We start from the raw sequence: 64,919 nt of genomic DNA on the forward strand, positions 1-64,919 counted from the left end.
AATTTCACAAGAATAAGGAAGGCTAACTGGAAAAGGTCAGTTTTCATTCCAATTCTAAAGAAAGGCAATGCCAAAGAATGCTCAAGCTACCGCACAATTGCACTCATCTCACATGCTAGTAAAGTAATGCTCAAATTCTCCAAGCCAGGCTTTAGTAATACGTGAACCGTGAACTCCCTGATGTTCAAGCTGGTTTTAGAAAAGGCAGAGGAACCAGAGATCAAATTGCCAACATCCGCTGGATCATGGAAAAAGCAAGAGAGTTCCAGAAAAACATTTATTTCTGCTTTATTGACTATGCCAAAGCTTTTGACTGTGTGGATCACAGGAAACTGTGGAAAATTCTGAAAGAGATGGGAATACCAGAGCACCTGACCTGCCTCTTGAGAAACCTATATGCAGGTCAGGAAGCAACAGTTAGAACTGGACATGGAACAACAGACTGGTTCCAAATAGGAAAAGGAGTACGTCAAGGCCGCATATTGTCACCCTGCTTATTTAACTTCTATGCAGAGTACATCATGAGAAACGCTGGACTGGAAGAAACACAAGCTGGAATCAAGATTGCCGGGAGAAATATCAATAACCTCAGATATGCAGATGACACCACCCTTATGGCAGAAAGTGAAGAGGCACTAAAAAGGATCTTGATGAAAGTGAAAGAGGAGAGTGAAAAAGTTGGCTTAAAGCTCAACATTCAAAAAATGAAGGTCATGGCATCTGGTCCCATCACTTCATGGGAAATAGATGGGGAAACAGTGAAAACAGTGTCAGACTTTGTTTGGGCTCCAAAATCATTGCAAATGTTGATTGCAGCCATGAAATTAAAAGACACTCCTTGGAAGAAAAGTTATGACCAACCTAGATAGTATATTCAAAAGCAGAGACATTACTTTGCCAACAAAGGTCTCTCTAGTCAAGGCTATGGTTTTTTCAGTGGTCATGTACGGATGTGAGAGTTGGACTGTGAAGAAAGCTGAGTGCTGAAGAATTGATGCTTTTGAACTGTGGTGTTGGAGAAGACTCTTGAGAGTCCCATGGACTGCAAGGAGATCCAACCAGTCCATTCTGAAGGAGATCAGCCCTGGGATTTCTTTGGAAGGAATGATGCTAAAGCTGAAGCTCCAGTACTGTGGCCACCTCATGCAAAGAGTTGACTCATTGGAAAAGACTCTGATGCTGGGAGGGATTGGGGGCAGGAGGACAAGGGGATGACCGAGGATGAGATGGTTTGATGGCATCACTGTCTTGATGGACGCGAGTCTGAGTGAACTCCGGGAGTTGGTAATGGACAGGGAGGCCTGGCGTGCTGTGATTCATGGGGTCGCAAAGAGTCGGACATGACTAAGTGACTGAACTGAACTGAACTGAACTGATTAATGAAAATTTGGGTTGTTTTCTGCCTTTATGGCTATTGCGAATAATACTGGTAGAAACATCTGTGAACAATTATCTTAATCTTAAGCAATTGAGTCCCTGATTTCAAGTATTTTGAATATATATTTGGAATTGACAGAAAATATTTTATATATAACTTTTTGAGGAACCACCATACTTTTTCCCACAATGGTTATACCATTTTAGATTCCCATAAGCAATGCAATGGGTTTCAATTTCTCCACAACCTCACCAACACTTGTTTGCCTCCTGCACCCTTTTTTCTGCTATAGCCATCCTGGTAGTGGCTTTGCATTCAATCTTAGCCAAAAAGCCAAGAAGCATTTCATTATGGGTTCGATTTGCACTTCCCTAATGACTAATTCAGAGAAGGCAATGGCAACCCACTCCAGTACTCTTGCCTGGCAGATCCCATGGATGGAGGAGCCTGGTAGGCTACAGTCCATGGAGTTGCTAGGAGTAAAAGGACACAACTGAGTGACTTCACTTTGACTTTTCACTTTCATGCACTGGAGAAGGAAATGGCAACCCACTCCAGTGTTCTTGCTTGGAGAATTTCAGGGACAGGGGAGCCTGGTGGGCTGCGGTCTATGGGGTCGCACAGAGTCGGACAAGACTGAAGCGACTTAGCAGCAGCAGCAGCAGCAGCAGCAATGACTAATTATGCCAACCATTTTTCCATGGTTAGTCGTTTATATATATATTTTGGAGAAGTGTCTTTCGTTAGTATTCTGAGTATGTCTGCATCCATATTCACAAGGGATATTGGTCTATAGTTTTTTGTTTCTGGTTTGTTTTTTTTTTTCCTTGTAGTGTCTTTGTCTGATTTTGGTGTCAGTGCAATTCTGGCATCATCAATGAGGTAGTATTTCCTCTTCTGCTGTTTGTTCAAAGATCGTCTTTCCCCCTTGAATGGTCTTATCATCTATGTTGAAAATTGACTGTATATATGAGGGTTTATTTCCGGGCTGTCTCTTCTATTTCTTTAGTCTATATGTCTATCCTTATGTTAGTGCCATAGTGTTAATTTTTTTTCATGTGTACTGAGTTATCACTTTTATTTATTTATTTATTTTTGGTTGCTCTGGGTCTTCACTGCTGTGCATGGGCTTTCTCTAGTGTGGTGAGTGGGGGCTACTCTTTATTGCTCTGCACAGGCTTCTCATTGTGATTTCTCTTGTTGTGAAGCACAGGCTCTAGGGTACGCAGGCCTCAGTAGTTGTGGTGCATGTGAGTTCAGTAGTTGCAACTTGTGGGCTCTAGAGTGTGGGCTCAGTAGTTGTGGTTGCAGGGGCTTAGTTTCTCTGTGTCATGTGGAATCTTCCCAGACCAGGGATCCAAGCAGTGTCCCCTGCATTGACAGGCGGATTTCCTATCCACTGTACCACCAGGGAATTCTGTTAAGTTTTAAAGTTTTAATTTTTTAATATAAATTTATTTATTTTAATTGGAGGCTAATTATTTTACATTATTGTATTGGTTTTGCTGTACATCAACATGAATTTGCCACGGGTATACACGTTTTTAAAGGATTGTTTTTAGTTATTTGGGGCCCTTTGAAATTCCATATGAATTTGGGAATTCTTTCCCATTTCTGCAAAAATGGGCTTTTGATAAAAATTGCATTAAATCTGTGTTATCTCTTGGGTGATATTGATATCTTAACAATGTTAAGACTTCCTATTTTATTTTGAACATGAGACATCTTTCCATTTATTTAGGTCTTTATTTTCATTCAACTATTTTTTTTTTCCAGCATTCAAATATTTTACCTTCTTGGTTAGATTTATTACTATCTTATTCTTGTAGGTATGGTTGTAAAATACAAGGAGCTTCCTAATTTTCTTTTGGGGTTGTTCATTGCTGTTCTGTAGGTACAGTAATGATTCTGGGGTGTTAGTTTTCCCTGCAACTTTGCTGAATTCATTTATTAGCTTTATTAGTCATTGTGAATTCTTTGGGATTTTTTATTTTTAATTTATTTATTTTTTATTTTACCTTACAATTCTGTATTGGTTTTGCCATACATTGACATGAATCCACCACGGGATTTTTAATGTATAGGATTCATGTCATCTGCAAAAAAAAAAAAAAAAAAAAGAGAGAGAGAGAGAGAGATCATTTTACAACTTCCTTTCCACTTTAGATGACTTTTTTACCCCCTTGTCTTATAACTCTGGGTAGAACTTCAAGTACAATGCTTAATAGCAACTGTGAAAGCAGGTCTCCTCCCTTATGTTTTTCTGGTCTTAGGGGGAAAGCTTTCAGTCTTTCACCTTTGAGTATGATTTTAGCTGTAGGTTTTTCACAAATAACTTTATCATGTTGAAGAAATTTTCCTCTATTTTGAGTTTTCTGAGCATTTTCATCATGAAAGGTTATTGGATTTTCCAGATGTCTTCTCTACATAAATCATGATGAGTAAGTGGGGTTTTTTTCCATTCATTTTATTAATGGGAAGAATTACATTGATTAATTTTCTTATGTTGAACCACCCTTGCATTGCTGAGGTAAATTCCATTTGCTCATGGTGAGTAAACCTTTTAATATGCTGTTGGATTTAATTTGCTAATATTTTGTTGAGGATTTTTGCATCTGTATTCATAAAGGATATTCATCTGTAATTATCTTTCCCTGTGAAATCTTTATCTGTCTTTGGTATTAGAATAATACTGGCCTCATAGAACAAGTTAAGAAATGTTTCCCCTCTTCAGGTGTTTTTTTTTTTTTTTAAGTTTGAGAAAGATTGGTGTTAATTCTTCATTAAAAGCTTGGTAGAATTCTGGTTCAAAGCTTTCTTTGTCAGGATGTTTTTGATTATGATTCAATCTCTTTACTTCTTATAGGTCTGTGGAAATCTTGAGTCAGTTTAATTTCTTTTCCAAGGAATTTTTCCATTTTTTCGTATTTATCTAATATGTTGGTATATAATTGTTCATATTTTGTCCTATAGTTCTTTTTATCTCTATAAGGTTGGTGGTAATATCTCCATTTTCATTTCAGATTTTAGTTATTTGTATTTTCTCTTTGTCAGTTTGGTAAAGGTTTATCAATTTCATTGAACTTTTCAAAGAGCCAACATTTGGTTTTGTTGATTTTCTCTGTTGTCTTTCTACTTTCTATTTGGTTTATCTCCACCCTATTTTTTGTTATTTTCTTCCTTCTGTAGCTTTTGGTTTCAGTTCAGTTCAGTTCAGTTCAATCGCTCAGTCGTGTCCGACTCTTTGTGACCCCATGAATTGCAGCACACCAGGCCTCCCTGTCCATCACAAACTCCCAGAGTTCACTCAAACTCACATCCATTGAGTCGGTGATGCCATCCAGTCATCTCATCCTCTGTTGTCCCCTTCTCCTCCTGCCCCCAATCCCTCCCAGCATCAGAGTCTTTTCCAGTGAGTCAACTCTTTGCATGAGGTGGCCAAAGTTTGTCTTTTTTATAGTCTCTGAAGGCAGAAGTTAGGTTATTGATTTTTGATTGCTTTTTTATGTAGGCGATTACTGCTACAAATTTCCCTCCTAGCACTGTTTTTGCTCTGTACCTTAAATGTTGATATGTTGTGTTTTCATTTTCATTAGTCTTTAAGTATTTTCTGATTTAATTTTCTGGTTTCTTCTTTGACCCATGGATTGTTGTCTTAGTCTATTCAAACTGCTGTACAAAATACAAAAGATTGGATAGCTTATAAGCAAATTTATTTTTCACAGTTCTTGAGGCTGAAAGCCTGAGATCAGGGTGCCAGGATTGTCAGCCTCTCCTTCTGGTTGCAGACTTCTCAATGAGTCGTCTAGTGGCAAAACGGGCTAGAGAGTTGTTGTTCAGTCACTGCATTGTTGCAGCATGCCAGGCTTCCCTATCCTTCACTAACACCCAGAGTTTGCTCAAATTCATGTCCATTGAGTTGATGATGCCATCCAATCATCTCATCTTCTGCTGCCCCCTTCTCCTCCTGGCCTCAATCTTTTGTAGCATCTGGGTCTTTTCCAGTGAGTCAGCTCTATGCATCAGCTGGCCAAAGAACTGGAACTTCAGCTTCAGCATCAGTCCTTCCAATGAATATTCAAGGTTGACTTCCTTTAGAATGACTGATTTGACATCCTTGCGGTCCAAGGGACTCTCAAGAGTCTTTTCCAGCACCTCAGTTTGAAAGTATCAATTCTTTAGTGTTCAGCCTTCTTTATGGTCCAACTCTCACATCCATACATGACTACTGGAAAAACCATAGCTTTGATTTTATGGACCTTTGTTGGCAAAGTAACATCTTTGCTTTTTAATACACTATGTTTGTCATAGCTTTTCTTCCAAGGAGCAAGCATTTTTAAATTTCATGGCTGCAGTCACCATCTGCAGTGATTTTGGAGCCTAAGAAAATAAAGTCTGTCACTGTTTCCATTGTTTCCCCATCTATTTGCCATGGAGTGATGGGACCGGATGCCATGATCTTAGTTTTTTGAATGTTGAGTTTTAAGCCAGCTTTTTCTCTCTTCTCTTTCATTTTCATCAGGCTTCCCTGGTGGCTCAGACAGTAGAGAATTTGTCTGTAATGCAGGAGGCCCAGGTTTGATCCCTGGGTTGGGAAGATCCCCTGGAGAAGGAAATGGCAACCCACTCCAGTATTCTTGCCTGGAAAATTCCATGGACAGAGGATTCTGGTGGAGTACAGTCCATGGGGTTGCAAAGAGTTGGACACAACTGGGCGACTAACACACTTCACTTTCATCAAGAGGCTGTTTAGTTCCTCTTCACTTTCTGCCATTAGGGTGTTGTCATCTGCATATCTCAGGTTATTGATATTTCTCCCAGGAATCTTGATTCTAGCTTGTGCTTCATCCAGCCCAGCATTTTGCATGATGTACTCTGTAGATAAGTTAAATAAGTAGAGTGACAATATGCAGCCTTGACATACACCTTTCCCAATTTTGAATGAGTTTATTGTTCCATGTCTGCTTCTAATTTTTGCTTCTTGGCCTGCAAGATTTCTCAGGAGGCAGGTAAGGTGGTCTGGTATTCCTCTTAAAGAATTTTCTTCAGTCTGTTGTGATCTACACAGTCACAACAAACTGAATGAAGCAGAAGTAGATGTTTTTTTCTGGAATTCTCTTGCTTTTTCTATGATGCAACAGATTTTGGCAATTTGATCTCTGGTTCCTCTGCCCTTTCTAAATCCAGTTTGTACATCTGGAAGTTCTCGGTTCACATACTGTTGAAGCGTAGCTTGAAGAATTTTGAGCATTGCCTTGCTAGCATGTGAAATGAGTGCAATTGTGTGGTAAATTTGAACATTCTTTGGCATTGCCCTTCTTTGGATTGGAATGAAAAAATCTTTTCCAGTCCTGTGGCCACTGATGATTTTTCCAAATTTGCTGGCATATTGAGTGCAGCACTTTCACAGCATCATCTTTTAGGATTTGAAATAGCTCAGCTGGAATTCCATCACCTCCACTAGCTTTGTTCTTAGTGATGCTTCCTAAGGCGGCCAACTTGACTTTACACTCCAGGATGTCTGGCTGTAGGTGAGTGATCACATCATCATGGTTATCTGGGTCATTAAGACATTTTTTTGTACAGTTCTTCTGTGTATTCTTGCCACCTCTTCTTAATATCTTCTGTGAGATCTCATTTATAAGAGAACTAATCTGATTCATGAGGGTTCCACCCTTCTGACCTAAGCACCTCCCCAAAGCCCCACCTCCTAATACCATCCAATTGGCTAGTAGGATTTCATCGTACGAATTTTTAGGACATAGCAGTTAAGAGTGTGTACTTTAATTTCCATGTATTTGTGATTTTTCCAGTTTTCCTTATTCATTTCTAATTTCATCCTGTTGCAGTCACCTAAGTTACTTTGTGTGATGATATCAATAATTTAGGGAGAATGTTTCATGTTCACTTGAGAAGAATATATATTTTGCAGTTTTCAGGTAGAGTGTTATTTCTCTGTTAGATTTTTTAAATTGACTTGTTCAAGTCCTCTCTTTACTTATATTCTGTGTGGTTGATCTATCCATTACTGAAAGTAGGGTATTGAAATCTCCCACTCTCTGTCTTTTGACTGGTGAGTTTAATCCATTTACATTTAACTACTGGAAAGGAGGAACTTCTGCCAATTTACTCATCATTTTCCAAATGCCTTATAACTTCTTTACCCCTCATTTTCTTCAGTATTGTATGAGGAATTGTTGTCAGACACTAAAGTGAACTTTGTAAGGTAGACATTAGTCTCTCTGGCTGGAATATATTGGAGACATTCTAGGCTGAATGAATCAAAGAGAATACTTGGTTAAGGGAATATTTTTTGTTCAAGGAGGCATGGGAAGATCTGTGTGATTGCCAAAAGAATTTTGATCTTCTGAGACACAATACTGCCAAGGAGGAAGCTGCATACCTTTCACTAGGTCTTCAAATTCAGCCTATGTTCCTGAGATGTGTGACTCTGGGATATTTGCTAGTACTGCCTGAGTCTCAGGTTGCTGACTGTGTTGTAAAAATGATTATAACATTTACATAATAGTCTGTGGGAGGATTAATAAAAGTAAGAAAAACACACTGAATGACTTACATGTGCCAGGTACTCCATTGTTTGCTTTATGTATAAATTCTCAAAACCATCTGATAAAATGGAAACTATTTCTGTTTTGGTGCAGAAGTCAAAACTTGAGAAGTAAATTTCCTTAGATTAATGGAAAGCAAGTGCCAGTATTTGGGTCCAGAACTGGGAAATTTAATTGCTTGAATGCTGCAAAGTCCTTAGCATCCAGTGCAGGTATACAGTGTGCTATACATACCCATGAAACTAACTGCTGCTAATAACAATGTTGTTTGTTGCCATTATATTTTTTTCCCGGTTAATCTCTAATGCCAGAGCTTACTTTCTGTGTCTCTCAAGCCACACAACTTTGTCATTGTCTTTTATCAGTGAAATCATAGACATTTCTTTTCTCTAACATAATTGCATCCTGTTTAAAAGACAGTGTGTGACTCTTCTTTGGTGTCAAACACAAAGCTAGCCTCCCACAAAGTGCTGTGATGTGTACCTTAGTTCTTTCAGGATCTTTATGAATGACTGCACAAGCATCTCTAGCAACATCTGACAGTTCAGGTCAGTTCAGTTCAGTCCAGTTCAGTTCAGTCGCTCAGTCGTGTCTGACTCTTTGCGACCCCATGAATCGCAGCACACCAGGCCTCCCTGTCCATCACCAGCTCCCGGAGTTCACTCAGACTCACATCCATCGAGTCCGTGATGCCATCCAGCCATCTCATCCTGGGTCGTCCCCTTCTCCTCCTGCCCCCAATCTCTCCCAGCATCAGAGTGTTCTCCAATGAGTCAACTCTTCGCATGAGGTGTCCAAAGTACTGGAGCTTCAGCTTTAGCATCATTCTTTCCAAAGAAGTCCCAGGGTTAATCTCCTTCAGAATGGACTGGTTGGATCTCCTTGCAGTCCAAGGGACTCTCAAGAGTCTTCTCCAACACCACAGTTCAAACGCATCAATTCTTCAGCACTCAGCTTTCTTCACAGTCCAACTCTCACATCCATACATGACCACAGGAAAAACCATAGCCTTGACTACGTGGACCTTAGTTGGCAAAGTAATGTCTCTGCTTTTGAATATACTATCTAGGTTGGTCATAACTTTTCTTCCAAGGAGTAAGCGTCTTTTAATTCCATGGCTGCAATCACTATCTGCAGTGATTTTGGAGCCCAAAAAATAAAGTCTGACACTGTTTTCACTGTTTCCCCATCTATTTCCCATGAAGTGATGGGACCAGATGCCATGATCTTTGTTTTCTGAATGTTGAGCTTTAAGCCAACTTTTCCACTCTCCACTTTCACTTCATCAAGAGGCTTTTTAGCTTCTCTTCACTTTCTGCCATAAGGGTGGTGTCATCTGCATATCTGAGGTTATTGATATTTCTCCCGGCAATCTTGATTCCAGCTTGTGTTTCTTCCAGTCCAGCGTTTCTCATGATGTACTCTGCATAGAAGTTAAATAAGTAGGGTGACAATAGACAGCCTTGACGTACTCTTTTTCCTATTTGGAACCAGTCTGTTGTTCCATGTGCAGTTCTAACTGTTGCTTCCTGATCTGCATACAGATTTCTCAAGAGGCAGGTCAGGTGCTCTGGTATTCCCATCTCTTTCAGAATTTTCCACAGTTTATTGTGATCCACACAGTCAAAGGCTTTGGCATAGTCAATAAAGCAGAAATAAATGTTTTTCTGGAACTCTCTTGCTTTTTCCATGATCCAGCAGATGTTGGCAATTTGATCTCTGGTTCCTCTGCCTTTTCTAAAACCAGCTTGAACATCAGGAAGTTCCTGGTTCACGTATTGCTGAAGTCTGGCTTGGAGATTTTTGAGCATTACTTTAGTAGCATGTGAGATGAGTGCAATTGTGCGGTAGTTAGAGCATTCTTTGGCATTGCCTTTCTTTGGGATTGGAATGAAAACTGACCTTCTAGCCCAAGGTTATTGAAGCTACTCTCACTTTCCAGGCATCAATGACCTTCAATAACATGGAAGGTCCATCTAGTCAAAGCTATGGTTTTTCCAGTAGCCGTGTATGGATGTGACAGGTGGACCATAAAGCTGAGCACCAAAGAATTGATGCTTTTGAACTGTGGTGTTGGAGAAGACTCTTGAGAGTCCCTTGGACTACAAGGAGATCAAACCTGCCCATCCTAAAGGAAATCAGTCCAAAATACCCATTGGAAGGACTGATGCTGAAGCTGAAGCTCCAATACTTTGGCCACCTGATACAAAGAATTGACTCATTGGAAAAGACCCTGGTGCTGGGAAAGACTGAAGGCAGGAGAAGGGTACGACAGAGGATGAGATGGTTGGATGGCATCACTGACTTGATGGACATGAGTTTGAGCAAGCTCTGGGAGTTGGTGATGGACAAGAAAGCCTAGTGTGCTGCAGTCCATGGGGTCACAGTCAGACATGACTGAGCTGAATTGAACTGAACCTCCATTCAGGAACAGTGAGGGCAGTTGCACTCAACCCAGAGGACCCTGTATTGAGAGGTCATGCTCAAGTCTTTTAGGGTTCCGATACTGGGTAAAGCCTTACTTTCCGCCACACAGCGATCTGAAGCCTCTTTCATTCTGCTCTTTCTCCAAAACACATGTGTAGTATACCCTCCCACCTACCAGTAGCCATGCTGTGTTCTTGTCTCCTCAGAGTATTTTGGATAATAAATGTATTTTCCTGCAAGATGGTTCAGTTACCAAAGGAGGATTTGTTGGAAGGAAATGGGAGAGTCTTGTAAAAGCCACCAAAAGGTGAATCAATAAGTTAAGTGACAATTGATTATGAAAACTCACTAGAAGATGTGACATTTGAGACCAGAATGATGCAGTCATGTGAAGAAAATGATGAAATCAATAGCTAATATTTAAATGCTTTTGAGGTACCAAGCATTTTATACCAATTAACCTACTTAATTTTCATCATAATCCAAAGATATCATTTTATAGAGAAAATAATTTTACAGATGGTACAGCAAGGTAAATTTTCCAAGGTTGTACAAAGTCAATATACACACAATTTGGATTTATACCCAGGTAACATGATTCCAGAGCCTATGCTCTTCATACACACACACTTTTAAGCTCTTAAATTGTATGGAACACGTCTTATTTACCTTGACTGCAGTAGATGCTCAACCAATTCAGGATGGGGAACACGTGTATACTTGTGGCAGATTCATGTTGATGTATGGCAAAACCAATACAATATTGTAAAGTAATTAACCTTCAATTAGAATAAATTTATATTTTAAAAAAAGAAATGGCTAAGACTGAGCATGATTCTCCACTAGTGATATTATAACACCAGTACAATCTCAGCTCAATCTTATTGTAACAAGGTATATACTCTTATTGGTTTCTTAAAACCTTCGATATGTTTAAGTCTCTGGCTTTCTTTTCCTTGTTCAGTATCACTCTGAAGGCACTTTAAGAATTGCAAAACATTATGATATGTATGCTCATGCTTTTTAAATGAAAAAGTATGAGTATCTGGATGAATCTTATAACAAAGTAACAAGATGGCATGAACCTGTATGTAGTGAAAGCAAATAAAATCTGGGCGATTAAAGGACTGGTTCATCTCTTTGGCATCAGTGCTTGGGAGAACAGAGGGCAGAGCATGGGAGAAACAAAAAGCTACTACCACTATCTCACAACTAAATATACATGTAGGGGCCACTCCATCCATAATTATAAATGGTCTTGTCCTTGTTTGATACCATCCTGTGCTCCTTTAATTATAAACCTCTAAAAGATCCTTCAACATTCCACAGAATGTCAAAATAAATCTTATTAACTAAATCAGAGGAAATATAAATCTCTGCTTAATATTAAAAATCCCATTCCAAACCCAGTCTATCTGCTGAGAATTGATATGGAATGTGCCTTCACCTATTGGCTTTCCATTAAAGTAGCACATGCCAGAGTAGGAGGGTATTTAAAAGTTGGAAACCCTATCATTCATCCCACACCAGATTTGTATCAATGATATAATATCCTTTCTTAAAATAATTTGTTACTTACAACTATTAAATGCCATAGAGAGTAAAACCTGAAACATAAACTGCATTTAACTGCCTTTTACTGCAATATTGTCTGTAAAATCCCAGTCACTGATCTGTATAACCTCTCCAGTCACTAGATAAGAAATTGTGGAGCCAGTAAGTCTATTCCATTTAGAATATTTGAAGCCATCCCGCTTATAGAAACTATATTTGTGTCAAGCTTCAGTGTAAAAAACAAGTGTTCTTAAATATCTCAAGAAGCTATGATACAGGATACTAGTGCTATCAAAATTGGTGAGCAGGCTGCAGAAATTGTGGGAATGGCTCTGGATTATTCAATTCCAACCCTCCATAACAATGATCAAGGGATGGGGAAATGACTGATGCCAACAGTAATAATACCTAAGCCACAAAACTAGAAACTAGACACTACATAATGGATTTCAGCTGCATCAAACATGATAAAACTTGCTGGTCTGCTTTGCCTAGAATGATCCTTGAGAGCACATGTGCCTTACCTACAGTTGTCCTTTATCTGCAAGGGACTGGCTCCACGACCAACATACTGCCTCACCTCCACAGATACCAAAACCTGCAGGTGCTCCAGGTCCCTTAAATAAAATGGCATAGTTGCTATAACCTAGGCACATCTTCCTGTATACTTTAAAATCATCACCTAATATCATGTATTCCCTGAGCCACTACAAAAGCCAATACAATGTAAATAGTTGTAAACACAACGTAAATGATATGTAAATAATTGCCTACAGCTGGTAAGTCCAAGTTTTCTTTTTAGAACTTTTTAGATGAAAACTTTTCAAAAAACACTTCCAACTGTGAGTGGTTGAATCTACAGATGCAGAATCTGCAGTTATGGATGGTCATTGTAATTACGACTCATCCTTTAGGATTTGGACTAAAAAGCACATCCACTCTGCTCTAATCCCTCACTGTATGTAATTTCTTGGTTGGGTTCCCACAGCACTTGTAAAAATTAAAATGCATCATTTAAGTCAACAGGAAATGGACTGTATATTAACCTCACCAAAATAGTCACACTCTTAGTACAGAGATCAGGCCACTTTTTTCTAGGTTTGCTGGTCTTCCACTGAAGGCTATACAGGAAAGCTGATCCTCATTTGTCAAGAGGAAAATAGTGGAAAACTCTAAGAAATATCAGTGTGTCAAAGGAGTCCAACATAACCACTTTACTAGAAATGAAAAATTTTATTCATACCACTTTTTACTTCTAATGCAGTGTTATTACATTTACTGGATTCACTGAGTGACTATTTATCTTCACATGCCCATTAGCTAATTTTTATGTAGGACCTGGAGTAAAATGCATGCTGCTACTTTATGATATGCATGTTGATTTATGCTTGTTTGCTCTCCTGCAGAACTGTTTACAAATTAGTATCATTGCAAAGAAAGACTTACACATATTTCCTACACCCTTCAGGTGGTTCTAGCATTAATCTTCTGATGCCTGTAAGCTTAGTAAACGAACACTTTGTTACATTCCTTACATAAACTTTCTCTTCAGTTTGAGTTCTCTGATGTAGAGAATGAAGGATGTATTTTAATTGAAGGACTTCCCACAATCTCTATATCCGTATTGCTTCTTTCCTGTATGTGTGTTATGTTTCTTAAGAGATTCATGTTTGCCTAATGTCTTTCCCAACTTGTTACATATAAAGGATTTTTCTCCAGTGTGGATTTACTTATGTCAACTAAGGGATTAATGCTGGCTAAAGTCTTTCCCACACTTATTGCCATCGTAATCTCTCTACAGTGTGAATTGTGATAAACAATAAGGCTTATATCATTGCTAGAGACTTTCCCATACATTCTTAAGAATTTTCTCCAGTATAGATTTTCTGATTTTGAATCTGGGAAGATCTACAGCTACAGTATAGTATGATGAACACTGCCTTTATGCAGTTTCTCTATTATGTGATCTTTCATACACACAGTGACTCATATGGCCTAAAGACTTTTCCACACTTACTGTACTACTGGGTTTGTCTCCATTATGTACTCGCTGATGGGCAGTAAGATTTGAGCCTTTGCTAAATGCCTTCCCACATTCATTACATTTATATGGCTTTTCTCCAGTATGAATTCTCTGATGTACAGTAAGGTTTGAACTACAGCTGAAGGTCTTTCCACATTTAATGCATTCATAGGGTTTCTCTCCAGTATGAATTCTGTGATGTTGAAACAGAGATGACCTGTGACTGAAGGCTTTCCCACATATACTGCATTCATAAGGTTTCAATCTAGTGTGGTTTCTTAAATGCATATTCAGTGATTCAGGTTGGTTGAAAGATTTCCCACATTTTTGACATTCAAAGGGCTTTTCTTCAGTATGAATACTCTGATGCTGAATAAGAAATGAGAGGCTGCTAAAGACTTTCAGACATTTGTTACATTCAAATTGTTTCTCAATAGCATGAATTCTTTGATGTCGAGTAAGGTGTGAGCTACAGCAAAAGGCTTTTCCACATTCTCTACATTCATAAGGTTTCTCTCCAGTATGAATCTTCTGGTGGTGAATGAGAGATGACCTGTGAATGAATGCCTTCCCACATATTCGACATTCATAGAGTTTTTCTTGAGTATGAATTCTCAGATGTTCAATGAGATGTGAAACACGACTGAACGCCTTTCCACAGTTCATACATTCGTATGGTTTCTCTCCAGTGTGAGTGCTTTGATGATTAGTAAGTGATGAGACATGGCTAAAGGCTTTTCCACATTCAATACATTTGTAAGGTTTCTCTCCACTGTGGCTTATTTGATGTCGAGTAAGGGATGAGCCATGGCTAAAAGTCTTCCCACATTCATGACATTCATAGGGTTTCTCTCCTGTATGAATTCTCCAGTGCCGATTAAGGATTGATTGTTTGCCAAAGGCTTTCCCACATTCACTGCAGGTATAGATTTTCTCTCTATTCAAAGTCTGGTGAAGGGTAAGAGATTTGCTTTGGCTGAAGGCTGCTACACTTTCATGAGAATTCAGAAGTTTCTTTCCATCATTGATATTCTCATTTTTTATAACTGAATTTGTTGGTAAGCTCTTCTTAAGTATATCACATTTATGTGACTTCCCTTCAGCAGAAATTCTCTGTGGTTCAGAAAAAATAGACTTTAAATGGAAGATGCTTTTAAACGCATTACATTTGTAAACACTTTCCCCAATGAGACTTTCTCTAAAGGTGAGGGTCACTGGTCTGAAATGCTCTATTTGATTTTCATACTTCCCCTCCAACTTTTTGATATAATACAAGTCCTTGTTAAAATTTGAAAATTCATGATTTTGTTGTATAGTTTTTTCCTTTATTACCATTTGGGGTAAATCTTCATCATAAATATCCTCCTTCATTGATAATTCTTTGTTTTCCCATCTTGATTTACAATCTGTAATATATAAGATAAAGAGCAAAACACTGCTTTATCTGAACTTCTTGAAAGGAAACTTCTATGTCAGAAACAGGAGAATTGGATAAAAAATAAAGTCATTCCCCCCAGTGCCAAGAAAACACATAGCTCTGACAACTCTCATATATTCAATGATTTCTGAACAAAGTTAAAATGGAGCACAGAGAATACAAACAGCTCACAGAGGCAGGAACAGAGTGTAATAAGGGAAATGAATTAATACATAGACAGTCTATGGGGGAAAAAAATGAAACTATCAGAAAGAAAATGCAAAAGGCATTCTGGATCCCAAGCCAACATTTTGTGTCTATACTTATATGAATGACTACATTTTATCTCAGCCTTGGTTCTCCAAACTTTGATTAATCTCAGTTTGCTGTCAGATTAGTATGCTTAATATGGAGAATGTACAGCACTGCACTAAATAGCTACAATGACAACAAAATAATGTAAATAATCTTTATGGCTCAGAAAGATTTAAGCTTTGTGAGTTTAGGTAGGATCTATGTGAACTCATAATATTTATTGACAGAAAATACTGTTAGAAACCTTCTTATATATCCCTTACTTCCTTTAACATTTATGTTCACTCTTGATCTTTGAAGTTCTGCCTCGGGGTAAAGTGGTTTTCCATTTAGTTGACAGCTTTTTTAGCCTAAAACCATTTGTATATTTTTCCTTACATGGACATATAACAGAAAAATTTGCCTTATTTCACTTCAAATAAATGACAATTTGGATTATAATGATGGCAAAACCCTCCACTTTTGATCAGATGAGTAATACAGAAAGATAATAATTTAGGATAGAGGAATTGTCATTTAGAAATCTAAGCATCCCTCAATTTTGTTACATCTGGAATCTCCGATAACAGTATCCCTAAAATATACTAAAATGCCTCTCTACTTTATACAAGCATCTTTAAACAAAGATCTCTGTTTCCTGATTCACCATGACTTACCTGAAAACATATCTTTTGACAGCTTCTCCTCCACCATCCAAGGTTCTTTGCCATCCTCCAATAAAGCAATCACATATGGCTTAGGTATAGAAAGACCTGCTTGCAGGAAAAATATTAGAAAAAAACACTGTTTAAGTTGTGGTCTTCATGGAGAGACCATCACCATAAAAGGGACCAAAGAAAGATCTGAAGGATGTTCACTAAAATGGGATGATAAGCTTCGGGCAGGACAAAACAAAACTATACATGTCCTTAGGACTGTGAAACAAAACTTCAGCCATTTACTAAAGGGGATTCTCTAGCAACTCACAGTGGCAGATGTAAGATCTCCATTGAGGGGAAGGAAGAGATATACTTACCTAGGGATACCAGGTTCTCATAATTCTGGACCATCACATCCTTGTATAAATCCCTCTGAGTAGAATTGAGCCATCTCCACTCTTCATGAGAGAAGTCTATGGCCACATCACTAAATGTCACCTGAAACAGCAAACACGTTTAGGCTCAATCATAGCCCAGGCCTCTTCTGTCACTGATTAAAGGATAGTATTACCCTGGTGTGGAAGAAAGGGAAAAAGATTCCAGCAGTTGTCATAATGATCAAGAATCTGATCTAAGTAATAATTGGATAACTATGTGCTTGGCACTGTTATACAATAACGGTAAGAGACAAATACAAGAACTCTGCTTCGGGAGAGTACGGAACAGAATCATAAAATTTTTAAAATTCAGCATTCAACATTTGACAGCATTTAGTCAAGTGCTTAGTTTTGTTTTTCATAGCTTATGTGCCAAGTAATAAAACATGAATTAAGTTTAAAAAAAAATCCAATAGGCTCAAAAAAAGACATCTTTATATTAAAGATAAACACATAATCATATATATAAACACTTTATAAACAAAAAGCAAAAACATTTATGGTACATAATTAACCCATAATCTATAATTAAAATAATTTGAGACTCCTGGGCAAAAGGACTGAAAGGATGGTTTCATGCCTTTTGGTAGTCCTTAAATAGAACCTTAAAGGAAGAGCAAAGAAAAAATAAGACACATCCTAAGGAAAATATCCTAAGAAAACAGATTTCTTCCTAACAGTATTCATTCATGGTATTATTTAAAGTGGAAAAATTTTAGAAAAAGTTTAAATGTTCAATCATAACTTATTGGCTAGTCAAATTAAAATATGTGAAAAAACATGTATACATTTGTTGTTGTTTAGCTCCTAAGTTGTGTCCAACCCTTTTGTGACTCCCATGGACTGCAGCCCCCCCAGGTTCCTCTGTCCAAGGCAAGAATATGGAGCTGGTTGAATTTCCTTCAGTGCATTTAAAATGTCATTATTACTACGTTTCATTGGTGAAACAGACATTGTTTGGCTACTGTAAATTTTTCATTCCAACTATAGATTCAATACTATATTACTTCATTTGGATGTTTTACACGTGTGTTCACCAGTGATACTGGTCTTTGGTTTTAAAGAGAGAATTTACCTTTCGTCTGGTGTTGGGGAAATTAAAAATCAATCAAATCTACCAAGCAGAAAATCCTTTCTATAATGTAAAAAGAGAACAGTTTTATTACTGAGAAAGCATTAAACCAGACTGTAATGCACTTCATAATAATAATAGCTAATAATTAATGAGACTGCAAGGACAGAAAGAACTCTCACCCTTTTATAAAGTCCTCTCACCCTTTTATAAAGTCAGTCAGATACAACCCATTACAGGGTCACACAGTCGGGCATGAGTAAAGCAACTTAGCATGCATGCACAAGGGCCTTGGAGACATCACTTTGCAATTACAGGTGAATTTAGGATGAACTATTGCAACACACAGTTCATCCTAAATTCACCTGGTAATTGGGGTAGTCCTCTGTGTTAGGTGCCTTTACTCCAAAGAAAAAATTTAAAACTCATTATCTTTATGACAAGCAGGTAGTTAGCAGCCCCCCAGGCTCCTCTGTTCAAGGGCTTTCCTTTTTTTTTCCTGTCCAAGGCAAGAATATGGAGCTGGTTCAATTTCCTTCAGTGCATTTAAAATGTCATTATTACTATGTTTCATTGGTGAAACAGACATTGTTTGGCTACTGTAAACTTTTCAGCTTATTTAGACCTGAAGCCAGAAGTCTAGGCTAAACTCCCATACAGATAGGGAGACAGAGGTGCATCTTCCTTCAAGTTTTCATTTCAAAGGGATGTCTCCAGGGCCCTTGCACAGGCATACTAAGTCGTTTCAGTCGTGTCCAACTCTGTGCAACCCTACGGACCATAGCCTGCCAGGCTCCTCTGTCCATGGGATTCTCCAGGCAAGAATTCTGGAGTGGGTTGCCATGCGCTCCTCCCAGGGGATTTTCCCAACTCAGGAATCGAACCCACATCTCTTATGTCTCCTGCATTGGCAGGCAGGTTGTTTACCACTAGTGCCATCAATGCCCTTAAGAAAGACTTTAATGCTCTGTAAAACTGGCAGAGGCTTATTTAGCTTTGAAAAGATTTATAAACATCTCAAAGGGACAGGGGAAAGGATATAGTTACATATTTTTCTCAAGGAAACACTCTTAAGAAAAGGAAAGGGGAGAAGGTCTCCCTTTGGCACCAGGGAAAATTATTTTTCCCATCTGTATTTGCTCTTAGCTAGATATGGGGGTTATACTAGCCTTATCACATGAACTGAGAAAATGTCCATCTTTTCCTGTTTTCCACAGTGATCTTTAAAATGATCAGCTTTTACAAATCTCACCTGATAAGCCAAACTGAAAAGTCAACACTATATTAAATGAATAAAACACCATGTTTTTTTCTACCAATGCAAAGATATTTCATATTTTAAGTTTTGATATTAATCAATATCATAATATTAATAGTCCAGAGAAGAAACCTCACATACTCTAACATATTCTTTGATCTTTATTTAAATCAAAGTTTCTCAGTCTTGGCACTACTGACATTTTAAGCTGAACAACTCTTTGCTATGGGGGCTGTCCTGAGAATTTTAGGATGTTTAATAGCATCCCTAGCCTCGACCCTTCAGATACTAGTAGCAACTCCCCTTAACTACTCCCTACCCCTGTTTTAACAGGTGAAAATGTCTCTGCTGCTGTTGCTGCTAAGTCGCTTCAGTCGTGTCCGACTCTGTGCAACCCCATAGACGGCAGCCCACCAGGCTCCCTTGTCCCTGGGATTTTCCAGGCAAGAGTACTGGAGTGGGGTGCCATTGCCTTCTCCAGAAAATGTCTCTAGACATTAGCAAATGTCTCTTATGAATGGGATTAAGGGGAACAAAGTCAACCCTGTTTGAAAACCACTGCTGCACAAAATTTTTGCATTTCCTTGAAAGACTCTCTTAGGCCTCTCTACCTATACTCAAGGTGTTCTCTCAGTTTGGTATAACTTCACTTTCACCTCTGCCTCCCTGGTATTATGGGCCACCTAGACAACTCCAGGAAGGGATGCTTCAACTCTCTCTTCCCCTTCAGTGTCCCAGCAGCCTGGGATGCTATTTCACCTCTGTCCCTAGAACTTAGATATTAAATAAATACCTTAATTTTTTTTTAGTTTTTAAATTTATTTATTTAAAAAATTTTTTTAATTTTTTTTACTTTACAATATTGTATTGGTTCTGCCACATGTCAACATGAATCTGAATCTGCCATGGGCGTACACATGTTCCCCATCCTGAACCCCCCTCCCACCTCCCTCCCCATACCATCCCTCCAAGTCATCCCAGTGCACCAGCTCCAAGCATCCTGTATCGAACCTGGACTGGTGATTTGTTTCTTATATGATATTATACATGTTTCAGTTCCATTCCCCCCAATTGTCCTCCCCTTTCCCTCTCCCATAGAGCCCAAAAGACTGTTCTATACATCTATGTCTCTTTTGCTGTCTCGCATACAAGGTTATCAGTACCATCTTTCTAAATTCCATATATATGCATTAGTATACTGTATTGGTGTTTTTCTTTCTGGCTTACTTCACTCTGTATAATGGTCTCCAGTTTCATCCATACCAGTCCTGTATTGTTCAATACAGTAGCCACTGTATTTGGCTATAAAATTTAATTAAAATTAAATTTAAATAAAATAAAAAATTCAGTTCCTTAGTCACTTCAGTTATAATTCAACTGCTTAACAGTCATAAGGGGCTGGTGGCTGCCACAATGGACAGGACACAAGTAGGATACTTCCCCCACTATAGAAAGTTCTCTTTGACAGTACCGCATGAGATCATGAAATCTTGTGTACCAATGACAGAAACCTATGTAAGACTCTCCTAACAGTTATTTGTTAAGTGTTTAGAAAATAAGTCAATGAATGATTTTGGCAGTTAGTTCACTTTAGCTTTTACCTAAAAAAAAAAAAAAAAGACTTATTTAAATTCTAATTGTCTAACATTCCCAAGAAACAGACTTCCCAACATGCATATATGCCACTCACACCTTCTCCTATACAGGTTTCATTTCCACTCCATGATTCTTTCCCATTATTTTCTCATCACTCCTTCATTCAACAACTCTTTACTAAGTATCTGGCTATACCAGATACCATTCTGGCCACTAAAGATAAAACAGTCAACAAAAAAATATCCTTTCCAGTAGGAGGAGATAAACAATGAGCATATGCATATAGCAAACACACGTAGTGTAGTGTAGCAGCTAGTGAGTGATGTGTGTGCATGCATGCTCAGTCGTGTCTGATTCTTTGAGACCCTATGGACTACAGCCCACCAGGTTCCTCTGTCCAGGGGATTTCCCAGGCAAGAACACTGGAGGGGGTTGCCATTCCTTCCTCCAGGGAATCTTCCCGACTCAGGGGTCAAACTGTGACTCCTGCGTCACCTGCATTAGCAGGCGGGCTCTTTACCGCTGAGCCATCAGGAGAGTGCTGTGAAGAACAACACCATGATGGAGGAGTAGAAGTGATAGTCGAGAGAAGGTGACTACAATTTTACATAGGTGTTCAGGGACGTTTTACTGAGAAAGTAACTACAGAGCAAAGATACAAAGGAGGTCAGAATGCAAGCTTGTATATATCTAGGTAAAGAATATTCCATGCAGATAGGACAGCAACTTCCAAGGCCTGGAGGCAGGTAGTCAGTGTGGCTGTTGCTCCCAGAGAACAAAGAAACAGATGGAAGATGAAATCAGGGAAGTAATAAGACAGCCTAACTGTGCAAAGTTTTTTGTCACTACACAATTCTGATTTCTGAGTTAGGGCCACCAAAGAGTTTTAAGCTGAGGAATGACAGGATTTTATATAACAAGAGGATCACCGTGACAGCTGTATTGTGAAGACTGAAGAGGGTCAAGGGCAGAAGCAGGAAATCCAGCAAGGTGACTATTGCAATAACCTAAGTGGCTTGGACCAGGGAGGCAGTGGCAGTGGCAGTGATGTGGTAACCAATGGTCAGATTGTGTAGATATACTGTGTATATTTTAGATCTAACTGCAGTGTCTGAATGTGAAGTATAAGAGAAAGGGAGGTCTCAAGGATGACTCCAAACATCTCTTGACTTGAATAACTGAAAAGACTGACATATACCATTAATAGAGACCACATGATACAGCTTAAACAACCATAAAGCAAATACCTAAAATTCCAAACTTGAATTCTGAATCATAATTTTTAAAAAATTTTGCTCAAGACTCTTCTCTTCTCTTTTCTGCTTCTAGCCGAAAACTGATAGAAAAGAAGAGCATTGAGAGAAAATACTTTGGAGTTTTGCAGGCTCCATGCTTTATTTTAATGAAAGGAATCAAAGATCCAATCCCTAAGTGAACTTTGTGAGGTGGGAACTGGTAGGAGAGGCAAAGCAAACACTCAGGAGTCCTGATAAGTAGGTGTTTTAGGAAGATTTGGGGACAGATCAACTTACCTGAAACATGACTCTGCAATTTCCAATAGTCGACACAGTCCTCTTTCCAGGTTGTCTTCTTATAGAAGGGCAGTGCCTGAAAAGGCAGATCAAAACAGGAAAAAGCAGTCATGACAAACCAGGCGTATCTCACAATCTCGCAGCTCAGGACACACCTGCATGGAGGATCCCACTGGGAATCACTTTCAAGGGTTCCAACCTTTCCCTGAATTAACAATGGAAAGAGGTAACCAGGTGGCATCTACATGTACATCAACTATCATATATACATGAGAGTGTGAATGTGTGTGTGTGTGTGTGCGCGCGCGCGCGCTCAGTCGTGTCCAACTCTGGGACCCCATAGACTGTAGCCCGCCAGGCTCCTCTATGTAAAATTTCAGGCAAGAATATTGGAGCAGGTTGCCGTTTCCTTCTCTAGGGGATCTTCCCTATCCAGGGATCGAAGGGCGTCGCCTGCGTCTCCTGCACTGGCAGGTAGATTCCTTACCGCTGAGCCACCTGGGCAGCCCATATATAAGTGACCGACTCATAAAACAACAGTAATAATAATGTTAAATAAGAGCTCTTTCGATCTTCACCACTATGCATGGTGGGCATTCACATTATTCCAGGTTTCTCTTTTAAATAAACGATGAGAAAAACTGAAACTCGGCAACACTGAAGCAATTTAGGGTTTACACAATTTTTTTTTTCAGTGCGTATAAGGCACTCTCGCTCTCCCATTTCCTTTTTTACAACAGCTCTTGGAGGTAAGCGCTATCCTTACTCCCCTTTTACAAAGCAGGACAGAGGCCCAGAGGAGCCAGGGGCCTGCCTGGGCTCACACCGCGCGGTAGACGCTGGTACCTGAGAGGTTATGGCGGCCGTGCCCAGCGCCGGCCACCCTCCCCGCACCCACACTTGCCTGACCCCTCAGCAGACCCCCACCAACACGGAAGCCGTCCACTGCGTGCACCTCCGCCTACCTGACACGCCGTGAAGCTGTAGTCAACAAAGGCCGCTTGCCTCGCCGGAACGGCGCTGCCCAGAGGCCTGCGCGGTTTCAGGACCGAGAATACTGCTGCTGGGTCGGAGACAAACGCCGGGCAGCCGCAGGCGGAGCCCCGGGCCGGCGGGCACTTCTCAGACTCCTCCGCTTCACGGAGAAAAGTTGCCAGGGACTCGCACGGATGCCTTCCAGAAAACCACACTCCCCAGGAGGCTCAGCGGCCGCGCGATCTCGGAGCACCGCGAGACCACGGGTTGAGCTTTGTGAGCAATTACACCGCTTGGAGACCCTACTGGGATCGATCCCCTCGGAAGAATGCAGGGGACAATAGTCGTCTCTGGCGAACTTCGCTTCTCGAAACCAACGGCAGCGTCTTCAAGCGCTGTGAAGATAATGAGAGCCCAAACCGGGAACCTATGTTTCCCAGAAGATTATGAGGCCGTGAAACGTCTTTTGGGTCGTTTCTGTGCTCGTACAGACATTTTCCTCCTTGAACAAGGGCAGACTTGCTGGTGCGGGACAAGAAGTGGCCTCTGCCAGCCGAAGATCCGTCATTCAAAACTTTGCTGCCACTCTGCTCGGCTTGTACTGCTCTTGAGTATTTAGCTTCCACCTGTCCAGGACTGTATTTCCCAAAATACCCTATATCCGAGCTGTCACATTAGCTGAACGGGGACCAACTGCATTTCCCGGAAATTCCTGGGATCCGTCGTCGCTTGGACACTGACTACCACGGTGATGTGCATTACAGGTCCTTGAAGGACTCAGGAGTATCGGACTCAAGTGAGGGTTTTGAGGATAAAGACCCTCAATCGTGGGGAAAACCACTCCTCTGACCCTCCTCTGTCCTTGAGACTTTGCCCAGCCCACCCACACGGGCGCTGGACAGATGTATCAAGGCCACAGCATTCTACTCTTGGTATTAATTTGGGTTGTCGCCTTTATTTTCTTTTTAAATTACATTCATTTTATCTGTTTTTTTTTTTTAATTATAAATAGCATGAGAGAATTTTCTCATGCTTTTTATGAAATTCTTTGCCTTTTCTACTGCTTGGGATTGTTGAGCAGATTGAATCTGTTAAGTGGCATCTTTCCGTCCTCAGAAAAATTTCCTTCTCCATATATTGGGCTCTTCTCCATTTTTTCTCCTCTTTTTGTGAATTCCAGTTAGCTGTTAGGTAGATTTTTCCACTCTATTTTCCTCTAATTTCCATCTTTCTGTCTCTGTACTGCAGTCTGAATGATTTGTTATTTATCTAACATAATTCCCTTTCCAGTGGATTTTTTTGTTTTCAGTTTTTCAAAAATTTTTGTAACATGGTAGGCACAGTTGATTCATAATATGATAATACCAATATTGAAGATACGTGTGCTAAGTCGCTTCAGCCGTGTCTGACTCTTTGCAACACCATGGACTGTAGCTCACCAGGCTCCTCTGTCCATGGGATTCTCCAGGCAAGAATACTGGAGTGCATTGGCATGCCTTCCTCCAAGGGATCTTCCTGACCCAGGGATCAAACTTGCATCTCTATGTCTCCTGGCAGGTGCGTCCTTTACCACTAGCACCACCTAGGAAATCTGAAGATCTTATGAATCTGTAAATTTTTAAATTTCTGTACTCAGTTCACGCTGTTTCCTTTTTTGGTTGGTTACCTTTGTGTGCTGCTCAGTCCCTGAAAAGAGATTTTACTGGTCTCCCCAATATCCTTGGATGAAAGTGCCTCTCTTTTCTACAGATTATATAGTTTGATTTTCAGACAAAATCTGGGATTGCTACCACTCTGGAAACACTTTAAAACATAAAGTCTCTACTCAGTCCTTTCAGAAAATCTTACATAGAAATTCTTCATTGTTGCTGCTTTTCCTTACGAGTTTTTTTTTTTTTGGAAGAATTGTGAAGACTTCTCATTATGGGTCCTCAGATATTTGAGACATAAGTTCATGGGGAAGCAGGGTTAACATTAAAGGACTAGATGTGATTAGGGAGCAGAGGCAAGAAGAACTTTATATGTAGGGCTAGTCCTGATTCAATAGCAATTTATGACCAGTACTTAAAAGAACAAATTACTTCAAAGCTAAACTGCTAGAGTGTGAATGCTACATGATTTGAATTTTTGACAGAAAGGATAGAGGCACTCTGATGAGTAGAGACTAAGGAGGAGAAATTCAGGGGCAGATGGAGTGGGGACTTAGGCATAGGTAAACCAGTTTAAAACAAATATGCCAGTCACTTGAGAAAGAAAATGGGGCTGAGAGAGATCCATAAGGAAACAGGAAAACACTTCACATGCCATACTGAACCCATTCCCTTTTACTAACCCTAAGTTGCCTTCATTTCCTTTTATATTAGGCAATATTTACAATAAATTATTTTGCTATTAGAATTTATCTATTTAAGGGCACATTTTAGAATATGAACTAGGAGAAGAAAAAGTTCTGCTCCCTTCCATTTTTCTTGCTCACAAAGATACACATGTTAATTCAGTGCTCACATTTATGCACTCTTGAGAGTCCCTTGGACTGCAAGGAGATCCAACCAGTCCATTCTGAAGGAGATCAGCCCTGGGATTTCTTTGGAAGGAATGATGCTAAAGCTGAAACTCCAGTACTGTGGCCACCTCATGCAAAGAGTTGACTCATTGGAAAAGACTCTGATGCTGGGAGGGATTGGGGGCAGGAGAAGGGGACAACTGAGGATGAGATGGCTGGATGGCATCACTGACTTGATGGACATGAGTCTGAGTGAACTCCAGGAGTTAGTGATTGACAGGGAGGCCTGGCGTGCTGCGATTCATGGGGTTGCAGAGTCGGACACGACTGAGCGACTGAACTGAACTGAACTGAACTGAAGCCTTTAAATGGTGGCTCAGCTGGTAAAGAATCCACCTGCAGTGTGAAGACGTGGGTTCCATCCCTGGGTTGGGAAGATCCTTTGGAAAAGGGAATGGCTACCCACTCTAGTGTTCTGGCCTGGAGAATTCCATGGAGTGTGTATCCATGGAGTCACAAAGAGATGAACATGACTGAGCAACTTTCATTTTCAAGCCTTTATACAGGCTTCCCAGATGGCACTCTGTGGTTAAAGAACCCTTCAAGAGTTGTGGTTTCGATTACTGAGTCAGGAAGATCCCCAGGAGGACAGCATGGCAATGCACTCCAATGCTCTTGCCTGCCTGGAGAATCCCATGGACAGAGGAGTTTGGAGGGCTACAGTCCATGGAGTCACAAAGAGTTGGACACAACTGAAACGACTTAGCACGTGCATGCTGCTGCTGCTGCTGCTAAATCACTTCAGTCATGTCCGACTCTGTGCGACCCCAGAGACGGCAGCCCACCAGGCTCCCCCATCCCTGGGATTCTCCAGGCAGGAATACTGGAGTGGGTTGCCATTTCCTTCTCCGTAGCCCATGCAGTCGCTCAGTCGTGTCGACTCTTAGTGACCCCATGGACTGCAGCCTACCAGGCTCTTCCTTCCATGGGATTTTCCAGGCAAGAGTACTGGAGTGGGGTGCCATTGCCTTCTCTGTAGCACATGCATACCAGCCTTTAAATAAAGACTTTTGCCTAGAGGTTCCTCCTCATGACCTCACTGCTGTTCTATCTTGTCTTCTAGATTCTTACTCTATTTTCACCTTCTCAAATGGGTCATTCCTCTCAGTCTTTCTACAGGTGCCATCTATCCCTCTATATACCATCTTGTATTATTCAACCAACACTCACCAGTTTTTGTTACTCATGGTAATTCACCAATTTGTTTATTTATTTATTTATTATTTTTTTTAAATTTTATTTTTACTTTATTTTACTTTACAATACTGTATTGGTTTTGCCATACATTGACATGAATCCACCATGGGTGTATACAAGCTCCCAATCCTGAATCCCCCTCCCACCTCCCACCCCATATCATCTCTCTGGATCATAAAAATATGGATCGCTTCACGAATTTGTGTGTCATCCTTGCGCAGGGGCCATGCTAATCTTCTCTGTATCATTCTCTGTATCGTTCCAATTTTAGTATATGTGCTGCCAAAGCGAGCACCAATTTGTTTATTATTTGACAGCAAGCACTTGACTGAAACTAACTGAAACAAAGTATAGGTCTCTTCTCAACACTGCATTTCCAACATGAAGATCCATGCTGGAGTACTGAAGGTACTTTATAAGGAAGGAAGGAAGGGAAACAAAGAAAGAAAAAGATAGGAAAACATCTTATATGCTTTATCACTTTCCACTCTACCCAGTCTTCCCATCCTCCCTACTCTAAACTGCCTTTATGCTTCTGTAGGGTTGTCTATTCTGGGAACTTCGTATAACTGCAATCATTTATTTTCCATTTGTTCCCATATGTTGATCCCTTTTACCAGTTTTATCCTCCCTCCCCACTGTGCCTTCTCCTCTGGTAACTACTACTATGTTCTCTAAGTATCTATGTATTTGTTTTTGGTTTTTATTAGTTTTTTTAAAAATTCCACATGTGAGTGAAGTCGTGGAATATTTATCTTTTCTCTGTATGACACTTTTCACTTAGCATAATACCCCCAGGGTCCATCCATGTTGTTCCAAATGAGAAGATTTCATCTTTATTATGGCTGAGTAGTATTAGTATACCATTATGTGTGTGCATGTATCTTACATCTTCTTTATCCATTCATCCTTTTATAGGTACTTAGACTGTTTCCATGTCTTGGCTACTGTAAGTAATGCTACAATGAACATGGGGATTCATATATTTCTCTGAATAGTGTTCTCATATTCTTTGGGTAAATATCCATAAGTGAGATAGATGAATCATACAGTAGTACTCTAGTTAACAAAAGAGTTTAAAATGCAGTACTTGTGTGCAATCTCAAAAATGACAACATGCTCTCAGTTCGTTTCCAAGGCAAATCATTCAACATCACGTAATCCAAGTCTATGCCTCAACCACTCATGCCAAAGAAGCTGAAGTTGAACAGTTCTGTGAAAACCTACAAGAGCTTCTAGAACTAACACCAAAAAAAAAAAAAAAAAAAAGGATGTCCTTTTCATCACAGGGGACTGGAATGCAAAAGTTGGAAGAAATAGAGTAACAGGCAAGTTTGGCCTTGGAGTTCAAAATGAAGCAGGGTAAAGGCTGACATAGTTTTGCCAAGAGAATGCACTGGTCACAGAATTTACCCACTTCCAACAACACAAGAGATGACTCTACACATGGACATCGCCGGATGGTCAATACTGAAATCAGATTGATTATATTCTTTGCAGCAGAAGATGGGGAAGCTCTATACAATCAGCAAAAAGAAGACAGGGGCTGAGTGTGACTCCGATCATGAACTCCTTATTACTAAGTTCAGACTTAAATTGAAGAAAGTAGAGAAAACCACTAGGCCATTCAGGTATGACCTAAATCAGATCCTGTACAATTATGCAGTGGAAGTGACAAATAGATTCAAGGGTAAACAGAGTGCCTGAAAAGCTATGGAAAGAAGTTTGTAACACTGTATGAAGGCAGTGATCAAAACCACTCCCAATAAAAAGAAATGCAAAAAGGTAAGGTGGTTGTCTGAGGAGGCCTTACAAATAGCTGAGAAAAGAAGAGAAGCAACAGGCAAAGGAGAAAATGGAAGATATACCCATCTGAATCAGTCATTTCGGGCCCTCAGTTGTGTCTGACTCTGTAACCCCATGGACTGAAGCATGCCAGGCTTCTCTGTTCTTCAGTAACTCCCAGAGCTTGCTCAAACTCATGTCCATTGAGTCAGTGATGCCATCCAACCATCTCATCCTCTGTCGTCGCATGTTCCTCCTGCCTTCAATCTTTCTCAGCATCAGGGTCTTTTCCAGTGAGTTAGTTCTTCACATCAGGTGGCCAAAGTCAGCATCAGTCCTTCCAGTGAATATTAAGGACTGATTTCCTTTAGGATTGACTGGTTCGATCTCCGTGTAGTGCAAGGGACTCTCAACAGTCTTCTCCAACACCACAGTTCAAAAGCATCAATTCTCCAGTGCTCAGCTTTCTTTATAGTCCATCTCTCACATCTGTCACGACTACTGGAAAAAACCAAAGCTTTGACTAGATGGACCTTTGTCAGCAAAGTAATGTCTCTGCATTTTAATATGCCATCTAGGTTGGTCATAGCTTTTCTTCCAAGGAGTAAGCATCTTTTAATTTCATAGCTGCTGCAGTAACTATCTGCAGTGATTTTGGAGCCCAAGAAAATAAAGTCTGTCACTGTTTCCATTACCCCATCTATTTGCTATGAAGTGATTTCTTTGGAAGGAATGATGCTAAAGCTGAAACTCCAGTACTTTGGCCACCTCATGCAAAGAGTTGACTCATTGGAAAAGACTCTGATGCTGGGAGGGATTGGGGGCAGGAGGAGAAGGGGACGACAGAGGATGAGATGGCTGGATGGCGTCACTGACTCGATGGACGTGAGTCTGAGTGAACTCTGGGAGTTGGTGATGGACAGGGAGGCCTGGCATGCTGTGATTCATGGGGTCACAAGGAGTCGGACACGACTGAGTGACTGAACTGAACTGAACTGATGGGACCAGATGCCATGATCTTAGTTTTTTGAATGTTGAGTTTATAAACCAGTTTCTTCACTCTCCTCTTTCACTTTTATCAAGAGGTTCTTTAGTTCCTCTTCACTTTCTACCATAAGTGTGGTGTCATCTGCATATCTGAGGTTATTGATATTTCTCCCAGCAACCTTGATTCCAGCTTGTGCTTCATCTAGGCCAGCATTTTGCATAATGTACTCTGCATATAACTTAAATAAACAGGGTCACAATGTACAGCCTTGATGTACTCCTTAACCAATTTTGAACCAGTCCATTGTTCCATGTCCAGTTCTAACTGTTTCTTCTTGACCTGCACATAGTTTTCTCAGGAGGCAGGTAAGGAGGTCTGGTATTCCCATTTCTTTAAGAATTTTCTACAGTTTGTTGCGATCCACACAATCAAAGGCTTTAGCATAATCAATGAAGCAGAAATGTCTAACGCTTTGTGACTCCATGAGCTGTAGTCTACCAGGCTCTCCAGTCCATGGAATTCTCCATACAAGGATGTTAAACTGGATGGCCATTTCCTTCTCCAGGGGATCTTCCTAACCCAGGGATCAAACCCAGGCCTCCTGCATTGCAGGCAGATTCTTTACCATCTTAGTCACCAGAGGAGCCCACCCATCTGAATGCAGAGTTCCAAAGAATAGTAAGCAGAGATAAGAAAGGTTTCCTAAGTGAACAATGCAAAGAAATAGAGGAAAACAATAGAATGGGAAAAGCTACAGATCTCTTCAAGAAAATTGGAAATACCAAGGGAACATTTCATGCAAAGATGAGCACAATAAAGGACAGAAACAGCATGGACCTACCAGAAGCAGAAGATATTAAGAAGAGGTGGCAAGAATACACAGAAGAACTGAACAAAAAAGATCTTCCTGACCTGGATAACCACAACGGTGTGATCACTCACCTAGAGGCAGACATCCTGGAGTGTGAAGTCAAGTGGGCCTTAGGAAGCATCACTATAAACAAAGCTAGTGGAAATGATGGAATTCCAGGTAAGCTATTTCAAATCCTCAAAGATGATGCTGTTAAAGTGCTGCACTCAATGTGCTTAGTCCCTCAGTTGTGTCTGACTCTTTGCGACCCCATGGACTGTAGCCCACCAGGCTCCTCTGTCCATGGTGATTCTCCAGGCAAAATACTTGAGTGGGTTGCCATGACTTCCTCCAGGGGATTTTCCCAGCCCAGGGATCAAACCCAGGTATCTCACATTGCAGGCAATTTTTTTACTGGCTAAGCCACCAGGGAAGCCCAAGAGTACTGGAGTGGGTAGCCTATCCCTTCTCCAGGAGATCTTCCTGACCCAAGAATTGAACTGGTGTCTCTTGCATTGCAGGTGGGTTCTTTACAGGCTGAGATACCAGGAGAGCCCCGGATCATGCATAATTCATTCATTTCAGTAGTTTTTCATTTTTTATACCTTCTTTTTTTTCAATATGCCAGCAAAGTTGGAAAAGTCAGCAGTGGTTACTGCTTCCCAGGTGGTTTTCTAGGTGACGCTAGTAGTAAAGAATCCGCCTGCCAATGCGGGAGATGTAAGACTCACAGGTTTGACCCCCCAGTCAGAAAGATACCCTTGAGAAGGAAATAGCAACCCACTCCAGTGTTCTTCACTGGAGAATCCAATTAACAGAGGTGCCTGGTGGGCTACAGTCCATGTGGTTGCAGTAGTTGGACACGACTGAAGCGACTTAACACTCACCCATGCAGTGGTCACAGGACTGAAAAAGGTCAGTTTTCATTCCAATCCCAAAGAAGGGCAATGCCAAAGAATGTTCAAAGTATGGTTCAGTTGTACTCATTTCACATGCGAGCAAGGTAATGGGCAAAATCCTTCAAGCTAGGCTTCTACAGTATGTTAACCGAGAACTTCCAGATCTACAAGCTGGATTTAGAAAAGGCAGAGTAACCAGAGATCAAATTGCCAACATCCATTGCATCATAGAAAAGCAAGGGGATTTCATAAAAACATCTACTTCTGCTTCATTGCCTACACTAAAGCCTTTGAGTGTGTAGATCACAGCAAACTGTGGAAAATTCTAAAAAATTTCTTAAAACCAGACCACTTTACTTTGCTCCTGAGAAACCTGTATGCAGGTCAAGAGGCAACAGTTAGAACCAGACATTGGACAATGGACGAGTTCAAAATTGGGAAAGGAGAACGTCAAGGCTGCATATTGTCACCCTGCTTATTTAATTTATATGCAGAGTACATCATGCGAAATACCGGGCTGGATGAAGCACAAGCGGGAATTGAGATTGCCAGGAGAACTATCAATTACCCCAGATATGCAGATGACATCACCTTAATGGCAGAAAGTGAAAAGGAACTAAAGAGCCTCTTGATGAAAGTGAAAGAGGAGAGTGAAAAAGCTGGCCTTAAAACTCAACATTCAAAAAATTAAGATCATGGCATCTGGTCCCACCACTTCAGATGCAAATAGATGGGGAAATGTAAACAGAGACAGACTTTATTTTCTTGGGCTTCAAAACCACTGTGGATTGTGACTGTAGCCATGAAATTTGGAATAAAAGCTATGACAAACCTAGACAGTGTGTTAAAAAGCAGGACATTACTTTGCCTACAAAGGTGCATGTAGTCAAAGCTATGTTTTTTTTTCTGGAAGTCATCTATAGATGTGAGAGTTGGACCATAAAGAAAGCTGAGCATGAAAGTGTTGATGATTTCGACCTGCAGTGTTGGGGACAACTCTTGAGAGTCCCTTGGACTGCAAAGAAATCAAACAGGTTAATCCTAAAGGGAATCAACACTGAATATTCATTGGGAGGACTGATGCTGAAGCTGAAGTTCCTATACTTTGGCCACCTGATGCAAATAACTGACTCACTGGGAAAGACCCTGATACTGGGAAAGATTGAGGTCAAGGAGAAAGGCATGACAGAGGATTAGATGGTTGGATGGCATCACTGATTCAATGGACATGAGTTTGAATAAACTCTGGGAGATGGTGAAGGACAGGGAAGACTGGCGTGCTGCAGCTCATGGGGTTGCAAAGACTCCAGACAGGACTGAGTGATTGAACAACAGCAGCAATTAATTTATTCTGAGGAATGTCTGTGCTGTTTTCTATAGTTATTGGAGCAATTTAAATTCCTACAAAATGTGCTAAAGTGTGCCCTGTTTTCCACATCCTCACCAATACTTGTCATTTCTGTGTTTCTGGTAATAGTCATTCTGACAGGTAGGAGGTAATATCTCATTGTGGTTTTAACTTGCATTTCCCTAGTGATTAGTGATGCTGAACATCTTTTTATGTGCCTGTTGGCCATCTGTATGTCTTCTTCGGAAAAAGGTCTAATCAACTCCTCTGCCCAATTTTTGAGTTGTCTTGGGGAATTTATTGTTTTTGATTTATATGAGTTATTTATATATTTTGGATATTAGCCTCTTTTTGGAAATATCACTTGCAAATATCTTCTACCATTTGGTAGATTGTCTTATAGTTTTATTTATGGTTTCTTTTCTGTGAGAAAGCTTTTTAGTTTGACATAGCCCCAGTTGTTTACCATTTTGCTTTTATTTTCCTTGCCTGAGGAAACAGAAAAAATATCACTAAGACCAACTGTAAAAAAAGCATACTGCCTATGTTTTGTTTTAGAAGTTTTATGGTTTCAACCTTTAATCCATTTTGAATTTATTTTTCATATGTTGTGAGACAGTAGACCAGTTTGATTCTTTCGCATGGCAGCTGTCCCGTTTTCCTAACACCACTTGTTGAAGAGTCCGTCTTTTCCCTATTGTATATTCCTGCTTCTGTCATTCATTAATTGCACTTATAAGTGTGGGTTCATTTCCAGGCTCTCTCTCATGTTTCACCAATCTCTGTGTCTGTTTTTGTGCCAGGATCATACTGTTTAGATTACTGCAGTTTTGTAGTACAGTTGGATATCAGGAAGTTTGATACCTTCAGCTTCTGTCTTCTTAAGATTGTTTTGGCTATTTGAGTTCTTTTGTGTTTCCATACAAATTTTAGAATATTTTCTAGTTCTGTGAAAAATACCATTGGTATTTTGATAGGGTTGCATTATATCTGTGTATTGCCTTGGGTAGTATGGACATTGTAACAACCTCATATCTTCCAATCCATTAGCACAATGGATCTTTCCATCTGCATTTCAGAATTTCATCAGTGTCTTATTGTTTTCTGAGTACATGTATTTTACCTCCTTAGCTATGTTTATTCCCAGATAGTTTATTCTTTTTTATGTGATTGTGAATGGCATTGTTTTTTAAATTTCTCTTTTTGATAGTTATTAGTATATACAAGCACAGCATTTATATATATATTAATTTTGTATCCTACAAGTTTACCAAATTAATTGAGAAGTCCTAGTAGTATTTTGGTGGAATATTTAGGATTTTCTATGTATAGTATTGTGTCTACAATTACAATTTTACTTCTTTTTTTCAATTTGGATGCCTTTTATCTATTTTTCTTGTCTGATTTTTATGGCTAGAACTTCCAATACTGTGTTGAATAAAAGTAGTGAGAGTGAGTATCCTTGTCTTGTTCCAGGTTTTAGAGGAAGTACTTTCAGATTTTCACCATCGAATATGATGTTAGCTGTGGATTTTTCATAGGTGGCCTTTATTATGTTGAGGTATGTTTACTCCAGTGTTCTTGCCTGGAGAATCCCAGGGATGGGGGAGCCTGGTGGGCTGCCCTCTATGGGGTCGCACAGTCGGACACGACTGAAGCGACTTAGCAGCTGCAGCAGCATGTTTACTCTATATCCACTTTGTTGAGAGCTTTTATCAGAAATTTATGTTGAATTTTGTGAAAAATTTTTTCTGCATCTATTGAAATGATCGTGTGGCTTTTATTCTTCAGTTTGCTAATACGTTGTATCATATTGACTGATCTGTGAATATTGAATCATCCTTGCTTCCCTAGGATAAATCCCAGTGATCATGGTGTATGATCCTTTAATATACTATTGGATTCCATTTGCTAATATTTTGTTGAGGATTTTGCTTGTGTGTTCATCAGTGATACTTGTTTGTAATTTTCTCTCTCTTTTTTTTTTTTTGGTGATATCTTCATCTAGTTTTGGTATCAGGATGATGCTGGTGTAACAGAATGAATTTGGGGGTGTTCCTCCCTCTGAATTTTTTTTGGAATAGTTTAAGAAAGATAGATGTTAGCTATCTTCCAAATGTTTGGTAGAATTCAACTGTGACCTAACCTTCTGTTTGTTGAGAGGTGTTTTATTACTGATTCAGTCTCATTACTGGTAATTGGTTTCTTCCTGATTCAATCTTGGGAAATTGTAGATTTGTAAGAATCTGTCCATTTCTTCTGGGTTGCCCACTTTATTGGCATATAATTTAAATTTTAGTATCTAAATATTGAAATGTATATACATGTAGTAAACTCTTATGACCCTTGGTATTTCTGTGGTATCATTTTTAATTTCTCATTTTCACTTCTGATTTTATTTAATTGCGCCCTCTGTTTTTTTTTTTTTTTTTAATGAGACTGGCTAACGGTTTACCATTTTTTGTTACCTTTTCAAAGAATCAAGTCTTAGTTACAATGATCTGTTCTATTGTGGGTTTTTTAAAGTCTCTATTTCATTTATTTCTGCTCTGAGATGTATGATTTCTTTCCTTCTTTAACTCTGTGTTTTGTTTTTCTTTTTCTAATCCCACCAGATGTAAGGTTAGGCTGTTTATTTAAGATCCTCTTGTTTCCTGATATAAGTTTGTATCATTATAAACTTCCCTCTTGGAACTCCATTTGTTGTGTTTCAAAGATTTTGGGTTATTGTGTTTTCATTTTCCTTGTTTCCAGTATTATTTTAATTTCCTCTTTGATTCTTCAGTGACCCATTGGTTATTTAGTAGCATACTTTTTAGTGTTCATTTGTTTGTGGTTTTTTTTGCAGAGTTGTTTTTTTTTTTTTTTTTAAAGTTACAGTTGATTTCTTTGGGCTGATCCTGTTTGGACCCTCTGTGCTACCTGGACCTGGATGTCTGTTTTCTTTCCCATGGTAGGGAAGTTTTTGGCTATGATATCTTCACATATGTGCTCTGCCACTTCTTTCTTTTCCTTCTGGGACTCCTCTAATGAGAAAGTTAGTATGTTTGATGTTGTTCAAGAAGTCTCTTAAACTGTCCTCATTTCTTTTTATTCTCGTTTCATTTTCTGTTCAGCATCACTGATTTCCACTATTCTATCTTCCTGCTCATTGATCTATTCCTCTATATATTTAAGCTACTGTTTACTCCTTCTAGTATATTTTTTAAATATTTATTTGGTCATCCTAGGTCTTAGTTGTGGCATGCAGAATCTAGTCCCCTGACCAGGGATTGAACTTGGACCCCCTTCATTGGGACCACAGAGGCTTAGCCTTGGACCACCTGGGAAGTTCCAATTCCTTCTAGTGTATTTTTACTATCAGTTGTTTTTTTTTCATCTTTGCTTGGTTCTTCTTTATATTTAACTTTGTTGGTGATTTAGTCACTAAGTTGTGTCTAATTCTTGTGACCCCATGGGCTGTAGCCTCCCAGGTGCCTCTGTTCATGGGATTCCCCAGGCAAGAATACTGGAGTGAGTTGCCATTTCCTTCTCAAGGGGATCGTCCTGACCCAGGGATCAAATCCAGGTCTCCTGTATTGCAGGCAGACTCTTTACCAACTGATTTACAAGGGAAGCCCTTAACTTCGTTAAAGCCTCCTAACTTCTCACTCTGTTCATCCAACCTTCCCCCCAGTTCTTTAAACATGTTTACCACCATTACTTTGAACTCTCTACCGAGCAGATTACCTAAATCTAATTCAGTAATTTCTTCTAGGGTTTTATCTCCTACCTTTTGTCATTTTGCTGTTTGTTTTCCATATAACTTAAAGAAAACAAAGATGTAATTATCCCTAATTTCTTGCATTACTGTATTCCTTTGTATTTTGTCAATTATTTTTATAGTGAAACATCTACATTCTTGGACTTCCCTGGTGGCTGTTTTGTTGTGGTCATTTGTTGTTGGGCTTCCCCAGTGGCTCAGAGGGTAAAGCACCTGCATGCAATGCGGGAGACCCAGGTTCGATCCCTGGGTTGGGAATTTCCCCTGGAGAAGAAAATGGCAACCCTCCAGTATCCTTGCCTGGAGAATCCCATGGATGGAAGAGCCTGGGGGGCTACAGTCCATGGGTCGCAAAGAGTTGGACATGACTGAGCGAGCTCACTTCACTTCACTTCATTTCACTTCACTTCACTTCACTTCACTATGGGATTACATTTAACATACTAAACTCATTACATTCTAATTTGAATTTATCCAGCTTAACCAATAACATATAAGACTCTTCTCCTTTAAAACTTCATCCCACATCTGGTATTTGGTATCACAAGATTACATCTTTATACATTGTGTGGCTAAAAATATAAACCAATAACTCTTTAAAGTACACTAGTATCTTAAGATATGTAGAATACAAAATGCAGAGTTACAAACCAAAGTTACAATAGTACTAGTTTTAGACAAAAAATTTAAAAAGTGATGTAGAAAACAAAAAGTGGAGTTAGAAACTGCTATTACAGTAATACTAGACTTTATAATTTCCCATGTATTTACCTTTATTGTGATCTTTATTTTTTCAAGTGGCTGCAAGTTACTGTCTAATTTCCCTTTATTTCACATGCAGGATTGCCTTGAACATTTCTTACAGGACAGGTCTAGTAACAGGCTCCCACAGTTTTGACTTCTGTAGGAAGATCTTATTTCCTTGCTCACTTTTGAAGGAACATTTTGCTGAATAGAGGATTCTTGGTTGATGGTGTGGGAGTATTGTTAGTTCGTTTTGTTTTGGTACTTCAGTGTATTGGTCCACTGTCTCTGGCCCTCAAAATTTCTGAAGAGAAATAGGCTGATGATACTATTGTTGATGCCTTGCCTGTGATAAGTTAAAATTCCCTCTTTCGTCTTTGACTTTCACAGGTTTTCCTATATACTATATCTTGTAATGGGTCTCCTTCCTTCATCTTACTTGGAGTTTATTGAACTCCTGGGATATTTATATTTATGTCTTTCATCAAATTAGGGAATATTTCAGCCACTGTTTCTTCAGATATTCTCTGTACCCCCTTCTCTCTCTCTTTTTCAGGGAATCCCACAATGTGTGTGTCTTCTTAGTGGTATCTGACAGTTCTCTTTGACTCTTTTTTTTTCTTGTAGTTTTGTTGTTGTTGTCGAACTCTGGATATTTAAAATCTCATAATCTGGTAATGCTGGAATCATACTCTCCCCTTTTGCCAGGGCTTGTTGTTTTTGCTTATTTTATTTTGATTCTTTAGGCTATCTCTGTGGATAGGATCACCGGAGGTTTTAAACTTTGAGTCTTCTCAGATCTTTACTGGACCTGCACCTTTCCCTCATCACATACAATCACTTACTAATTTTTCCCAAACATGAAAGCTGGTTTTCACAGTCCTAATCCTTGATTTCCAGCTCCCAAAATGAGAAAGTAAGAAACATAAGGAGAATGAGATTGTGAGCTGACTGAGGCTCAGATCACGAACTCCTTATTGCCAAATTCAGACTCAAATTGAAAAAAGTAGGGAAAACCACTAGACTATTCAGGTATGACCTAAATCAACTCCCTTATTATTATACAGTGGAAGTAAGAAATAGACTTAAGGGACTAGATCTGGTAGACAGAATGCCTGATGAACTATGGATGGAGATTCATGACATTGTACAGGAGGCAGGGATCAAGACCATCCCCAAGAAAAAGAAAGGCAAAAAAGCAAAATGGCTGTCTGAGGAGGACTTACAAATAGCTGTGAAAAGAAGAGAAGTGAAAAGCAAAGGAAAGATATACTCATTTGAATGCAGAGTTCCAAAGAATAGCAAGGAGAGATAAGAAAGCCTTCTTCAGTGATCAGTGCAAAGAAATAGAGGAAAACAGTAGAATGGGAAAGACTACAGATCTTTAGAAAATTAGAAATACCAAGGGAATATTTCATACAAAGATGGGCTCAATAAAGGACAGAAATGGTATGGACCTAACAGAAGCAGAAGATATTAAGAAGAGGTGGCAAGAATACACAGAAGAACTATACAAAAAAGATCTTCACAACCCAGATAATTACGATGGTGTGATCACTCACCTAGAGCCACACATCCTGGAATGTGAAGTCAAATGGGCCTCAAGAAGGATCACACGAACAAAGCTAGTGGAGGTTGTGGAATTCCAGTTGGGCTGTTTCAAATCCTGAAAGATGATGCTGTGAAAGTGCTGCACTCAATATGCCAGCAAATTTGGAAAACTCAGCAGTGGCCACAGGACTGGAAAAAGTCAGTTTTCATTCCAATCCTCAAGAAAGGCAATGCAAAACAATGCTCAAATTACTGCACAATTGCACTCACCTCACATGCTAGTAAAGTAATGCTCAAAATTCCCCAAGCCAGGCTTCAGCAATATGTGAACCATGAACTTCCAGATGTTCAAGTTGGTTTTAGAAAAGGCAGAGGAACCAGAGATCAAATTGCCAACATCTGCTGGATCATGGAAAAAGCAAGAGAGTTCCAGAAAAACATTTATTTCTGCTTTATTGACTATGCCAAAGCCTCTGACTGTGTGGATCACAATAAGCTGCAGAAAATTCTGAAAGAGATGGGAATACCAGACCACCTGACCTGTCTCTTGAGAAATCTGTATTCAGGTCAGGAAGCAACAGTTAGAACTGGACATGGAACAACAGACTGGTTTCAAATAGGAAAAGGAGTATGTCAAGGCTCTATATTATCACCCTGCTTATTTAACTTCTATGCAGAGTACATCATGAGAAACGCTGGACTGGAAGAAGCACAAGCTGGAATCAAGATTGCTGGAAGAAATATCAATAACCTCAGATATGCAGATGACACCACCTTTATGGCAGAAAGTGAAGAGGAACTAAAAAGCCTCTTGATGAAAGTGAAAGAGGAGAGTGGAAAAGTTGGCTTAAAGCTCAACATTCAGAAAACTAAGACCATGGCATCTGGTCCCATCACTTCACGGGAAATAGATGAGGAAACAGTGGAAACAGTGTAATTTGGGGGGGGGGGTCCAAAATCACTGCAGATGGTGACTGCAGCCATGAAATTAAAAGACGCTTACTCCTTGGAAGAAAAGTTATGACCAACCTAGATAGTACATTCAAAAGCAGAGACATTACTTTGCCGACTAAGGTCTGTCTAGTCAAGGCTATGGTTTTTCCTGTGGTCATGTATGGATGTGAGAGTTGGACTGTGAAGAAGGCTGAGCGCCGAAAAATTGATGCTTTTGAACTGTGGTGTTGGAGAAGACTCTTGAGAGTCCCTTGGACTGCAAGGAGATCCAACCAATCCATTCTGAAGGAGATCAGCCCTGGGATTTCTTGGGAAGGAATGATGCTGAAACTGAAACTCCAGTACTTTGGCCACCTCATGCAAAGAGTTGACTCATTGGAAAAGACTCTGATGCTGGGAGGGATTGGGGGCAGGAGGAGAAGGGGAGAACAGAGGATAAGACGGCTGGATGGTATCACTGACTTGATGGACATGAGTCTGAGTGAACTCCAGGAGTTGGTGATGGACAGGGAGGGCCTGGTGTGCTGGGATTCATGGGGTCACAAAGAGTCGGACACGACTGAGCGACTGAACTGAACTGAACTGAAAGGTCCATTAAAAGATGAGTAGAAAAACAAATTGTGATATGTCCAAACAAGCAAATACTAGCATCCAATAAAGCAAATGATGTACCCATACATGCAATGGGGAGAAATCTGAAAATAATTATGATGTGTGAAGCGAAAAGAAGCAAAAATGAATTTGTTATTTAATGTTAAGTGTTAAAACATTTTGTTATTCCATTTGTACAAAAGTCTAGAATTGGAAGTTTTTAGTGAAAGACAGTAAATCAAAGGTCATGGGAACAGGGTGCAAGGGAGGGAGGACAAGAGGGATTATAAAGGAGGATGAGGTAACTTAGGGGTGATGAATTTATTAAATATCATATTATGTGTGTACAGATACTGTGTGTGCATGCATGCTAAGCTGCTTCAGCTTTGTCCAACTCTTTGTAACTCCATGGACTGTAGCCCACTAGGCTCTTCTGTCCATGGGACTCTCCAGACAAGGATACTGGAGTGGGTTGCCATGCTCTCCTCCAGAGGATCCTCACAACCCAGGGATGGAAACTGCATCTCATGTTTCCTGCAGTGGCAGGTGGGTTCTTTACCACTAGTGCCATCTGGGAAGCCCTATGTATATGCCTATAAATATGATAAAACATCACACTTTACACCTTAAATGTTAGCAGTTTACTGACCACCAGTTGTATCAATAGAACTTTCCAAAAATGATTTGACATAAAAATCTGCATCTCCTGCTTCTCTTGAAGAACTGGAAGATTTGACAAACATTTACTTGACCATAACTATTCTCATCCCTTTTGTGGGACACTGTTACTTCAACAAAAGGAAAGAATGACAAGCAACAAACACTGTGAGTCACAAAAGGCACATTCTTGAACTACAATATGTCTCTTCTTTCAGTCTCCATTTTCTTGCCTAACAGTGGCTTTGAAGTAAACAGTCCAAGTAGCCCCAGGAATCCAGAAAGCTTTAAGATTTTTTGCTTTGCCAGTGACCTTGCCCATAGGAAAAATGTAAATCTAGAACTCTGAGAGCATCTATTCATGCTCATCCCTCATAGCTTTAGTGCCTAGAATATTTCTGGAAGCACTTTATATTGGGTATCCTCTTTAGCTCGCTGTGTGAATCTAATCTAATCACAGCCAGTGTGTGAATGTAATTATGATGGATTCCAGTGACCTTAGAACACTCACGATTTCCTCCAGGAAAGAGGCGAATATAGAGGTGTGCCTTTCCTGGGCACACTGGGTAAACTGATGCACACTTGGATCGGGAAGATTCCCTGGAGAAGGAAATGGCAGCCCATTTCACTACTCTTGTCTGGAGAATTCCATGGTTAGAGGAGCCTAGCAGGCTACAGTCCACATGGTTGCAAAGAGCCGGACATGACTTACTGACTGAGCACACCCAGAGGAGAGAAGACTTCTGCCACAGTACTGGCAGTGATTTAACTCAGGCAAGGGCCTTGGGCAGGTCAAACTGCAGTACAGGTCTGGGAGTTTCCCACGTAATTGGTACTCACAGGGAATCTCCCCACTATGGATATTCAGATGTATGATACAATTTTTGGTTGATGGATACTTTATAAAGACTACTCTCAGAAGTTCTCCTGCTGTCATTTTCACTGACTAAGCAGAGAGCAAACATTCTGCACTGCAGAGGCCTTTCTCCAGTTTGAACTTTCTGGTAACAAATGAAGAAAGGCCATTAGCTAAAGGCTTTTCTGCAGTGTGACTTCTCTGATATTTAATGAGCTGGACTTGTGGCTAAAGAATGTTCTACATTCATGGCATTCATAAGGCTGTTCTCCAATGTGTATTCTATGGTGTTAAACAAGGCTGAAGGCTTTCCCACACTCGCTGCTCTCATAATACTTTTCACCAGTGTGAACTCTCTGGTGTATGATAAGACTAGACTTATGGCTAAAGATTTTTCCACATTCAATGCACAAATGGTCTTTTTCCCATGTGAACTTTTTGGTGTTCAACAAGCCTCAGTTCAGTTCAGTTCAGTTCAGTCACTCAGTCATGTCTGACTCTTTGCGACCCCATGAATCGCAGCACACCAGGCCTCCCTGTCCATCACCAACTCCCGGAGTTCACTCAGACTCACGTCCATCGAGTCAGTGATGCCATCTAGCCATCTCATCCTCTGTCGTCCCCTTCTCCTCCCATCCCCAATCCCTCCCAGCATCAGAGTCTTTTCCAATGAGTCAACTCTTTGCATGAGGTGGCCAAAGTACTGGAGTTTCAGCTTTAGCATCATTCCTTCCAAAGAAATCCCAGGGTTGATCTCCTTCAGAATGGATTGGTTGGATCTCCTTGCAGTCCAAGGGACTCTCAAGAGTCTTCTCCAACACCACAGTTCAAAAGCATCAATTTTTCGGCGCTTAGCCTTCTTCACAGTCCAACCCTCACATCCATACATGACCACAGGAAAAACCATAGCCTTGACTAGACGGACCTTAGGCGGCAAAGTAATGTCTCTACTTTTGAATATGCTGTCTAGGTTGGTCATAACTTTTCTTCCAAGGAGTAAGTGTCTTTTAATTTCATGGCTGCAGTCACCATCTGCAGTGATCTTGGTGCCCCCCAAAATAAAGTGTGACACTGTTTCCGCCGTTTCCCAATCTATTTCCAGTGAAGTGATGGGACCGGATGCCATGATCTTCGTTTTCTGAATGTTGAGCTTTAAGCCAACTTTTTCACTCTCCACTTTCACTTTCATCAAGCCTATTTTTGCAGCTAAAGTCTTCCCCACATTCACTGAAGCTATAATTCCCTTCTCTAATAGAAATTCTCCCTGCATTCACTGCTTCTAGGTGAATTCCCCTTGCTGTGAGTGGTCTGGTCCTGGAGAAGGCCTAAGGTGGACAGGAGGTCTCCTTTCCACCAGCCCCACACATAAAGGGATTCTCTGACATGTGGACTCTGCAATTCTTAGCAACAGAAGCCAGACCTCAATCCTTCTGATGTGTTTCTCTTCACTGTGCTGGTAAATGCTTACAGTTCAGTTCAGTTGTTCAGTCGTGTTTGACTCTTTGTGACCCCATGGATAGCAGTACACCAACTCCTGGAGTTTACTGAAACTCATGTCCATTGAGTCGGTGATGCCATCCAACCACCTCATCATCTTTCATACCCTTCTCCTCCTGCCTTCAATCTTTTCCAGCATCAGGGTTTTTTCCAAAGAGTCAGTTCTTCACAGGGTCTTTTCCAATGAGTCAGTTCTTCACATCAGGTGGCCAAAGTATTGGAGTTTCAGCTTCAACATCAGTCCCTCCAATAAATATTCAGGACTGATTTCCTTTAGGGTTGACTGGTTGGATCTCCTTGCAGTCCAAGGGAGTCTCAAGAGTCTTCTCCAACACCACCGTTCAAAAGCATCAATTCTTCTGTGGTCAGCTTTCTTTATAATCCAACTCTCAACATCCATATATGACTACTGGAAAAATCATAGCCTTGATTAGACCAACCTTTGTTGGCAAAGCAATGTCTCTGCTTCTGTTAAGTCCATACAATTTTTGTCCTTTATTGTGCCCATCTTTGCATGAAATGTTCCCTTGGTATCTCTAATTTTCTTGAGATTTCTAGTCTTTCCCATTCTGTTGTTTTCCCCTATTTCTTTGCATTGATCACTGAGGAAATCTTTCTTATCTCTCTTTGCTATTTTTTGGAACTCTGCATTCAAAGGGGTATATATTTCCTTTGCTCCTTTGCCTTTCACTTCTCTTCTTTTCACAGCTATTTGTAAGGCCTCCTCACACAACCATTTTGCCTTTTTGCATTTCTTTTTCTTGGGGATGGTCTTGATCCCTGCCTCCTGTACAATGTCATGAACCTCTGTCCATAGTACTTCAGGCACTCTGTCTATCAGATCTAAACCCTTGAATCTATTTGTCACTTCCACTGTATAATCGGAAGGGATTTGTTTTAGGTCACGCCTGAATGGTCTAGTGGTTTTCCCTACTTTCTTCAATTTAAGTCTGAATTTAGCAATAAAGAGTTCATGATCTAAGCCATAGTCAGCTCCCAATCCTGTTTTTGCTGACTGTATAGAACTTCTCCATCTTTGGCTGCAAAGAATATGATCAATCTGATTTTGGTATTGACCATCTGGTGATGTCCATGTGTAGAGTCTTCTCTTGTGTTGTTCGAAGAGGGTGTTTACCAAGAGCAGTGCATTCTCTTGGCAAAACTCTATGAGCCTTTGCTTGCTTCATTCTCTACTCCAAGGTCAAATTTGCCTGTTACTCCAGATATTTCTTGACTTCCTACTTTTGCATTCCAATCCCCTGTAATGAAAAGGACATCTTCTTTGGGGTGTTAGTTCTAGAAGGTCTTAGAACCGTTAGTTCTAAGAACTGTTCAACTTCAGCTTCTTCAGCATTACTGGTCGGGGCATAGACTTGGATTATTGTGATATTGAATGGTTTGCCTTGGAAACAAACAGAGGTCATTCTGTCGTTTTTGAGATTACATCCAAGTACTGCATTTCAGACTCTTGTTGACTGTGATGGCTACTCCATTTCTTATAAGTGATTCTTGCCCACAGTACTAAATATAATGGTCATCTGAGTTAAATTCATCCTTTCCAGTGCATTTTAGTTCGCTGATTCCTAAAATGTTGACGTTCACTCTTGCCATCTCCTGTTTGATCACTTCCAGTTTGCCTTGATTCATGGAACTAACATTCCAGGTTCCTATGCAATATTGCTGTTTACAGCATCAGACCTTGCTTTCATCACCAGTCACATTCACAACTGGGTGTTGTTTTTGCTTTGTCTCCATCTCTTCATTCTTTCTGGAGTTATTTCTCCACTGATCTCCAGTAGCATATTGGGCACCTACCAGCCTGGGGAGTTCATCTTTCAGTGTCCTATCTTTTTGCCTTTTCAAACTGTTCATGGGGTTCTCAATGGCAAGAAGTGGTTTGCCATTCACTTCTTCAGTGGACCATGTTTTTTCAGAACTCTCCACTATGACCCGTCCATCTTGGGTGGCCCTACATGGCATGGCTCATAGTTTCATTGACTTAGACAAGGCTATGGTCCATGTGATCAGATTGGCTAGTTTTCTGTGATAGTGGTTTTCAGATTATCTGCCCTCTGATGGAGAAGGATAAGAGGCTTATGGAAGCTTCCTGATGGGAGAGACTGACTGAGGGGGAAACTGGGTCTTGTTCTGATGGGTGGGGCCATGCTCAGTAAATCTTTAATCAAATTTTCTTTTGATGGGTGGAGCTGTGTTCCCTCCCTGTTATTTACCTGGGGCCAAAGTATGGTGGAGGTAATGAAGATAATAGTGACCTCATTCAAAAGGTCCCATGCAGGCACTGCTATGCTTAATGCCCCCAACCCTCCCTCAGGCCAGCACTGACCCATGCCTCCCCTGGAGACTCCTGGACACTCATGGGCAAGTCTGCTCAGTCTTTTGTGGGGTGACTGCTCTTTTCTCCTGGGTCCTGGTGCACACAAAGTTCTGTTTGTGCCCTCCAAGAGTCTATTTCCCCAGTTCTGTGTAAGTTATGGTGGGGTTAAAGGCAACCTCCTCCAAGAGGGCTTATGCCATACCCAAGTCTGCTGCACCCAGCCCTACCCAAGTCTGCTGCACCCAGAGCCCCTACCTCTGCAGCAGTCTGCTGCTGACCTGTATCCGCACAGGAGACACTCAAAAACACTGTTCTGTTTCCATCTCTGTGGGGTCTTTGGGTCCTGGTGCACACAAAGTTTGCTTTAGAAGGTGCTGGAGAAGGCCTAAGCTGGAGAGAAGGCCCTTCCCACCACCCCCACACCTAAAGGGATTCTCTGACATCTGGACTCTGCAATTCTTAGCAACAAAAGCCAGACCTCAGTCCTTCTGAGGTCTTTCTCTTCACTGTGCTGGTGAATGCTTACACTGAACCTGAATTGTTTCCCACATGCTTCACACATATGCAGTTTCTTTGTAGGGTATATTCCTTGGTGCTCAATCAGGTACAAAATGTCTCAAGACTGAGCCACACATCCCACAAGGTTGGACATGCCTTGGGAACCCTGAGTTAGGACATGCCTTGAGAAGGTGCCTTCTCATTCTCCTTTCAAAAACAACAACCTGAAAGCACAGAAATTTGGGGGAAGCACACATAGACTCTGTGGGAGGGGGCAGTCCTATCACAAATGTACTTCTTCAGTTCAGTTCAGTTCAGTCGCTCAGTCGTGTCCAACTCTTTGCTCCGTCCTGTCCAACCCATGAATTGCAGCATGCCAGGCCCTCCCTGTCCATCACAAACTCCTGGAGTTCCCTCAAACTCATGTCCATTGAGTCAGTGATGCCATCCAGCCATCTCATCCTTGGTCGTCCCTTTCTCCTCCTGCCCCCAATCCCTCCCAGCATCCGAGTCTTTTCCAATGAGTCAACTCTTTGCATGAGGTGGCCAAAGTACTGGAGTTTCAGCTTTAGCATCATTCCTTCCAAAGAAATCCCAGGGCTGATCTCCTTCAGAATGGACTGGTTGGATCTCCTTGCAGTCCAAGGGACTCTCAAGAGTCTTCTCCAACACCTTACAAACCCAGAAATGAGCACATAGGAGTGTAAAGAGGACAGAGGGCTGAAGTGAGGATGAGAAAGGGTCTGCTGTGCAGTTCTGAGCCTGGTAAGATCATAAAATGGGGAGGTCTACTGTGAGAAAGGGCACAGAGGTGGGATACAGTACAGGAAAGAAAGGCTGGGTCTCCAACTCACTTTTCTGTGAATGGCTTTTAGCAGGGGCTTGTCTCCTGGTGACAAGAGCACTGAACAACAGAGGAAATTGACAGCAAGCAAGCAGCTGGTGTTCATGGACTGCTTAGACTATGTCTATAACTCACATTATGTGTAGCTCAGTGTTGAAAAGCACTTCAAAGGGAGCAGTGAAGAGGAACAGGCCAGACATGAAGGTCAGACAGGTGTGAAGTAGCCTTGGCCAGAAATCAGAATAGAAATGATAAACAGGCAAAATGTCAGAAACAGAATAAAGGTAGAAGTTAAGCTATGGTCCCTGACATTGGTATGAAAACAATAGGTGCTGGGGAGGTTCTTGGTATGATCTGAAGACAGCCCTGGCATGGAGCTTTCCCACTTCCCAAGGCCAGTTCCCCTCTAGGGCCCTCTTGCCATGGCTGGAGTCATACCTGCCCTGTCAGGTACCCATATCTCTCCATGCAACTCCAGTTGGGTAACTACATAAAACCTGGAAGATGCAGATCTTAAGGGAAAGACAAGGCAGGTGAGTATACAGCACTGGTGCAGAGCAACACACTCCATGACCATAAAGCAAAACAAAACAACAGCAACAAAACAAACCCAATGTTACAAAAAGAACCTTGGAGGAGTGTCTTACAGGAATAGCCCAGTGGTCCCTCCAAGTAGTGACTGTATTGGTGCCTCCAATTCCTGGAACAGTCAGGCATGAGGAAATGCCAGCTAGAGGGAAGGGGGCAGAATCTGAGGCAGAGAGGTACAGTGGATTTGAACAGTCACTCTGCCAGCGTGACCAAATCTTCAGGATCCATTGGTTTCACTGCAGACTTCCTACTCCCATATTCTTCCCTGCAAGGCTTCAGGGATGCTGAAGGGTTGCATGGGAGAGGATGAGAATACACACTCAGTACTGTGGTCTGGTATGGTACCCATAGCACCTAAGTAAGAAAAAATTGGAAGGGAGCGATCTCCACAGTCTGGCTGTTAGAAGAAAAGAGGGGTCCATGGAGACACAAGGAAGGAAAGAACTTAGTCAAGGATGCTGATTTGAGGCCACAAGTGCAAAATTCTCCAACATCACATCACAGTACAGGAGTCTCTGAGTCACATCAGGAAGCTCCCACTCCCCCTGAGACAAGTCCACAGCCACATCCTCAAAGGTTACACTGCCCTACCATGATGGAGTGTGCAGTGTCCCTGAGCAGCCTCTCTCACCAGAACAGTTAGTCCCACAAACATCCACTCCCTGTCCATCCTCCTCTACAGCTCCAACACTTAGGATATTACCAGGCCCGGAGGCCACTGGTGTCAATGAGAGAGTAACAGGTAGGAAGGTGAGGAGTCTGCAAATGGAGAAAGTAGACTGCAGTGTCAAACATTTTTTCTCTCTAAAGCAGCAGGAGGAAACAAACTACAAGTGTTAGACTTTTTTTTTTCCCCCCTTCTCTATACAAATTTAAAAAGAGGTTTATTTTAAAATTCTGTGTTGCTATAATGATACCTGGTTCCACCTGAACTTAACTTTTCTTAAACCTTGAGCTAACCAATGTATTTTTCTTATGGAAATGTTTGTCTTAAGCTGTGTTAATAAACTATGTATTTACCCTAGACTCTGTCTTCAAGTCGGCTCTGCCTAAGACTTAGAACTAACTTGACAAATCAGTACGTTTTACTTATGCAAATGTTCTCTTAAGCTATGTTAATAAGACTATCTCTTTGCTTGGAAACTTGCCTTTCTTCAAGATTCATGTCAATCATTTTTTCGCTCGGGACAACTCACCTTGTGCCAATATTATCCCAAAATGCATGTTGTGGGTGAGGGGCCTGGTGACAGTCTCTGAGTTCTGAGACATTTTCTTTCTCGAATTAGCAGCCTGCTAGTAGCTATAACATCCAGCTAAAGACTAGCAGGGGGGCACTCTTTCTGTCCCCTTCTGATGTCTATGTCAGAAGCTTTCTCTATCTCTTTTATACTTTAATAAAACTTTATTACAAAAAAGCTCTGAGTGATCTGGCCCCGGATTGAATTCCTCTCCTCCAGAGGCCAAGAATCCTGGCGTCTTTCACAGCTCAGCAACAACCTTTCATTGAAGACAATAGAGTATAAGGGTTAGCCACCACAGGGTATAAAGGAACTACAGCCTCATTAATTATTTGTCAGTCTTGAACTAATCTCCATTTATCATTTGACATCTTTATACCCAAAATAGGAATGTAGAATGGACTGTTACAGGGAATTAATAGCCCCTGCCCCTTTAAATTCTCAATGATAGGTTTTAGCCCTTCCTTAACCTCAGGTTTCAGTGGATACTGCTTCTTATGTGGAAATAAGTGTGGGTCTTTGAGCTTGACAACTACAGGAATAGTATTTTGTGCTCAACCCACAGATTTTCCATCAACCCACACTCTAGGATTTACATTTTGTTCAATTAAAGGGAGAGAAAGGGAGGGCTCCATATTCCTGAAAACAGAGGCATGAACCTTGCTCAGTATACCCCTCCCCAAAAGGGGCGAGGGAGACTCTGGCATGATCAGAAATGCATTTGAAAGTAGCACAGGGTCCCAGTTGCTGCTTCGAGGATGACTGAAATATTTGGCTCATCCAGACAGTCCTATTATGGAAGCAGATGGGGGAGAAAGGAGTACAGGGCTTCAGTAAGCACAGAGTAAGTTTCCCCAGTTCCAAAAGGAAATCAATGGAGTGGTCCCCAACAGTTATTAATACCTGGGGTTCCCCAGGTGTAATTACGATGGGAGCTTGTGTGGGGTCACCCAGGCAACTTCAGTCCTGATTGTCTTGAGAGTCCAACCCCTGGGTCCTATGCCTCTGGGTGCAGACTCTCCTCCAGTGTGGTCCCTTGCAGACCAGACATGGAGCCGGGAGCGGCTTTGGATGCCTGAGGGCAATCCCGCTTGAGGTGTCCCTTCTTTCCATAGCAATAGCAAGTCCATCTTTTTTCACCTGGATCCCTCCAGGAATTCTTCTCAGACTGTTTAAGAACAGTTCTGATAGGCATTACAAAGGCTTCCACTCGTTCCTGTGTCTTTCTCTGCCTTTTCTTTTCTTCATATTCCTTGCCTTAATAGACTGTTTGAGCCAGTTGCAACAGATTATCTAGACTGATTTGGTCCATATGCCTGTTTTAATAGCTTATGGTAGATATCTGGAGCCAACTGAGTGAGAAATCTATCTTTTAAGATCACTCGTCCCTCTTCACTTTCAGGATCAATCTCAGTGAATCTGCTAACAGCTTCCCTCAGCCTATCTAGGAATTTACCAGGAGCTTCCTTCTCCTCCTGTTCTATGTTTGCCAATTTGGCATAAAGTCTTAGCATGCACTTGCCTGAGTCCTCAAGAATCCATCTGACAAAATGACTCTGATCCCATCTTCCTTTATTATTCCCAATCTGGTTCTATAGTTGGGACTGACTGATTCCCAGTAGGGAGGGCGGCTGTCTCATCCTCCCTCTTCCCTACTAATTCATTACCAAGCCATTCATCTCCATAGGCAATGGCTTTCCCCAAAACTCGAGCTTTTGAGTCAGGAGTTACTGTTTGTCCCAGGATATACATCACATCCTTCCAAGTAAGGTCATAAAACAGAGTAACACCTTAAAAGTTCTAATATATTTTTCTGGGTCCTCTAAATAGTCTCCCAGATCCTCCTTGATTCTTTGTATTTCTTGATAAGAAATGGGCTTATTAACTCTCATAGACTGATTATTTCCCCCGGTGAAGAGGCAACAGCTTGTGTGGCTGTTCCTCAGCCTCTCTGGCTGCTCTGTGCATATGACCCCAAGGAAATATATATGGTCTCTGCATATATATCCCAAGGATAGATTGGAGAACTCTGCTTTTCTTTATCTCTTTGTCTCCTGTCCTCCATCTCATCCTGTATTTCACCCTTAGTTTTTGCTGTCTGAGCTTCTCTTACTTTGATTGCCTGAGTTTCTACTGAAACTAAAGTAGTTTGAGGTTGTACTGAGATGTATTGTTTGGACCTCTACTTGGGCAGTTTGAACCTTAGTTTGGGTTTTTACCAAAACCAAGGCAGCCCTTCTGGGTGGGATGGTGGGGGGGTTCCCTGACTTTCAGTTTGCTCAGTTTGGAGCCCCGGGTACAGGGGCAAAGTAGGAGGACAGGAGGGAGCTGGTTTTAATACCCAAATCTACACCCTTAGAACATAAGTCTGGCATGTCTCGCAGAGAGAAGGGCAACACATATTCTACTTCTACCCATTTCCCTTGTTTTCTACAGAACCAGTCTAATTGTAAAACAGTACTGTAATTAAGAGACCCTCCAACCGGCCACCGTTTGCCTTTCTCCAATAGATATCATGGCCATGCAGTATCACATAGGAAGATCAGGTGTGTCTTCTTTAAGCTCTGGGGATCAAATCTACTCGAATTTTTCAGGATACAGTTCAAAGGGGTGAGGCTGGAATTGTTAGCGCCCATGTGTAAGAGAAAAAAAGTGACCAGTGCCATCTTTCTACTGGAGGCACCCCTCCCTAGACAGGGATGAGGACAGACTTTCTATTGAAGCTTTCTTTCCCTGGTCAGACTTAATCTGTCCCTTACCAATGCAGGCACTGTCCTTGTCTCTCCTGGTTCTACCACCGAGGTGGGTGGAGATTCTCCAGGGGTAGACCTGATGGCATCCCAGACTAATTAATGTCCAATTCCTCACCATTAAAACATTGCTTGCCTCTGATGCCAGTTGGGGTGCAATCAGAGTAACCTTCCAGAATGCCTTCCAAGCTAAGACCACTGGGGGAAACATTATTCTCCTGAGTGCCTATACACAATCCTGAGTATATTCCTAACCACAATAAGACCAGTACAAACATAAAAACAAGATGTTCCTTCCAAGTATCACCATACCAGTATAAGCGATAGCAAAAGAGATGGTGAAGGGCTGGCCAGTGAGGAAAAAGTGATTTTGTCCTTGAGTTATTAGGGCCTGTCCTTCCAGTTCATTCCCACAGATTCCACAGAAAGAATATCTAAGGATTTGGGACAAAAGCCAGTGCAGAGCCTTCCCTTGTCCACCAAGAACTAGTGTTACCAAAGGAAGAAGGCCACTGTACTTCCTATCTGAATAACCTTTAACCTAAGGGATGCTTTTGGAGCTAGAGCTCCAGCTAACTTATGAACTCCATCTAGCTTATGGCTCCTAGTGAGGCTAGGCACTTTCTGACTACTATTTCAAGTTTGAGAACTAAGTAACAATACACAGTAACAGCATAGATCACAAGTCCCTTGAAAGTTTATGATCTGACAGATTAGGTTACTGGTTCTAATTCCCAGGAAGTTATGAAATGGTCAAAGAGACCACAAAAGGAGAGTTCAGTCCACATTCTTCGTCCATCTCTGGCCATTTCACAAAGGAGACGTTAGGTGCCTCTTGATATTAGGTCGGTATAATTCCCCAACAGGGTTTCTGCCATAAGCCATATGAGGTCACCATGGAATCGCAGATTAGGACCCAGCTCTTGGTTCACACATGTGTGTCTCTTTCAATAAGTCACACACAGAAGCACACTGTAGAGTTAGTAAAGTACAGTAGAAAATGTGTTTGATAAGAGAACAAAGAAATAGATCTCCAAGCATCCTTACCTTCCCATGAAGAATCCCAGACAAGCCAAGATGAAAGGTTTTTGCTGAGCTGTTAAAGACACCAAGATTCTTGGCCTGATTCAAAAAGCTGTTGTTATATCTTAAATTATCTTTGACTCTATCCATATGTTTTCTGTCACAAAAACCAGACTTATAATTTTGTTGAAATAACTGGTGAGAACAAGCCTATTTTTACTTCCTGTTTCTTGAAATTTCCTTGGAGGCTACCCTGGAGGCTTCAGTAAAGAATCTGCCTGCAATGCAAGATATCCGGGTTCAATCTCTGGGTCGGGAAGATCCTCTGGAGAAGAGAATCACTACCCACTCCAGCATTCTTGCTTGGCAAATTCCATGGACACAGGAGCCTGGCAGGATATGGACATGAGTGAGCAACTAACAGCTGAACTTTTGGTTGATGTCAAGAATTTAGTTTGGGGGAGTAAACAAAGATAAATGTAGATGAATTTCAGAATGGATGACATTTCTACAATGTTAATTCATCTCATACAAGGATATGATTTAGCTCTTTATCTATTAAAATTTTATTTTGTACTTTTCAAAAAAGTTTAGACCTTTTTAGTATGACTTGAACACTTTAATACAAGGTCTAGCAGAGCATCCAGCACTTGATAGATGTAAAGCCAAGGTGTAGAAAGAGTGAATGGGTGAATTTAAATACCTAAGTCCAGTCAGCATGTCAAAGAAGAGCCAGGACTCAAGGTCCTGGCCAATAAGCCCCAAGTACCAAGTTCAGCTCTCAGTATGTGATTTTATTATGCCTACCTGGCCAGAAGGTAGAGAGATTTTACCAGTTATGCCACTCTTTATGTGGGTCATGCTGACTGTAGCCTGACATTGCACTAGACCCTAGGAAACAGACAAAACCTAGGCCCTTTCTTGGAGCCTAACAAATTTCCTATGGTAATGCAACTACCCATTCATGCTCTTAGAAGTAGCCTGGAGGGTTCAGAATGCATTCCCATGTGGCACCTTCTGCAGTTTGCACTTACAGCATGAGATGTTTCCATGGTAACAACATTTCCACTGGAGTAGCTTCTTCCATCTACTCCCTTCTTCCTGATTCATCACTTCAAGGGGGTCCTGATCCCCATGGCAGGACCAAAAACACCAGTGGTACTAAGTGTTCCTGAAGAAATGCTGGCTCCTCAGAAGTCACCCACCTAAGATGTAGAAAATAGCAAATTCCACTGGGAGGGAGAAGGGACCTGTAATGAAGCTGCTCAGTCTTTGCCTGAGACACCTGTCAATAACCAGAGGGACAGTTAAAGGATTAGAGGCTCTGCCCCTGTGCTAAAGGTCAGAGTGGGAGACATGCTATCTGTGGCCATGGACAACACTTGAATTCTTCCAGGCTGCTGAAGCAGGGGGGTTGTGTACATGTTATTTTGCTTAATGTTGGTGCACAATCCCCATTCAACAGATGACAGAATGACTTGATAAAGTTGCGGCAAAGTTGCCTATGGTCCCACAGCTTGTCAGTGACAGGGTCTAGGTTTACTTTGTTCTGTCTGACCCTATCCCCGTGCTCTCAATGATCACATGTGTCACTTCTCATCATCTCCTGAGACCTACTGGCTTACATCCTCCCCACAGCACAAACACACACACTGGGCACACTGAGCAATGCTGCAGTTATTTTATTAGAGTCAGACTGATACAGACCACATCAGGTGGGACAGGTGTCTAGATTCCAGCTTCAGATGAGAAGGAAAACAGAGTAGGAAGCACGAGTGCAGGCTGGCATCTCTGGCAAAGATTATCTCAGCAAAGACGTCAGACTGAGACCTAATCCTAAACCAGTGTTCACCACCGATGACAATTTGTAGCCAGTGCAATCTTTACTGAAGATCGTGGAAAGCTGGAAGGGAGGAGGAGGGACAGGATATGAGCCCATACCTGGGCTATCCTGTCTCCCCAGGATCACCTCACGCCTCACCCTCAGGGATTCAGCCCCATCCCCAGCAAGAACCTCCACCACCACTGGAGAGGGGGCTGCCAGCAGGCACTAGAGGGAGGATGGCTCCCTAACAGCCAAGACACAGGCATCAGGAGGGAGACAGAGCCACCAGCCATGTCAGGAAGGGGAGGAGATGGCAAGGGTCAGCAGGGCACAGCTGGGACTGGTCCTGAGGGAGGAGCAAGGTGCTGGAGTCTGGGTTTGGGTTATATCTCCTGCACCTGAGCTTCTTCTGTCAGGACTGCTGCGTGGGCAGAATGTGCACGCAGGTGTCGTGAACAACCCTGTGTATCCTGTGAGCTCCTGTTAATGATTGAGACTCTGCTCATGGCAAACTTCTCATTTTAAACACTTCATTACAGAAAAATATGCATAGGCAGACTATTCACAATCTCCAGTACTGTCTGATAAGAACAAGAAAGAAAAGATAGGCCATCAGTAGATACATTGCTAGCTCAGGCGAGCAGTCACAGGTACCTAGAAGCCTCCTCAGGAGCCTCAGGCACCAAAACACCACAGTGGAAAATCAGGCTTGTAGACATGGAGCCTATGTCAGTGGAAATGGGGCTCTCAGCCCAAGCAATGGCCAACAGAGTGGGAACAAAAGGAGGTGACAGGATCACAGGCCAGAAACTTCACGAAGCCAGGGAGGCCCATGCTGGAAAGAGACTCTAAAGGCAGGGGCTCCTTTTCAATATTCCTAAAATAGAGCTGGGGCTTCCTAGATGGCTCAGTGGTAAAGAATCTGCCTGCCAAGCAGGAGACATGGGTTTGATCCCTGGGTTGGGAAGATCTGCTGGAAAAAGAAATAGCAACCCATTTCAGGATTCTTGCCTGGAGAATCCCATAGACACAGGAACCTGGGAGGCGACAGTCCATGGGATTGCAAAGAGTTGGGCATGACTTAGGGAGTAAATTACCTACACCAAAATAGAGCTGACAAAACTACACGTGTGTGAGCTGAATGCTTCCTTTCCTGCCAAAGATTAAAATTCTACTCCTCCAATGCTGGCTCCCAAACCGAAGGAAACACACACACACACACACACACACACACACACACACACACATGAATCAACACACTTGGCCCATTGCACTGATATTAGTCCTCTCTCTGTGACCCGATTGGCATGATACAGACATATTCAGTAACAAGAGGCTGGATGTGCAGGCAGACTGTGCTTGCATATTATAGGTGCTGTAGGGGCGTGAGAGCTCAGTCGTTTCAGTCTGACTCTTTGCAATCTGCCAGGCTCCTCTGTCCATGGGATTTTCTGGGCAAGAATACTGGAATGGGTTGCCATTCCCTACTCCAGGGCATCTAAATGACCCAGAGATGGAACCCATGTCTCCTGCATTGCATGTGGATTCTTCAACACTGAGCCACTGGGGAAGCCCATTACAGGTGCTATAGGGTGGACCAAAGGTTTATGTAGTTCTCTGTTAATAGCTGTTGTCTATCACACATCCCAAGACTGCCTAATCTATTACCATGTGGCATACTGCACTATGCATACGAGTTCTCAGAGTGAGGGTTAGGGGAGAGTAGATTACCGTGATTCTCAGATGATTCAACCTGTTCACAGGTCCGTTCTCAATGAAGCAATCCTGGGTTTTTTCTAGTGCTACTTTTTCTGCATCAGTAGCTTCAACCAAATCGAGGGTTTTGTTCAACAATGGCGGTGGTAATGCAAGGGTTACAGTGGTAAGGACTCCATAAAAAATAGGGCAGGCTTCGGCTGAAGGCACAACAGAAAACAACTTGTCACAAAAATAACCAAGGTAGAAGGTTCCTGTTTCCCACCATCTGATAGGAACTCACTCATCCAAAGCTTCAGATTCACCTCCCACAGGGACCCCCCACCCCCACCCCAGGACTGCTTACATCCCAGACAGAAAACCTTCCCTATGAGGCACTCCCAGCAGAGGGAGCAGCAAGAGGAGCTAGGCCTGGAAATCCCTCCTCCCTTGACCACTTCCTCCCTTCCAAAGAGCACCATTACCCTAAACAAACTATCCCCCAGGGTGTGTGCAGATAATGACCCTTCCAGCTCCACACCACCCCCTCCATTCAAAGACTGAAAGCCTCAGGGAGTTTGTGCCAGACTCCTGGGCACTGATCTGCCACCTGCCCTCAGAATCTGCCCCTTGAAGTGGCTTGGACAGGACTGGGAAGGATGCAGTGAGACAGCACCGGGCAAGGATCAGGAGGGCCATCCAGAGCCTCCTTCCTACCCTCACGAGTCTCAAAGGTCAGCTCTCTGGTCACCAGCAAGGCCAGCACAAGCAGTGCTCCCTTCATTGTAGTGGCGGCTGGAGTGCTCTGCTCAGGGCAGGGTTTCTGTTGCTTTATAAACCACAAGCTTCCTGAGCCCAGCCCACATACCTCCCAGGAGGACCAAAGGCCTGTGGTCATACAGCTGGGCACAGGTGGTTCCCTAGGTCCTTGGGGTGTTTACTGTGGGAAGCCTTTCCTACTCTGAGAGCAGAGCTCCTGGAAAATATGTGGGGATATCTTTGCCAAAGACCAACTGGAGCTGACATTTCTGACTCCATTTGGAGCCAAGTGCTTTGTTGCCCCAGCCCAACCATCATCTGTTTTTCTGAGCATCCATCCGCCAGCCCTTCCTGGTTCCAAGGGCAGCACTCTCTCAAACTGAGCAGATGGAATTACAGGAGGGCCAAGGACAGCTCTACACCACTGTCAGGCAGAAAAAGTTCATCCAGAATCCTTCCTTTTTCCCCAAAATTTAAGTCCTGGAGATAAGAATGCCACACTGGGCCTTACTGAAGCCCCCGAATATCTTAACATCTTACTGAAGCCCCCAAATGTCTCTAGACAGGGCCCTGATGACTGGGCTCTGAATCATTCCGATCCGGGAACTCTCAGGACTTAAGTCCATGTGGGTTTTTTCAGGGGCTGGTAATACTGTAATTTTGAATCATGCCACCAGCTTTTCTCAAATATTCAAGAGAGAAAGTTCCTATGTCCTAGACCCCTAGTGGCTCCAGTCTTTCCTCTTCTCCTGGCTGTCCCACCTTCCTCCATCTGTGAACCTGGTCTCAAGAGATGTTTGGACTGCAGTCTATCCAGAGGCATCAGGGAGTAGCTGTGGGGTTATAGAGTTTATCTCCTGGGGGGGAGGCCCTGAGGTCCACCCAGAGGGCTGGGTGCACCAAGAGGGCTGGGTCCACCACAAGGGGCAGTGCATGTGTGCAAACTCTCTCAAGAGACAAACTCAACCTTCCACACTACCAAAGCAGTTTGTTGGGACAATTTGAGACAGTCCTTAAAAAATCTAGAAGCAAAGTCTGAGAAGCTCCCAATGGCCAAACTGGAAACAGTTTGAAGACAAAATAAATAAAAGAGAATTAGATGATAACCCAAAGTATAAAGTAATATGTATTAGTCCATACTGATATACATATCAGTTCAGTTCAGTCACTCAGTTGTGTCTGACTCTTTGTGACCCCATGGACTGCAATATGCCAGGCCTCTCTGTCCATCACCAACTCCCGGAGTTTACTCAAACTCATGTCCATTGAGTAAGTGATGCCATTCGACCATCTCATCCTCTGTTCCCCCCTTCTCCTGCCTTCAATCTTTCCCAGCATGAGGGTCTTTTCCAAGGAGTCAGTTCTTTACATCAGGTGGCGAAAGTATTGGAGTTTCAGCTTTAGCAGCAGTCCTTCCAATGAACACCCAGGACTGATTTCCTTTAGTATGGACTGGTTGGATCTCCTTGCAGTCTGAGGGACTCTCAAGAGTCTTCTCCAACACCACAGTTCAAAAGCATCAATTGTTTGGTGCTCAGCTTTCTTCACAGTCCAACTGTCACATCCATACATGACCACTGAAAAAACCATAGCCTTGACTAGACAGAACTTTGTTGGCAAAGTAATGTCTCTGCTTTTGAATATGCTATCTAGGTTGGTCATAACTTTTTTTCCAAGGAGTAAGTGTCTTTTAATTTCATGGCTGCAATCAACATCTGCAGTGATTTTGGAGCCCAAAATATAAAGTCTGACACTGTTTCCACTGTTTCCCCATCTATTTTCCATGAAGTGATGGGACCAGATTCTATGATTTTCGATTTCTGAATGTTGAGCTTTAAGCCAACTTTTTCACTCTCCTCTTTCACTTTCATCAAGAGCTTTTTTAGTTCCTCTTCACTTTCTGCCATAAGGGTGGTGTCATCTACATATCTGAGGTCATTGATATTTCTCCCAGCGATTTTGATTCCAGCTTATGCTTCTTCCAGTCCAGCGTTTCTCATGATGTACTCTGCATAGAAGTTAAATAAGCAGGGTGACAATATACAGCCTTGACCTACTCCTTTTCTTATTTGGAACCAGTCTGTTGTTCCATGTCCAGTTCTGACTGTTGCTCCCTGACCTGCATACAGGCTTCTCAAGAGGCAGGTCAGGTGGTCTGGTATTCCCATGTCTCTCAGAATTTTCCACAGTTTATTGTGATCCACACAGTCAAAGGCTTTGGCACTGTCAATAAAGCAGAAATAGAAGTTTTTTTCTGGAACTCTTTTGATTTTTCATTGATCCAGTGGATGTTGGCAATTTGATCTCTGGTTCCTCTGCCTTTTCTAAAACCAACTTGAACACCTGGAAGTTCACGCTTCACGTATTGCTGAAGCCTGGCTTGGAGAATTTTCAGCATTACTTTATTAGCATGTGAGATGAGTGCAATTATGCGGTAGTTTGAGCATTCTTTGGCATTGCCTTTCTTTGAGATTGGAATGAAAACTGACCTTTTCCAGTCCTGTGGCCACTTCTGAGTTTTCCAAATTTGCTGGCATATTGAGTACAGCACTTTCACAGCATCATCTTTCAGGATTTGAAACAGCTTAACTGGAATTCCATCATCTCTACTAGCTTTGTTCATAGTGATGCTTTCTAAGGCCCACTTGACTTCACATTCCAGGATGTGTGGCTCTAGGTGAGTGATCACACCATTGTGATTACCTGGGTCGTGAAGATCTTTTTTATATAGTTCTTCTGTGTATTCTTGCCACTTCTTTTTAATATCTTCTGCTTCTGTTAGGCAAATTTGGCCTTGGAATATGGAATGAAGCAGGGCAAAGACTAATAGAGTTTTTCCAAGGGAACGCACTGGTGATAGCAAACACCCTCTTCCAACAACACAAGAGAAGACTCTACACATGGACATCACCAGATGGTCAACACCAAAGTCAGGTTGATTATATTCTTTGCAGCCAAGATGGAGAAGCTCTATACAGTCAGCAAAAGCAAGACTGGGAGCTGACTGTGGCTCAGATCATGAACTCCTTATTTCCAAATTCAGACTTAAATTAAAGAAAGTAGGGAAAACCACTATACCATTCAGGTAAGACCTAAATCAAATCCCTCATGATTATACAGTGAAAGTGAGAAATAGATTTAAGGGACTAGATCTGATAGACAGAGTGCCTGATGAACTGTGGATGGAGGTTTGTGACATTGTACAGGAGACAGGTATCCAGACCATCCCCATGGAAAAGAAATGCAAAAAAGCAAAATGGCTGTCTGGGAAGGCCTTAAAAATAGCTGTGAAAAAAAAAAGAAAAAAAAATAGCTGTGAAAAGAAGAGAGGCAAAAAGCAAAGGAGAAAAGGAAAGATATAAGCATCTGAATGCAGAGTTCCAAAGAATAGCAAGGAGAGATAAGAAAGCCTTCCTCAGCAATCAATGCAAAGAAATAGAGGAAAACAACAGAATGGGAAAGACTAGAGATCTTTTCAAGGAAATTAGAGATACCAAGGGAACATTTCATGCAAAGACGGGCTCGATAAAGGACAGAAATGGTATGGACCATGCTGTTTACCTGGGGCCAAACTATGGTGGAGGTAATGAAGATAATCGGAGAAGGCAATGGCACCCCACTCCAGTACTCTTGTCTGGAAAATCCCATGGACGGAGGAGCCTGGTAGACTGCAGTCCATGGGGTCGCTGAGTCGGATACGACTGAGCAACTTCACTTTCACTTTTCACTTTCATGCATTGGAGAAGGAAATGGCAACCCACTCCAGTGTTCTTGCCTGGAGAATCCCAGGGACGGGGGAGCCTCGTGGGCTGCCATCTATGGGGTCGCACAGAGTTGGACATGACTGAAGCGACTTAGCAGCAGCAGCAGCAATGAAGATAATGGTGACCTCCTTCAAAGATCTGTTGAATGATTACATTACTATATGATTACATAAATGTGGGAGAGGAGACCACTAATCCTTACAAAAACATCCTGAATAAGAGTCATAGATTATCCCATCCAGGAGGGAGAAATTACTGCCCTGCCCTCTCTGAGCATAGGCTAGACTTAGGAACTCATTTCCAAAGAGATGGAGAAGGCAATGGCAACCCACTCCAGTATTCTTGCCTGGAAAACCCCATGGATGGAGGAGCCTGGTGGGCTACCGTCCATGGAGTCACAGAGCTGGTCACGATTGAGCGACTTCACCTTCCAAAGAGAAGTGGAGTAGAAGGGGAAAGTAGTGCAGAAACTTGGCAAACATATAATCAACTAATCAAGGCTGAGATTTCCAGTGGTAAGACACACTGCTGTCACGTGTGCCCTGATGAAAGGGGACCAAAGGGCACTTCCGTGTGGTGTCTTCTTCAAAACCCAAAGTCTGAACCCACTGTACATTATGAGAACAACAGCACACAAACTCAGCTTGAGGGTCCCTCTAACATCCTTGGCCAGTTCCCCTCAAGACTATCAAGGCCGTAACAGAGTAGGGGATAATGAGTAATCCACAGAGGAGAGGATACTGGGGACCCATGACAATGAATGCAGTGCGTGTAGTTGCAGGTTGGATCTTGGAACCCAAAGTGACATTAATGGACAATCCAGTGAAATCCAAATGAAGTATGAGGTTCAGTTAGTAGTAATGTTCCAATGTTGTTTCTCAGGTTTGACAAATATTTGCAACTACTCTGTACATCAGAAATTATTTCAAATGTAATGTTGTTAATAACAACTTGACAGAAGGAGCTCAACGTGGTACTGTGTGACAAGCTAAAAGGATGGGGTGGGATGGGAGGTGGGGGGTAGGTTAAAGAGGCAGGAGGCATACCTATGCTTACAGCTGAGTCATGTTTTATGGCAGAAGCCCACACAGTATCGTAAAGTAATTATCCTCCAAATAAAAACACATTAAAAAAAAAAACAAAACAATCTGCATTGGGAAATGGCCACATCACTGGCATTCCTCCATTGACCCTGACCAGCTCTTCACCTTGATGTCACCAAATGTCCCCACAATTCAGGGACGTCTCAGAGGATCCTGTAGAACCTTCAGAAGGGCACTTGGCTGGATTTATAGCAGTCACCTGTGTTATTCAGCATTCTAAGCCCTGGCTCCTCTCCTCACAGAGCTGCAGAGGGTATTGGGGGCAGTGTCTTCTGAAGGACAGGAGGCATGGGATCCATGGGTCCCACCACATAGAAATCCTGCCCCCACAGACAAAGAGCCAGCATGTGCAGCCTGGGCCTTGTGGTGTTCACCCTCCTGCCCAGGAACCTCTGAGACACATCTGCAGCCACCTGAGCCCCTCATGGGGTGACCTTCAGAGCAGTGGCCAGGTAGCAGGAGCCATGGTGAGAATGGGCTCCACAGAAATCAGCTGACACCGCAGCTCAGTACTTGGTGACTCTTTGCCAAGAGCAGTTACCGGATGTGAATCCTGTTTGGCATAGAGTTCTGACTGTGGTCATACATTGTATCCCAATTTCAGATCATGTCTTCAGTAAACTTTAATCCACTGCAGGTGACTCAAAAATAACAGCCAGGTGCCTCCAGCCAAAAGCTATTTGATTCTGACTTATGAAATATTTAAAATCTTTATCTTATTTATTTTCTCCCAGGAAATATTCATAAGCACATCCTATAGTAAATAAAACTGAAAAATATTCTCATTTATTGACTCCAGAGAAACTAACAAACACTAACAAATTCTAACAAACACTGTGCAACATCTACCGAATGCGGGGCCCTCCCCTAGTCCTGGGGTGCTGCAGCACACAGCACAGCTCTCACTCTCCTGCAGCCCTTCACCACCCAAGAGGGAGTGAAAGACAGTGACCCCACGGGAAGAAGCGCTCTGGGCAAAGATGAAGCAGGGGGAGAAGACAGAGGGCTGTGTGGGGGATGAGCAGAGGGGAGCATGCTTTGATATGAGGCCTCAGTAGTCCGGGGAAATCTGTGCCCTGTGATACTTGAAGACACCTGAGGATGAGGGAATGAATCGTGCAGCCACTGAAGGAAGAGACTTCCAGGCCGGGAGGGCTCCCCGTGCAGAGTCCCTGCTGCAGGAGCTCACTTGGTCACGTCAAGGAGCAGACAGGAGGCACTGAGGGAGGAGAGAAAGGCAGGGATAAGTTCACAGAGGCAGCAGCAGTGCAGGGCTGGTTGTGCAACTGGCCCAGAGATTGTGGCCTAGAGTGGGCCTGGCTTTTCCTCAAGTGGGAGCTCTGGAGAGGAGATGGGGGGAACAGTACAGAGACACTCAAGAGTAGAAAGAGGTTGCAGAAAATGGTTGTACCTAGAGACTGTCATACTGAGTGAAGAAAGTCAGAGAAGCAGAAACATCTTATGATAACTTTTATATGTGGCATGTAAAAATACAGAATGTAAATGACGTTATTTATAAAACAAAACCAGACTCACAGACTTAGAAAATGAACATTCTGGTTGCCAGGAGAAAGGTGAGAGAGAATGAGGAAGTTTGGGATGGACGATGCTGTATTTAAAATGGATGGCCAACAGGGACCTACTATTGCATAGGGAACTCTGCTCAGTGTTATGAGGCAGCATGGATAGGAGGGGAGTTTGTGAAAGAATGGATACATGTGCATATATATGGCTCAGTACCTTTGCTGTCCTCCTGAAACTATCATAACCTTCTTGCTGCTGCTGCTAAGTCACTTCAGTCGTGTCCGACTCTGTGTGACCCCACAGACGGCAGCCCACCAAGCTCCCCCGTCCCTGGGATTCTCCAGGCAAGAACACTGGAGTGGGTTGCCATTTCCTTCTCCAATGCATGAAAGTGAAAAGTGAAAGTGAAGTCGCTCAGTCGTGTTCAACCCTCAGTGACCCAATGGACTGCAGCCTACCAGGCTCCTCTGTCCATGGGATTTTCCAGGCAAGAGTACTGGAGTGGGGTGCCATTGCCTTCTCTGATCATAACCTCCTTAATCATCTATAATCCAATACACACACACACACACACAAAAAAAAAAAAAAAAAAAAAAACTCAAAGAAAAGAAGAAAGAAGTTGCAGAAAATATTTCTGTGTAGAATGAGATACTATCAAAGTTGCCAGGTGGAAGGACTTGGTCAAGAGAAAACTAGAAATTTCTCAGCCAGCACATAGAAGAGGTTTCCAGCCTCCAGAAACTGATTCAGGGGAAGTGGCCCAGCAGAGGCCACTGACAAGATCAAGGACACAGTGATAACAACAGGGCAGGTCAGGAGCCACCAGAGAGCCTCACCAAGGGGTGAGGCCTTGCGCTCTGGCTTGCCTGGCACTTACTCCCTGTGAGACCATTCCTAAGCTCAGAGTCCACACCAGCCTGTCTCCAAGATCGTGTGTCCTTCTGACAGGCTGTCATAGGCCAGCATTCAGGAGGCCTGATTTTTGAGCATTTTTGCCCTATTTAGTCAACCTGGGGATTTTCAATTGTTAAGCTTCCTGAGTCAGCTGCCCCTCCCACAGAGCCCTCCAGCGGGGAGGAGGCTGAGCCAGTGCCCTCTGTGGACTCAAGGACTAGCATCTTGCCAACACACACAGCTCCTCCTGTGCAGCCCTGGGAAACATCAGGCTGTGGCCTGGCAGAATCTTCGGGAAAAGGAAGCATCTGACACAAGGTCCTTCGGGGTGAGGACAAGCACAGGTATAAAAGGGCTCCAGGTGAGTAGGGAGCACCTGCCCCCAGCACCATGGTGCAGGCTGGAGCTCTCCTGCTGCTCTGCGCTGCCTTGTTCCTCATCGCGGGCAGAAGTGAGTGGCTGTGACCTGGGCTCCCCAAGGGTTCCGACACCTCCCCAGGGCAGCACTGAGCATGTCCGGAGGGGAAGGGAAGAGTTTGTTCTGATAAATGCCTTTCAGGGCGTGAGCCCTTATCTTTCTGTTTAAGACTGTGACATCTGCCCGGCAGTGAGAGAGGATGTTTACCTGTTTGTGAGGGGGAC

At 42.0% G+C, this 64,919-nt stretch overlaps 2 protein-coding genes and 1 pseudogene across 7 annotated transcripts; all 3 read right to left on the minus strand.

The window, feature by feature from the left end:
* Window positions 1-13,131: 13,131 nt before the first annotated feature.
* ZNF181 (zinc finger protein 181) lies at window positions 13,132-53,930 on the minus strand. 6 transcript variants are annotated; one of them, XM_040252944.1, is made up of 6 exons: window positions 53,748-53,929; window positions 22,217-22,292; window positions 17,339-17,362; window positions 16,699-16,819; window positions 16,340-16,435; window positions 13,132-15,357 (listed from the first exon to the last, which is right to left on the minus strand). In XM_040252944.1, exons 1-6 carry the CDS (start codon window positions 53,798-53,800, stop codon window positions 13,871-13,873), a joined length of 1,857 nt encoding a protein of 618 aa, XP_040108878.1. In that variant the 5' UTR covers window positions 53,801-53,929; the 3' UTR covers window positions 13,132-13,870. The 6 variants fall into 6 exon arrangements, with proteins under 6 accessions (XP_040108878.1, XP_040108881.1, XP_040108879.1 ...); XM_040252947.1 differs by lacking the exon at window positions 53,748-53,929 and adding an exon at window positions 23,182-23,414 and having other exon boundaries at window positions 16,340-16,438; XM_040252945.1 differs by lacking the exon at window positions 17,339-17,362 and having other exon boundaries at window positions 16,340-16,438; window positions 53,748-53,930.
* Window positions 27,128-27,246, minus strand: LOC120873373 (annotated as a pseudogene).
* Window positions 53,931-54,379: 449 nt separating the features above from the next.
* LOC120872580 (major allergen I polypeptide chain 2-like) lies at window positions 54,380-57,061 on the minus strand. The gene is made up of 3 exons (XM_040253086.1): window positions 56,951-57,061; window positions 56,270-56,454; window positions 54,380-54,616 (listed from the first exon to the last, which is right to left on the minus strand). The coding sequence occupies exons 1-3, from the start codon at window positions 57,015-57,017 to the stop codon at window positions 54,515-54,517; spliced, it is 354 nt and encodes a 117-aa protein (XP_040109020.1). The 5' UTR covers window positions 57,018-57,061; the 3' UTR covers window positions 54,380-54,514.
* Window positions 57,062-64,919: the final 7,858 nt, after the last annotated feature.

This window comes from Oryx dammah, unplaced genomic scaffold, assembly GCF_014754425.2.
Source record: "Oryx dammah isolate SB20612 unplaced genomic scaffold, SCBI_Odam_1.1 HiC_scaffold_13, whole genome shotgun sequence".
Lineage (NCBI taxonomy): Eukaryota > Metazoa > Chordata > Mammalia > Artiodactyla > Bovidae > Oryx > Oryx dammah.

Coding starts and splice junctions, on each gene's coding strand:
- ZNF181 (XM_040252944.1), bottom strand. CDS start 53,800: ATGGAAGAAGCTACTCCAGTGGAAATGTTGTTACCATGGAAACATCTC. Junction 22,293..53,747: donor CCATGGAAACATCTCATGCT/GTAAGTGCAAAC, acceptor CTGCCTTTTCAG/GCACTGCCCTTCTATAAGAA. Junction 16,436..16,698: donor TGAGAACCTGGTATCCCTAG/GTAAGTATATCT, acceptor TCCTGCAAGCAG/GTCTTTCTATACCTAAGCCA.
- LOC120872580 (XM_040253086.1), bottom strand. CDS start 57,017: ATGAAGGGAGCACTGCTTGTGCTGGCCTTGCTGGTGACCAGAGAGCTG. Junction 56,455..56,950: donor GACCTTTGAGACTCGTGAGG/GTAGGAAGGAGG, acceptor TTGTGCCTTCAG/CCGAAGCCTGCCCTATTTTT. Junction 54,617..56,269: donor TGAATCATCTGAGAATCACG/GTAATCTACTCT, acceptor CCTCCCTTCCAG/CTTTCCACGATCTTCAGTAA.